This window comes from Chiloscyllium plagiosum, unplaced genomic scaffold (genome assembly GCF_037043375.1).
Source record: "Chiloscyllium plagiosum isolate Xiang-an unplaced genomic scaffold, Cpla_swu_hap1 HiC_scaffold_27, whole genome shotgun sequence".
Lineage (NCBI taxonomy): Eukaryota > Metazoa > Chordata > Chondrichthyes > Orectolobiformes > Hemiscylliidae > Chiloscyllium > Chiloscyllium plagiosum.
Genome location: NW_028270165.1, coordinates 33,513,959 through 33,582,122, shown reverse-complemented (window position 1 = coordinate 33,582,122; position 68,164 = coordinate 33,513,959).

Sequence of the window (68,164 nt, the reverse complement as noted above, 5' to 3'; positions counted from 1 at the left end):
CCATATTCAGCCAAGTTTGCTCTTGGAGCAGCCACGTGCAGTAATGCAGCAAGGGGAGGCGATGGCCTAGTGGTATAATCTCTGGACTGTGAACCCGGAGACCCAGGTAACTTTCTGGGGGGTTAGAATCCCACCAGGGCAGACAGTGCAATTTGAATTCAGTGGCAAAACAAAACCATCTGGGGTTTGAGTTGAACGGTGAAAAGACCCATCTGGTTCACTAATGCCTCATAGGGAAGGAAATCTGCCGTCCCTGACCTGGTCTGGCCGACGTGTGGCTCTCGACCCATTGCAGTGTGGTTCATTTTTGAACTGGGACAATGAATGTGGTCTGGCCAGTGACGCCTTTATCCTGTGAGTGAATTCAATGGAAAAAAATACACTCTGGGAGCAGAGGAATATGCTGGAAGTCTTGCACTGGACGGGTGAAGGAGCTGGGAAAGCTCACTTTGAGTATAGTCCAATGGGACGTTCCAATTTGGTGTTCACCACAGGCTGGTTAAAGTCGGGAAAGCGTTGATAACACTGAGGGGAGGAGAGCTTCCTCTTGGAATGCAATTTAGTTTTTATCGAGGAGCTCTTTATACGACAGGAAACCGCATCTGATATCCCTGGCCTCCTGGAAGTATCAGAGGGAGACCAGCAAAGATCTTCAGGGCAGACATGCCTGCATAGGGCACTATCCACAACTCCACCATCCTTAGTGTCGTCTGCAAATTTACTAACCCACCCTTCTACACCCTCATCCAGGTCGTTTATAAAAATGGCAAACAGCAGTGGCCCCAAAACCGATCCTTGTGGTCCACCACTAGTAACTGAACTCCAAGATGAACATTTCTCATCAAACACCACCCTCTGTCTTTTTTCAGCTAGCCAATTTCTGATCCAAACCGCTAAATCACCCTCAATCCCATGCCATAGCCTACCCTGGGGAACCTTATCGAACATCTTACTGAAATCCATATACACCACACCAACCGGTTTTCCCTCATCTACCTGTTTGGTCACCTTCTCAAAGAACTCAATAAGGTTTGTGAGGCACGGCCTACCCTTCACAAAACCGTGCAGACTATCCCTAATCAGCTTAGTCCTTTCTAGATGATTATAAATCCTTCTCTTATCACCTTTCCCAACACTTTACCCACAACCGAAGTCAGGCTCACTGGCTTATTTTGAAACACTCTGGGAATGCCTTTTCCAAGTCTTTACATCGCTCGTCGATGTTTTGTACTGTCCAGCATCACCACAGGCTAAGGGCCAGGTGTTACTGGTGTTACATGAGGCTCGGTGTTTTCGTCAATTAGCGGGTTTTACGACTTATTGGTGTTGGTGGACCGGCGTACCCCGTTTTTTTTTTTTTTTACTTTTATATCCCTTTTTTTTTGGTGGGGGGGTTAGCCGATCCTTGTCTCGGCGAAAGATCTTGTCTGACCGTTTGCGGTTATTTGCTGACTTGTCACTGCAGAGTTGTAAGAGTTTGCGTGTCAGTGACAGAGTGAGTCTTGATGTCTTTTTGGCGAACGTCTCGTATCTCTCGATGCCGAGGAATTTCACGAGGCGGTTAGTCAGGCCCAGCCACTTGCCTCGTGCGCCCATCACGCAGCCAAAGTATTTTGGGGTCCGCGCCTCCCGTCAATTCCGTGACCTCGGCATTTAGCTGTTTATGTTTGTCACTTTTTTTCCCCCCGCCATGCTGTTTCCAGTGTTTTCCTGTCGTTTTTGTACTGCACTGTGACAACCGCAATCTTCTGATTTTTTTTTAAAAATATGAGACTTATTTATGTTTGGTTTTTGTTTTGTTTTGGTGCTGACTGCTTCTCGCGGAAGCATGTCTCCAATTCCTCTTTTGAGACAGGACAAGTGGAAGAGGTCGGCGCCCCCATGATCTCGCGAGCTGGTTGGCGCCGGTTAGTTTTGTAGAGCTGCTGTGTCGCTCTACGTGCTGCCCACCGTATTTTGTCTCCGGTATTGCTACCGGTCCTCCTTGCCTCTTTCGGCCCAATCTTGTTGAGGCCACTTGCGTTTGCTCTGTCCTTTCCTACTATTCAATAGCAGGTCGGTAATACTTCCCACAAGGCCCACCCCCAAGGGCAAGGGTGTCCAGGTCATTCCTCGCCATCAGGAGCTCCTCCGCTTGTGTCAGCTGGTCACCTACGTCCCGATGTTTCGGGATCGAAGCCGATGTTCTTCAGCCGGCTCTTTGGCGCAGGTTTTGATCGTTGGGATTTTCCTGGACGCTGCCTCTGATTCGTGCCAGTCTACACCTGTCATTGACTTGTTGGTGGTCGGCACCTCCATCAGGAGCCCTGCGTTTGTCTGAGATTTGTTTCAGAGTGTTTGTTTATAAAATCTGCATCCTGCGAATCTCCCTTCCACGTTCCCTCGGGAGTGCCACCCCCTCCTGTGACCATACGCGGATCACTTCTCCCCGGTTTGCCAAAGACTTGGGGTGCAAGGTTTGAGGCATTTTTCGTTTTTGTAGAATCGGCTGTCTGTGCCTCTCGTGTTGACCGAGGCCCGACTGAGTAGAAAGCTGTTAGTCACACGCGCTGCGTGCAAAGTCCCCTGTTGGGGGCTTATGTTTGTGCCTTTGCTTTTTGGATCGTGGTAGGAGATTGCATGATATTCTCCCGCTTTGTCGCAGCCTGAATATTTTGTTTGAATGCTCTTTACTCCGTGCACTTTAGTCAAATGAACAGGCTCACTGTGGGGAAGAGGGTGTCAGAGTCCTTGCAGGACAGCCCATCAATGGGGTATGATTAGATTAGATTACATTACATTACAGTGTGGAAACAGGCCCTTCGGCCCAACAAGTCCACACCGACCCGCCGAAGCGCAACCCACCCATACCCCTACATTTACCCCTTACCTAACACTACGGGCAATTTAGCATGGCCAATTCACCTGACCCTGCACATCTTTGGACTGTGGGAGGAAACCGGAGCACCCGGAGGAAACCCACTCAGACACGGGGAGAATGTGCAAACTCCACACAGTCAGTCGCCTGAGGCGGGAATTGAACCCGGGTCCCTGGTGCTGCGATGCCACCGTACCACCCCCAACATTTCGATAGGGACGTGATTGGGAAAGGTTGAGAGGGTTGAGACTGAAGAGTCTTTTCCTGCATATGTCTCTTGTGACTCCTAGCCGGCGCAAAACGTAGAACAGTGCAGCACAGGAACAGGCCGTTCGGCCCGCACTGTTGCACCCAACGTGGTGCCAAATTAAATAAATCCCTTCTGCCTGCGTTTGGCCCACGTCCCTCCATTCCCTCCATATTCATGTGCTCATCTCCAAGTCACTTGAACTCCCCGATCGCATCTGCCTCCATCACTGCCCCTGGCAGCAGGTTCCAGACTCCTCACCGCTCTCCATATAATGAAAACTTGCCCCTCACATCTCTGTTGGATCTGGAAGTCAATGTTATCAGAGTCCGGCATTGGGGAATGCAGATCCCCTGTAGTGGGGACGGAGCAAGAGAGTAACCACTGCTTGAGAGTTTGAGGGACAATTGGGTTTTGGAATCGGTGCATTTGAAAGATTAGATTAGATTACTTACAGTGTGGAAATAGGCCCTTCGGCCCAACAAGTCCACACCAACCCGCCGAAGTGCAACCTACCCATTCCCCTACATTTACCCCTTACCTAACACTACGGGCAATTTAGCATGGCCAATTCACCTGACCTGCACATCTTTGGACTGTGGGAGGAAACCGGAGTACCCGGAGGAAACCCACGCAGACACGGGGAGAACGTGCAATCTCCACACAGTCAGTCGGCTGCGGCGGGAATTGAACTCTGGTGCTGTGAGGCAGCAGTGCTAACCACTGTGCCACCGTGGGGTAGTGGATAACTACCTCTGGGACAAATGTTCTGTCGTACGATGGCTCGATAACAACTCTTTCCATGAAGGTAGTTGCATCAGCTGTTTCCTCGCCAGTCTCATTTATAGTCTTTTTGTAGTCTGTGCCCCGTCAGGTCTTGATAACTTCAGTTGGAGAAGGTTTGGGTGGTGATGCTTATGGAGACCATGACCAGATTTGTCTCTACTCCCCATCTTGAACAAGGGGACGACATTTGCTAGCCTTCCAGGCACGCTGATCTTTTGACAAGCTGACCTGAAGGTTGAGGCCGTGCAGCGGGAGGTCGGTGGGAGCGTGAGGGGATTGGTGCTGGGTCTGCAGTGGAGACCGGGCCCCAACCCCGAGCCTATAGAAAAAAGCCAGACAGGAAACGGTTAAGGTGGCCCTGGGAGTGGGGGAGGGGGAGGTGACACAGCGCTGTGTCCTCAACGCGACAGTGACGCGGGAGAAACTGACTTCAGGCCGTCGGGAAGAGAATTCAACCGGCTGTCAGCGAGCCCATTGGACAGGGGGCAAAGCTGTCTGCATTGTCGCCATACGAGCGAGGAGCAGAAATCAGGCCAGTCGGCCCATCCACCCCGCCACTCGATCGTGGCTGATGGATTTTTCAACCCTGTTTTCTCCTTGATTTTCCCCCTTGGCAATCAAGAGCCTCTCTATCTCGGTTTTAAATATTCTCAGTGACCTGGCCTCCACACGCTTCAGAGCAATGCGTTCCGCCACTGTCTGGCTAAAGGTTGGATTCCCTGCAATGTGGAAACAGGCCCTTCGGCCCAACAAATCCACACCGACCCTCCGAAGAGTAACCCACCCAGGCCCATTCCCCTACCCTATATTAACCCTTGACTAATGCACCTAACACTACGGGCAATTTAGCATGGCCAATCCACCCTTAACCTGCACGTCTTTGGACTGTGGGAGGAAACCGGAGCACCCGGAGGAAACCCACGCAGACACGGGGAGAACGTGCATTAGGTAGAAACAGTTGAGTCCGTGTAACCCCTAGGGAGGACCAGAACAGACCTGGATTTAATAGCGGGATAATGGAGTGGGAGAACTACCCTCCCTCAAAGTGCGCACTGTCAGGATCTGAGGAATCTCCCACCCCTCCCCCCCCACCTTTGGATTTGCTTGCTAATTCAAATCATTGAATCCCCACGGTGCGGAGGTAGCGTATTCAGCCCATCATGTCAACGCCAACCCTCTGAACGGCATCCCACCCCTGACCCTGTAAGCCGACATTTCCCCACAGGGAGTTGTAAGGAGATTTGCGAATGAACCGGGAGACGCGCGGGAATTCCGAGAGGTCTGGCATTCAAGCCGCAACTCCCGTCAATAAGCGCATCGCTTTGGACCCCGTTTACCAGCCTCTGAGCGAAAGAACTGGAGATGATATCCCCCCCCACCTTAAGAGCCGAAGACACACCAGTAGAAAGCGGGCTACGCCACCAGCGCTTCACCGGCGGCTCTCTGATGATGTTACCGAGGATGGTGACGAAACGTCTGAACACGAGCCTGCCAGCACAGCGAGCCAACTCACAACCTGAGGGAGAAGGAGAGATTAGAATCCCTACAGTGTGGGAACAGGCCATTCGGCCCAATAAGTCCAGAGTGACCCTCTGAAGGGGAACCCACCCAGACCCGTTTCCCCCTACCCAATATTCACCCCTGACTAATGCACCAACACTACGGGCCGATTCACCTAGCTTGCGCATCATTGGACTGTGGGCGGAAACCCACGCAGACACGGGGAGAATGTGCAAACGCCACACAGACCGTCGCCCTCGAGGCCGGAATCGAACCTGGGACCCTGGTGCTGTGAGGCAGCAGTGCTAACCACTGAGCCACCGTCCGCCCCTTAGTTTAGGGCTATGGACTGGTCAGACCAACGTGCTGCATGACTCTGTGACCCAGAGAACATTGAATCGAAGTGTTTTCCCGGTGTGGTTGTGCTCCAGATGGTTACAGGGGACAGGCTGGGTGGGGGGCAGGGGGGAAACTGGTGGCTTTGGGCCACCATTGACTGCAAATCCTATCGATCCAGCAGCTTGAGAAGAGACCAAACGTTCCGCAGAGTTGAGGACAGAGGACTTTGCCGTGCGGGACCAGGGAGATAAAAACAGCTCCCAGAAGAAAGGGAAAAACGAGAATCGGTGAGGTCAAACTTTAAGGGCAGGTTCAAAGTCTTCCCCCTGGAACGCTAGATGTTTGAGAGTGGAGGGGAAACAAAGTGATGGTGCTTTTTCAGCCAGTGGCCCGATGCATGACGTTTTGCAGAACGATTCTGGGGCTGGCTTCAAGAAACATTGAGTACAGGAGTTGGGAGGTCATGTTGCGGCTGTACAGGACATTGGTTAGGCCACTGTTGGAATATTGTGTGCAATTCTGGTCTCCTTCCTATCAGAAAAATGTTGTGAAACTCGAAAGGGTTCAGGAAAGGTTTACAAGGATGTTGCCGAAGTTGGAGGGTTTGAGCTACAGGGAGAGGCTGAACAGGCTGGAGCTGTTTTCCCTGGAGCTTCGGAGGCTGAGCGGGTGACCTTATAGAGGTTCATACAGTCATGAGAGGGGCAGGGATAGGGTAAATAGGGTTGGGGTGAGGAAGGCTATGAAGACTGACTTAATCCAGTCACCATTGAACTATCGTGGGCGGCACAGCGCCAGAGACCCGGGTTCAATTCCCGCCTCAGGCGACTGACTGTGTGGAGTTTGCACGTTCTCCCCGTGTCTGCGTGGGTTTCCTCCGGGTGCTCCGGTTTCCTCCCACAGTCCAAAGATGTGCAGGTCAGGTGAATTGGCCATGCTAAATTGCCCGTTGTGTTAGGTAAGGGGTAAATGTAGGGGCATGGGTGGGTTGCGCTTCGGCGGGTCGGTGTGGACTTGTTGGGCCGAAGGGCCTATTTCCACACTGTAAGTAATCTAATCTAATCTTTCAAATGCACCGATTCCAAAACCCAATTGTCCCTCAAACTCTCAAGCAGTGGTTACTCTCTTGCTCCGTCCCCACTACAGGGGATCTGCATTCCCCAATGCCGGACTCTGATAACATTGACTTCCAGATCCAACAGAGATGTGAGGGGCAAGTTTTCATTATATGGAGAGCGGTGAGGAGTCTGGAACCTGCTGCCAGGGGCAGTGATGGAGGCAGATGCGATCGGGGAGTTCAAGTGACTTGGAGATAAGCACATGAATATGGAGGGAATGGAGGGACGTGGGCCAAACGCAGGCAGAAGGGATTCATTTAATTTGGCACCACGTTGGGTGCAACAGTGCGGGCCGAACGGCCTGTTCCTGTGCTGCACTGTTCTACGTTTTGCGCCGGCTAGGAGTCACAAGAGACATATGCGGGAAAAGACTCTTCAGTCTCAACCCTCTCAACCTTTCCCAATCACAACCCTATAGAAATGTTGGGGGTGGTACGGTGACATCGCAGCACCAGGGACCCGGGTTCGATTCCCGCCTCAGGCGACTGACTGTGTGGAGTTTGCACATTCTCCCCGTGTCTGTGTGGGTTTCCTCCGGGTGCTCCGGTTTCCTCCCACAGTCCAAAGATGTGCAGGTCAGGTGAATTGGCCATGCTAAATTGCCCATATGGTTTAGGGATGTGTAGGTTAGGTGCATTAGTCAGGGGTAAATGTAAGGGAATGGGTCTGGGTGGGTTACTCTTCGGTAGGTCGGTGTGGACTGGTTGGGCCGAAGGGTCTGTTTCCACACTGTAGGGAATCTAATTCTAATACCTGCATCCACCACTTCCTCTGGCAGCACATTCCACACACAAGCCACCCTCTGTGTGAAAAAGCTGCCCCTCCTTTATATTCTCGCCTTAAGAATATGCCCCTCTTGTCTTGAAATCTCCCACCCCAGGGAAAAGACACCTGCCAGTCACCTTATCTGTACCCCTCGTGATTTTATAAACCTCTATAAGGTCACCCCACCCCCCCCCAATCAACCTGCAGCGCTTCACTTGTGAATATTAGATTGGGCTCCCTACAGTGTGGAAACAGGCCCTTTGGCCCAACAAGTCCACACTGACCCTCCACAGAGAAACCCACCCCCCTATATTTACCCCTGACTAATGTACCTAACACTATGGACAATTTAGCATGGCCAATCCACCCTAACCTGCACATCTTTGGTGGGAGGAAACCGGAGCACCCGGAGGAAACCCACACAGACATGGGGAGAATGTGCAAACTCCACACAGACAGTCGCCCGAGGCTGGAATCGAACCCGGGTCCCTGGCGCCGTGAGGCAGCAGTGCTAACCGCTGAGCCGCCCATATTAAGTATGGTCTACATCCCATCTCCAAACCGAATTCCATTGACAAACTGGACCGACAGCACGCAGGTGACTGTAGCAGGTCATTGTGCACTAGACTTACAAGTCACTCCTGATCCCTTGAGATGGAAATGTGTTGCTGGAAAAGCGCAGCAGGTCAGGCAGCATCTAGGGAACAGGAGAATGCTGCCTGACTTGCTGCGCTTTTCCAGCAACACATTTCCATCTCTGATCTCCAGCATCTGCAGACCTCACTTACTCCTGATCCCTTCACTACTACATACAAGAGATTTGGTCTGGCCTGAATGTTAGCTGAAAAATCTCACCTCGATCCAGACCCGATCAGTTAAATACTTCACCTTTGGTATATGTTGGATGAGACACTTTGGAAAATGCTAACTTGGCGCGGTGGCTCAGTGGTTAACACTGCTGCCTCATGGCGCTGGCAACCCGGGTTCGATTCCACTCTCAGGCGGGTGTGTGTGTGTGCGCGTGCTAGGTGCTCCCACAAAGATATGCAGGTTAGATGGATTAGCCAGGGATGTAAGGGGAAAGTCCTGGGGGCTGTTGCTGAGCAAGGAGATCTTGGAGTACAGGTTCATAGCTTCTTGAAAGCAGAGTTGGAGGTAGATAGGAGAGTGAAGAAGGCTTTTAGTATGCTTTCCTTTATTGGTCAGAGTATGGGAGGTCACGTTGCAGCTGTACAGGACATTGGTTAGGCCACTTTTGGAATATGGTTTGCAATTCTGGTCTCCCTCCTGTCAGAAGGATGTTGCAAAACTTGAAAGGGTTCAGAAAAGATTTACAAAGATATTGCCAGGGTTGGAGGGTTTGAGCTACAGGGAGAGGCTGAATAGGCTTGGTCTGTTTTCCCTAGCGTGTCGGAGGCTGAGGGGTGACCTTATAGAATTATGAGGGGCATGGATAGGGTAAATAGACAAAGTCTTTCCCCCTGGGGTGGCAGAGTCCAGAACTAGAGGGCGTAGGTTTTAGGTATATGTTGGATGAGAGCGGGGAAAGATTTAAAAAGGGACCTGAGGGGTAAGTTTTTCACACAGAAGGTGGTACGTGTATGGAATAAGCTGCCAGAGGAAGTGGTGGAAGCTGGTACAATTGCAACATTTAAGAAGCATTTAGATGGGGATATGAATAGGAAGGGTTTGGAGGGATATGGGCCGGGTGCTGGCAGGTGGGACTAGATTGGGTTGGGATATCTGGACGGGTTGGACCGAAGGGTCTGTTTCCACGCTGAAACAATTCTATGCAATCAGGAAAAATCCAATAAGATTGAATCTTTCTGATTTGTGAAATGTTTATTCGTGAAACAGAACCTCACGAAAGGCTGTGAACGTTGTTCTGGAACCAAACACATTCCCTTTGGTTCCTCTGTTCCCCTGACCCCTGCATTGGGCAGAGCATCACTGAACCATGAGATTCACGGAATAGCAGTCCCTGGGCTGCCTCTGGTAGCCCATTCAATCGGAGGCACATTTCCCAGTCTCGTCATAGAGCTGTACAGCACAGAAACAGACCTTTCAGTCCAACCCGTGAGTCCAATGTTTAAGAAAAAAAAATCACATTTCATCTTGCTGAGGATTATAATCCGCAGGCTTGAACACGTTACGTCAATTCAGATCACTATTTCAATGAGCTCACGTTTCTTTTCATAATTACCACATCGTTGAACTTTACGTCAACTGCAACTTTGACAGTGATTAGCTTCCATTTGCTGGTACTTGAGGTGGAGTACACCTACACGTCGCATTCTCCTCGAAGTTGGCCGCAAAGAATAAATGGGCTGAGGAAGGGCTTATGCCCGAAACGTCGATTCTCCTGTTCCTTGGATGCTGCCTGACCTGCTGCGCCTTTCCAGCAACACATTTCCAGCTCTGATCTCCAGCATCTGCAGTTCTCGCTTTCTCCGCAAAGAATAAATGGTTCCGTAGCCAAAAGCACTTTTTTTTTTCCAAAGGTTGATGTGTTAATAACATCTCAGGGATGATACTCGGTCCCACTTTGGAGCATTTAACCCAAGAAATGTAAATGCGGCACGGTGGCACAGTGGTTCGCACTGCTGCCTCACAGCGCCAGAGACCCGGGTTCAATTCCCGACTCAGGCGACTCTCTGTGTGGAGTTTGCACATTCTCCCCGTGTCTGCGTGGGTTTCCTCCGGGTGCTCCGGTTTCCTCCCACAGTCCAAAAATGTGCAGGGGTTAGGTGAATTGGCCATGCTAAATAGCCCGTAGTGTTAGGTAAGGGGTAAATGTAGGGGTATGGGTGGGTTACGCTTCGGCGGGTCGGTGTGGACTTGTTGGGCCGAAGGGCCTGTTTCCACACTGTAAGTAATCTAATCTAAAAAAATAGATAACAGTAAGTGAAAAGTGTAGTCTTTTGGGGGTTTTTGTTATTTTTGTGAGATTAAATGAAGAACTGTGAAGTTTATTAGCGAATTATGATCAGAGTTTTTTTGAAATAAGTGCCTCACCGTGGAGTTCTGACTTTTTTCTCCCCCCCCCCCCCCACCATTACAATTAATATATTACATGGAATATATTTGCAGATACATTCTATTTTGCTCAAACAAAATTCACAAATTGCAAGCAGTCGTCTTGTGTTTTCCCACTTCTTCCATTGGTGCAGTGACCGAAACGTTTTCCCAACTGAGGCGCTGTCCCGTTTACCCTCCCCTTACTTCAGCCTGGGCCCCTCCTCCCGACAGGATTTACTCCAGAGGGAGCGTGACGGGAATATGACATGGCGGAAGGGGTAGGAAGACGCAATGCGGACCGATTGCCATTGTCCCGGCTCACCCTGTAGAACCGAAGGACCTGGGCCGGTGGACAGAGACTGGCGAAGATGACGGGGCGTAGAGAAGATTGAGCACAGCAGATGGGGTCTTGGGCTTCAGGAATGGGAAGGGTTAAGGGCAAAGGCAGAAACATCTGTGGAACCTTTCGGAAGTTCTTGCTACGGAGTGATAGCATTGCTCAGCGCGGAAACGGACCCTTCGGTCCAACTCATCCGTGCCAACCAGATATGCCAACCGAATCTAGTCCCATCTGCCAGCATTTAGCCCATATCCCTCTAAACCGTTCCTATTCACATACCCATCCAGATGCCTTTTAAATGTACCAGCCTCCGCCACGTCCTCTGGCAGCTCATTCCACTACCCTCTGTGTGAGAAGGTTTCCTCTTGGGTCCCTTTTTAAATCTTCCCCCACCCCCCCCCCAAACCTACGCCCTCTGACTTTGGATTGCTGTACCCTGAGAAAAAGACCATAAGACATAGGAGCGGAAGTAAGGCCATTCGGCCCATCGAGTCCACTCCACCATTTAATCATGGTTGATGGGTATTTCAACTCCACTTACCCACACTCTCCCCATCGCTCTTAATTCCTTGCGATACCAAGAATGTTTCAATCTCTGCCTCAAAGACATTTAATGACCCGGTCTCCACTGCGCTCCATGGCAATGAATTCCACAGGCCCACCACTCTCTGGCTGAAGTAATGTCTCCTTATTTCCATTCTAAATTGACCCCCTCTAAATATCAGGCTGTGCCCCTGGGTCCGAGTCTCCCTGCCTAATGGAAATAAACTTACCAGCATCCACACTTTTTAAGCCATGCACTATCTTGTAAGTTTCTATTAGATCTCCCCTCAACTTTCTAAACTCTAATGAATATAATTCCAGGATCCTCAGCTGTTCATCGTCTGTTAGGCCTATGATACCAGCGATCATCGCGTGAATCTCCGCTGGACACGCTCCAGTGCCACTATGTCCTTACTGAGGTGTGGGGCCCAAAATTGGACACAGTATTCTAAATGGAGCCTGACCAGAGCTTTATAAAGTCTCAGTAGCACATCGCTGCTTTTACATTCCAACTCTCTTGAGATAAATGACAACATTATATTTGCTTTCTAAAGCACGGACTCAACCCGCAAGCCAACCTTTAGAGAATCCTGGACTACCAGTCCCAGATCCCTTTGTACTTTGGCTTTGTGAATTTTCTCACTGTTTAGAAAATAGTCCATGCTGTATTCTTTTTTTCTGAAGTGCAAGACCTCACATTTGCTTACATTGAATTTCATCAGCTATTTCCTGGACTACTCTCCTAAACTGTCCAAATCTTTCTGCAGCCTCCCCACCTCCTCAGAACTACCTGCCTGTCTGCCTAACTATGTATCGTCAGCGAACATCGTGGGAATGCCCCCAGTCCCTTTATCCAGATCATTAATATATAAAGTGAACAGCTGCAGCCCCAACACTGAGCCCTGCGGGACACCGCTTGTCACCAGCTGCCATTCCGAAAAAGAACCTTTTGTCCCAACTCTCTGCCTTCTCTCAGGCAGCCTATCCTCAATCCATGCCAGTAGCTCAACTTGAATACCATGGGCCCTCAGTTTACTCAGCAACTCCTGTGTAGGTACCTGATCAAAGGCCTTTTGGCAGTCTATAACATCCACTGGGTTTGCCTTCTCTCTTTCGAACTGCAGGCTGAACTCTACCATATTATGATCGCTGCATCCTAAGTGTTCCCTTACTTTAAGATCTTTTATAAAGTCTGGCTCATGACATAGCACTAAGTCCAGAATAGCCTGCTCCCTTGTGGGCTCCATGACAAGCTGTTCCGGAAAGCCATCCTGTAAGCATTCCATGAATTCCCTTTCTTTGGATCCACTGTCAACATTACTCACCCAGTCCATTTGCATATTGAAGTCCCCCCATGATCACCGTGCCCTATCTATTTCCTGGTACATCTTGCGCCCCTGATCCTGGCCACTGCTGGGAGGTCTGTACATAACTCTCATTATGGTTTCTTTTTGCCTTTGTGGTTCCTCAACTCCACCCACACAGACTCCACATCATCTGACTCCATGACATTCAGTACCATAGATTTCATCTCATTCTTAACTAACAAGGCCACCCCACTCTGCCCACCTCCCTGTCTTTTCGATAAATTGTAAATCCTTGGATGTTTAACTGCCAGTCCTGAATCACATCTCTGTGATGCCTACCACATCATAATCATTCACGATGATTTCTGCCGTTAATTCATCTACTATGTTACGAATACCATGAGCATTCGGATAAAGCGCCTTAATGCTAATTTTCTTATCCTCATGATTTCCATTGCCACGATCTTGGCTGTTCACTCTATCCAGCCCCCCCTAATGAATTACAAACCTCTTTGAGGTCACGGAATACAGACACTTTCATCCAACCGGTCTACGCTGACCATAACCCCAAGTTAGATCGCAAGTGGAGGATTGTGTCCAGTTCTGCGTCCATACCTTGCGAAGGGTGTGACACCCTTTGAGAGGCTGCAGAACAAGGAATTTTAGCTGCAACCATTAATGTGAAGAGTGTGGGGATATTCCCTTTGGAATGAAGAAGTTGCGGCTTCAATAAGACTTCCTTCCATTTGCTGACTAAACAAAGCCAGATAGCATTACAGACATAGAACATGGGACAATACATGTTGCGCCGATCTGTGAACTATTCTGAGCTCATCCCCCTACACCATCCCATCACCATCCATGTGCTTATCCAAGGATTGTTTAAATCTCCCTAATGTGGCTGAGTTGACTACATTAGCAGGTAGGGCATTCCACGCCCTTACCACTCTCTGAGTAAAGAACCTGCCTCTGACATCTGTCTTAAATCTATCGCCCCCTCAATTTGTAGTTATGCCCCTTCATACAAGCTGACGTCATCATCCTAGGAAAAAGACTTTCACTGCCTACCCTCTCTAATCCTCTGATCATCTTATATGTCTCTATCAAATCCCCTCTTAGCCGCCTTCTTGCCAATGAGAACAGACCCAAGTCTCTCAGCCTTTCCTCATAAGACCTTCCGTCCAGACCAGGCAACATCCTGGTAAATCTCCTCTGCACCTTTTCCAATGCTTCCACATCCTTCCCGAAATATGGGGACCAGAACTGTACACAATATTCCAAGTGAGGCCGCACCAGCGTTTTATATAGTTGCAGCATGATATTGCGGTTCCAGAACTCAATCCCTCTACCAATGAAACCTAACACACCGTATGCCTTCTTAACAGCACTATCCACCTGAGTGGCAACTTTCAGGGATCTATGGACATGGACTCCAAGATCCCTCTGCACATCCACACTACCAAGGATCTTTCCATCGACCCAGTACTCTGCCATCCTGTTATTCTTCCCAAAGTGCATCACCCCACATTTAGCTGCATTGAACTCCATTTGCCACCTCTCAGCCCAATTCTGCAGTTTATCCAAGTCCCCCGCAAACTGTAACATTCTTCCACACTGTCCACCACTCCACCGACTTTAGTGTCATCTGCAAATTTACTAATCCATCCGCCTATGCCTGCGTCTAAGTCACTTATAAAAATGACAAACAGCAGTGGTCCCAAAACAGATCCTTGTGGCACACCACAAGTAACCGGACTCCAGGCTGAATATTTTCCATCAACCACCACTCGCTGCCTTCTTCCAGAAAGCCAGTTTCTAATCCAAACTGCGAAATCCCCCTCAGTCCCATGCCCCTGCCCAGAGTAGGTGACAGCATACAAACACACAGGGGAGGTGAATGGGCAAAACTGTGGCAAATGGAGCTCAATGCCAGCAAGTTGTGAGGTTATCCATGTTGTACAACACATATATAGCTCAGGGTACTTTCTGGATGGTATGATGTTAAATACAGTGCCTGGTTAAATACATATGTCCTGGTTGGTCAATGGGAGGAATGGATCCCACTTGGTGGCAGGGAGCAGTGGGAGAGAGAGGGGCTGGGATGAGGAGGGAGGTTATTTGAAATTGGAGAACTCAGTGTTGAGACCAAACATAAACTTGGGGAAGGTTCACCAACCATCTCAACTGCGTCCACACAGGCCGACCGGACCTCCCAGTCACCGCCCATTTTAATCCCCCTTCCCACTCCCTTTCTGACATGACCATCTTAGGCCTCCTCCGTTGCCAGAATGAACAACGCCGCAAGTCGGAGGAACACCACCTCATCTCGTGCCTGGGCAGCCTCCAGCCTGGAGGGCTCAACATTGAGTTTCCCAATTTCAAATAACTACCCTGCCCATCCCCCCTCCCTTCCACTGCTCCCTGCCACCTGGCAGATCCATCCCTCCCATTGACCAACCAGGTCATACCCTCTACCTGTCTTCACCTCTTCCCCAGTCCCCCACCTTGCCTCTGCCATCCCCTTTATCTGCAGTTTCCCCTAAACCCACCCCCAGTCCCGAGGAAGAGTTACACCAGAAACGTTGACTTCTCCCTCTCCTGATGCTGCCTGGCTTCCATTATCTCATGGCCAGAGGGGCTGGGTGGGGTACTCCTATTCTTATCTGAAGTCTCTCATGTCTACGGGCCCAAACTGCTCACCTTCCCCTCAAAAGACAGTAACTTCTGCCCAGGATGTAGAGTAGTGATCCCTCACTGAACTGTTCCAATATGATTCTTTACCTCTATAAGAAAGGAGACTAAAATTGTCCTCAATACTCCAAATGTAGTCCTATCATTTTCCTAAACACCGTTGTAACAAAGCCTTCTTACTTCTCTGCTCCACCCCTCTTGAGGTAAGGACAACATTAAACTGGATTCCTCATTAGCTGTTTTTCACCCCTACTGACATATTGAGATTTCAGTATGATCTCTCTGCATTGCAGCATTCTGCCACTGTGGGGCAGCATGGTGGCCCAGTGGTTAGCACTGCGGCCTCACAGAGCCAGGGACCCAGGTTCAAATCCAATCTCTCATGACTGCGGGGAATTTGCACATTCTCCCTGTGTCTGCATGGGTTTCTCTCTCAGAGCCCAAAGATGTGCAGGGTAGCTTGGATTGGCTGTGCTAAATTGTCCCGCAGTGTTCAGGGTTGTGTAGTCAGGGTAAGGGGAATGGGTCATGGTGATTTACTCTACGGAGGGTCAGTGTGGACTTTTTGAGCTAAAGGACCTGTTTCCAAACTCTCTTCATGTGCTTTCCGATACATCTGCTAATGTGGACATCCTCACAAGTCGCACAGTAAAAGCCAACTTCCAATTTTGTTTTGTCCAGTCTTTTCACCTGTCGCTATCCTTTTGCAGACTCCTTGTTGTCTCCTCAGAACTGCTTTCCTCCTTGTATCTGAAACATCAGTAAATTTTTGACTGCAATCTTTTTGGGAAACCAAAAACGGTGCCATCGACTGGTACCCGTCTTTTCTCCCACGTCCAGCTCAAATCAATCAAGGGTGGCACGGTGGCTCAGTGGTGAGCACTGCTGCCTCACACCACCAGGGTCCCAGGTTCAGTTACAGCCTCGGGTGACTGACTGTGTGGAGTTTGCACATTCTCCCCCCCCACCGTGTCTGCGTGGGTTTCCTCCCACAGTCCAAAGGTATACAGGTCAGGGTGGACTGGCCATGCTAAATTGCCCGTAGTGTTAGGTGCATCAGTCAGAGGGAGATGGGTCTTGGGTGGGTTACTCTTCGGAGGGTCGGTGTGGACTGGTTGGGCCGCTGTAGAGAATCTAAACTACAAAAACATTGAACGAGCAAAGCAAGATATTTTGTTGAAGTGGAAGGGAAATGCAAAGGACCGTGCAGACTGGCGATGAAACATCTCACGGACAGGAGTAGCTGAGACTCCAAGAGCAGCTGGTTGAGGAATAGAAACTGGGAGCTGGAGTAGGCCCATTTAGCTCTCAGGCATTCAAAATAATGGTAGCTGACCCTCAATGCCATATTCCAAGGTAAAATGCAGCAAACACCAGTGTGCAGTGATGCTGGTCCCTGGTTGCAAACTTTTTATTTCAAAATATACTTTATTCATAGAAATAAATCTTTGATACTTGTACAATTTGTCATGTCGTTCATAGATATATACATTGCATGTCTTAACGTTACAAAGCACAGATTGAATTACTCGAATTTACAGTTATCCTATTTACAGTTCCCTTTATTAACCATCCAGTCTCTTAGTATTTAGCTGTGGCTTCAGCAGGACCCACCTACTGAGTGGGTGCCCTGTTATACTGTAGCAAATGAACCTTTTTTAATCCCAGTTTATGAGGTTACCATTGTCCTTTTGACTGTCCTGTCTCTGGGGTAGCTGTCTGCATCCCCCTGGTGAGCATGAACTGCTGGACCCTCGCTGGGCTGAGGTAGCTATCCAGGCCCTCACTGGGGTCATTTACCTGCTCTGGAGTCATTGAGCCAAGGCAAGGGTCCGCACCATCCAGTTCTGTGTCTGACAATGGGACTGTCAGAGGATCACAGCTCTCAGTTACCTGTAGTTGTGGGACAGTGGGTACCCCCTGGTTCTCACTAGGTGGAGGGTGGACTTCAGGGGGTCCGTTGTTTCCGGGTTGGGAGGAAATGCCCTCCTCTTTATCTAGGGCGCTCTGTCTCTTCTTCTGGTGGTGATGACGTTCTGTGCGCCCATCTTCCCCATCCGAAGAGCTGTCCGTCCCTCCCTCGTGCAGCTGTCTTTTCCCCCTTTGCTGGGAGGCTTTGGGGGCCTGGCCGGATTTTCTCTTCCTGTCTTTAACAGGTATCCACTCCTCTGTCTGCTCGATTACCTCCTCCTCCATTGCTTCCATCTGCCCAGCGAGAGCTAGGATCAGCTGCTGTGTCTCTCCGCTGTCTGCCACCTCCTCCACTCCAGCCTGCTCTTCTTTCTGGGTGCCACCAGACTCTGTTTCCCTGCTGTCTGGGTGCACATTACTGGTCTTTGGGGGTCCACGGCTCACCTTGCCACCTCCAGCCATCTGTGCGTAAGTGGGGCCCATCCCGTCTTGGGCAGGTCTTGTGCTCCTGAGTCTATCCCGTTGCAAAGTGCTGTCCTTTCAAAGGAGACTGACACCAGTCTGCAGCAAACCCCTCCTGCTGAGATTGCTGACTTCCAGGGGAGGGCTGGGGGAACTGCGCATGTGTTGGGGAGGGTGCCCTCACGTGCACCTCTGTCCTTTCTGCACATGCGCGACCTCCCTGGACGGCGTTGAATTGTGCTCGACCTTGAGCTTCCTCGAATCGTCTTGCCCCTCCCCGCTTGCCACGAGAAAGTGGCGAAACGTCGGCGTTGCGTCATAAATGGAGGCTGTAAATGGCGCCGGGATTACCCAGAGGACACAGCGCCGCTGAAAGCCCCCTATCGGTGACCGTATGAGGTCGGTGCGCGCAAGCTCAGTGTCTCGCCCTTTCCCTCCCCCTACCACAGCTCCGCGTGCACGCGCAGTCTCAGTGAGTCCCAGACTCAGCCTGAGGGCCTCGTCCACTTCCTGCTTGGAATGGTCCTCAGATCCTTGTGTCCTTGGGTAGGAAGAGGTGAGTGTGGATCTGTCAATCAGCATCAGTTCGACCCCTCAGGAGAAAGGGGAAGGGGATATCCAGTGCTGCATGGAGGGAGAGTGTGTAGGATGGGATTTTACAGATTTTGGGGAATGAGGGAGGAAGTGGATGTCCCAAACTTGAATTGCCTGTGCTGAATTATACTCGTGATGTGGAGGAGCCGGCGTTGGACTGGGGTGAACACAGTTAAAAAATCACACAACAACAGGTCCGACAGGTTTACCTGGAAGCACTAGCTTTCGGAGCGCTGCTCCTTCGGCAGGTAGCTATTGATGAAGGAGCAGTGCTCCGAAAGCTAGTGCTTCCAGATAAACTTATTGGACTATGACCTGGTGTTGCGTGACTTTTAACTGAATTGCACTGACGACGCTGACTTTTGCAATCTCCTTTTGCAGGACGTTAGAAAGGGAGGATTTGTGGACGGAGGGCTGACTGGGACACTTGATTCTTTGGAGATCTGAACGTGATCGGGCCTCTGAATCAGAAGACAAAAATGTTTGTCTGTTCTGGCTACCGCACCAAAGATTTCAAAACCGTTGAGGCGACTGGGAAGGCACTGGGGCACTGCCTGGAGTGAGCGTGTCCCAGTAGACTGACCGCGGAAGGAAGTTTGACCGGTTAAGCAGCCTGGGAAAAATGCATCTCGCCGAGGCGAGAGGCGTTCTGTGTGGAGGCAAGACCCTGACGCTGAACCTGGGAGAGACTCAGGATGGAGAAACCGTGGGTTTGCAAGGATTGTGGGAAGGAATTCAGATTCCCATTTAAACTGGAGGTTTGCCGAATGCCTTCCCACCGGGGACCGGCCGTTCACCTCCTCGGAGTGCGGAAAGGGGTTCAGCCAGTTGTCCACCCGACTGTCCCACCAGTTCACCACCGAGAGAAACCCTTCAAGTGCACCGACTGTGGGGGTGGCTTCAAGAACCCTCAAGACGTGATGGTACACTGGTGGCTTCACACAAGGAGGGGCCGTTCGCCTGCTCTCAGTGCGCCAGGATAGTGTCCGGCCTGCGGAGACACCAGCTCGTCCACACCGGGGAGGGGCCGTTCGCCTGCTCTCAGTGCGCCAGGATAGTGTCCGGCCTGCGGAGACACCAGCTCGTCCTCACCGGGGAGAGGCCGTTCGCCTGCTCTCAGTGCGCCAGGATAGTGTCCGGCCTGCGGAGACACCAGCTCGTCCACACCGGGGAGAGGCGGTTCACCTGTGCCGTGTGCGGGAAGGGCTTCGGCTGCTCGTCCACCCAGCAGCAACACCAGCTCGTCCACACCGGGGAGAGGCGGTTCCCTTGCGCCGTGTGTGGGAAGGGCTTCGGTGAATCCTCGGGGCTGCTGACTCCGCCGCGTCCACACCGGGGAGAGGCCGTTCCCTTGCGCTGTGTGCGGGAAGGGCTTCAGTGAATCCTCGGGACTGCTGACTCACCGCCGCGTCCACACCGGGGAGAGGCCGTTCCCTTGCGCCGTGTGCGGAAAAGGATTCACTCAGTCCTCCAGTCTGGTGAGACACCAGCAGGTTCGCAAGTGATCGATTGGATTCTGCTGGCCCTGCTGGTCTGAATCACGCCCAGGACTGAACCATCCTGACACGGAGTGGTGGGGGGGGAGCGTGGATTAGTTTCTGTTGGACTGGCCACTCTCACCCACTTCGCTTCCAGTGGGGCTGATGCTGTCTGAGCCCAGGACTCTACATTCCCACTGATAGGATGCACAAAAAAAAACATAACGTCATACACCCTTCGGTCCAACCTGTCCATGCCGAGCAGATATCCCAACCCAATCCAGTCCCACCTGCCAGCACCTGGCCCATATCCCTCCAAACCCTTCCTATTCATATACCCATCCAAATGCCTCTTAAATGTTACAATTGTACCAGCCTCCACCACTTCCTCTGGCAGCTCATTCCATACACCCACCACACTCTGCATGAAAAAGTTGCCCCTTAGGTCTCTTTTATATCTTTCCCCTCTCACCCTAAATCTATGCCCTCTAGTTCTGGACTCCCCCACCCCAGGGAAAAGACCTTGTCTATTTATCTTATCCATGCCCCTCATGATTTTGTAAACTTCGATAAGGTCACCCCTCAGCCTCCGATGCTCCAGGGAAAACAGCCCCAGCCTATTCAGCCTCTCCCCGTAGCTCAAATCCTCCAACCCAACCGAACTCATCTCGGCATACCTCGACACGGTCCTGTCCCCATTAGTCCAAGAACTCCCCACCTACGTTCGTGACACCACCCACGCCCTCCACCTCCTCCAGGATTTCCGCTTCCCTGGTCCCCAACGCCTCATCTTCACCATGGACATCCAGTCCCTATACACCTCCATCCCCCATCACGAAGGACTCAAAGCACTCCGCTTCTTCCTTTCCCGCCGTACCACCCAGTACCCTTCCACCGACACCCTCCTTCGACTGACCGAACTGGTCCTCACCCTGAACAACTTCTCTTTCCAATCCTCCCACTTTCTCCAAACAGAAGGAGTAGCCATGGGCACCCGCATGGGCCCCAGCTATGCCTGCCTCTTCGTAGGGTATGTGGAACAATCCATCTTCCGCAACTACACTGGCCCCACCCCCCATCTTTTCCTCCGCTACATCGATGACTGTATCGGCGCTACCTCGTGCTCCCACGAGGAGGTTGAACAGTTCATCCACTACACTAACACCTTCCACCCCGACCTCAAATTCACCTGGACAGTCTCGGACTCCTCCCTCCCCTTCCTAGACCTTTCTGTTTCTATCTCAGGCGACCGAATCAACACGGACATCTACTACAAACCAACCGACTCCCACAGCTACCTGGACTACACCTCCTCCCATCCTGCCCCCTGTAAAAACGCCATCCCATTCTCCCAATTCCTTCGTCTCCGCCGCATCTGCTCCCAGGAGGACCAGTTCAAAATACGTACAACACAGATGGCCTCCTTCTTCAAGGACCGCAATTTCCCCCCCGACGTGGTCGACGGTGCCCTCCACCGCATCTCCTCCACTTCCCGCTCCTCCGCCCTTGAGCCCCGCCCCTCCAACCGCCACCAGGACAGAACCCCACTGGTCCTCACCTACCACCCCACCAATCTCCATGTACAGCGCATCATCCGCCGTCACTTCCGCCACCTCCAAACAGACCCCAGCACCAAGGATATATTTCCCTCCCCTCCCCTATCAGCTTTCCGTAGAGACCACTCCCTCCGCGACTCCCTTGTCAGATCCACACCCCCCACCGACCCAACCTCCACTCCCGGCACCTTCCCTTGCAACCGCAGGAGGTGCAACACTTGCGCCCACACCTCCCCCCTCACCTCTCTCCAAGGCCCCAAAGGAAACTTCCATATCCGCCACAGATTCACCTGCACCTCCACCCATATCATCTACTGCATCCGCTGCAGCCGGTGTGGCCTCCTCTATATTGGGGAGACAGGCCGCCTACTTGCGGAGCGATTCAGAGAGCACCTCTGGGCCACCCGGACGAACCAACCCAACCACCCTGTAGCACAGCATTTCAACTCCCCCTCCCACTCCACCGAGGATATGCAGGTCATTGGACTCATCCACCGCCAAACCACAACAACGCGACGGTCGGAGGAGGAGTGTCTTATCTTCCGACTGGGAACCCTCCAACCGCAGGGGATGAACTTGGACTTCACCAGTTTCTTCATCCCGCCTCCCCCCACCTTGTCTCAGCCGAATCCCTCCAGCCCGGCACCGCCTTCCTGACCTGCAATTTTCTTCTTGACCTCCGCCTCCATCCTACTCCGACCTATCACCCTCACCTTGACCTCTTTCCACCTATCACATTTCCAACGCCCCTCCTCCAAGTCCCTCCTCCCTACCTTTTATCTTCTCCTGCTGAACACTCTCTGCTCATTCCTGAAGAAGGGCCTGTGCCCGAAACGTCGAATCTCCTGTTCCCTGGATGCTGCCTGACCTGCTGTGCTGTTCCAGCAATAAAGTTTCAACTTTGATCTCCAGCATCTGCAGACCTCACTTTCTCCTCAAATCCTCCAACCCTGGCAACATCCTTGTAAATCTTTTCTGAACCCTTTCAAATTTCACAACATCTTTCCGATAGGAAGGAGACCAGAATTGCACGTGATATTCATGAAGTAAATCCTGGCCTGGTTTGATCCTGGATGGAACATAGCATTTTATTTTCTTTCCCTACCTTTCAGGTCAATCTAAATTAGATAGAATTGTCTCTGTTCCATTGAGTCGACTTTTCCTTAAACATATTTCTGTTCATTACCTTGACCACTCATCGTGGGAGTCAATCCCACATTCTTACCCCTGGCTGGATAATGACGATTCTCCTGAAATCTCTATTCATCAGCTTCAAGACTTCCATCGCCCTGCAGTCTTGACTTTTCTAGAGAGAAGCTCAGCAGCTTTTCCTGAGGGTGACATGCTCTCAGCTCTGTTTTATCCTTGCGGCTGTGCGTGGCACCTTCTCCACTGTCTTTATTTGCTTTTTGGAGATTGTGGTTTGGAGATGCCGGTGTTGGACCGGGATGGACACAGTTAAAAGTCACACAACGCCAGGTTATAGTCCGACAGGTTTATTTGGAAGCACTAGCTTTCAGAGCGCTGCTCCTTCGTCAGGTAACTGTGGAGCAGGACCATAAGACACGGAATTTATAGAAACTTTTTTAAAATTAGATTCCCTACAGTGTGGAAACAGGCCCTTTGACCCAACCAGTTCACACCAACCCTCCGGAGAGTAACCCACCCAGACTCACTTCCCTCTGACTAATGCACCTCACACTACGGGCAATTTAACATGGACAATCCACCCTGACCTGCACATCCCTGGGCATTATGGGTAATTTAGCATGGCCAATCCACCCTGACCTGCTCATCCCTGGGCACTATGGGTAATTTAGCATGGCCAATCCACCCTGACCTGCTCATCCCTGGGCATTATGGGTAATTTAGCATGGCCAATCCACCCTGACCTGCTCATCCCTGGGCATTATGGGTAATTTAGCATGGCCAATCCACCCTAACCTGCTCATCCCTGGGCATTATGGGTAATTTAGCATGGCCAATCCACCCTGACCTGCTCATCCCTGGGCATTATGGGTAATTTAGCATGGCCAATCCACCCTAACCTGCTCATCCCTGGGCATTATGGGTAATTTAGCACGGCCAATCCACCCTAACCTACACATCCCTGGACTGTGAGAGGAAACCAGAGCACCCGGAGGAAACCCACGCAGACAGTCGCCCAAGGCTGGAATCGAACCTGGGACCCTGGTGCTGTGAGGCAGCAGTGCTAACCACTGATCCACCGTGCCGCCCTGCTTGATGTCTGTGTCGATATGTTCGATCTTCTTGGCGATCCTCTCCACTTTGAGCTGGCAGTTTGTGGTGTCGATGGTGGCCATGAGTCGGAGATGCCGGTGTTGGACTGAGGTGTACAAAGTTAAAAGTCACACAACACCAGGTTATAGCCCAACAGGTTTAATTGGAAGCACACTGGCTTTCGGAGCGACGCTCCTTCATCGAGCGTTTGTGGGGTACAAGATGGTAAGACACAGAATTTACGGCGCAAGTTTAGAAACTGCGACAAATATTTGGACCTCTCTTCCACAAGTATGTCGGTTGTTCACTTTTTAAGTCTCAGAAGAAGTTTTGTGAAACGAATTGATGAAGGGGTACGGACCAGAGGCGGGTATGTGGAGTTTGACCAACGATCAGCCCCGATTCCTGCTACTGTAGTTCAGCCAAAGGCTGGCCAGGCAGTCACCAGGAAGCTGGCTGAGGGCAGAGTGGTAGCACAGTGTTTACTTGGGCCGTGCTGAAGCCATTGACAAGGTAGACTAATGAGTTAGGTCACACGGGATTCAGGGTGAGCTTTCCAATTGGCTGCAAGATTGGCTCAACTGTAGAGGACAGTGTGTGATGGTGGAGGGTTGCTGAAGGCCCAGAAGTGTTTCATGGGGATCGGTGCTGGCTCCACTTCCGTCTGTCAGTTCTAGCAATGACTTAGATGAGAAAGCATGGTGACTACGTGTGCAGGTGACACCAGTATTGGGGGTACAGTGGACAGTGAGGAGGGTTATCAAAGATTACGAGACGGCCTTGCTCAGTTGGGTCAATGGGCTGATGTGTAGCAGGTGGAGTTTAATTTGGGTAAATGCGAGATATTGCATTTTGCTAAAATAGACAAAGTGGAGACTTGCACAATTAAACGTAGGGCCCTGGGGAGTGTTCTGGAAAGAGACTGAGGGGTTTAGGTACATAATTCTTTGAAGTTTGTGTCACATGTAGACAGGGTGGTTAAGGAGGCCTTTAGCACCCTCGCTCAGACCTTTGAGTGTAGGAGTTGGGACGTTGCGTTGAGGTTGTACAGGGCGTCGGTGAGGCCTCTTCTGGGTGACTGTGCACTGCTATAGGAAGGATATTAACCCAGAGAGGGTTCAGAAGAGATTTACCAGGATGTTGCCAGGAATGAAGGGTTTGAAGTTGTAAGGAGAAATGGGATTGAATTGAACTTATTGTCACGTGTACTGAGGCACACTGAAAAGCTTTGTCTTGCGAGCAACACAGGCAGATCACATCATTAAATAGCATAGATAAGTAAGTAAATAATAGGTAAACAGTGGCAAAAACCAAAACACAGGTCCAGGCAAATATCTAGAGTTTGTGAGTCCATTCAGTATTCCAACAACAGTCGGGTAGAAACTATTTTGAAACCGGCTGGTGCGTGTGTTCAGGCGTCTATCCCTTCTCCCTGATGGTAGAGGTTGTAGAAAAGTATTGCCGGGGTGGGATGGATCTTTAAGAATGCTGGCGGCCTTTCCTTGGCAGCGGGCCTGGTAGATGGATTCTGTAGATGGGAGGTTGGCCTTTGTGAGTGTCCGGGCCGAGTTCACCACTATCTGTAACCGTCTCCGATCTTGTAAGGCTGGGACATTTTTTCCCTTGGAGCGCAGGGGGTTGAGAGGTGACCTTACAGAGGTTTATAAAACCATGAGGGACATGGATAGGGTAAAAGGCAGATGTTTGTTTTCCCCTCGGGTGGGGGACTTCGAGACTAAGGCGGCATTTTATTGGAAGACGAGAGGAGAAAGATTTTAAAAAGGCACGAGGGGCAATTATTTTACACCGAGAGTGGTTCGTGTGTGGAATGAGCTTCCTGAGGAAGTGGTGGATGCCGGTATAGTTACAACATTTAAGCGAAATCTGGGTAAGTACATGGCCATGGCCAATCCACCCTAACCTACACAATCCTGGGCACTATGGGTAATTTAGCATGGCCAATCCACCCTAACCTGTACATCCCTGGGCACTATGGGTAATTTAGCATGGCCAATCCACCCTAACCTACACATCCCTGGGCACTATGGGTAATTTAGCATGGCCAACCCACCCTAACCTGCACATCCCTGGGCACTATGAGTAATTTAGCATGGCCAATCCACCTAACCTGCACATCTTTGGAGTGTGGGAGGAAACTGGAGCACCCGGAGGAAACCCACACAGACACTGGTGGAAGAGATGGGGAGAATGTGAAATATCCACACTGACAGTCGCCCCGAGGCTGGGTTCAAACCCGGGTCCCTGGCACCGTGAGGCAGCGGTGCTGAGCAGTGAGCCACCATGCCACCCCCCCAAAAGGGGAGTCCTGTCACCGGCTCAGGAAGGGAGACACACACACAACAGGGAGGGAGAAGGGTCTTAGCCTGTGGGCTGCGCTCTCCGATGACGCTGTGTTTGTACATTTTTGTGGCTGAGGCCGAGGGCTCAGTTACTGGGAGAGGGTGGAGGGAGACCTGTCTTGTCCGGCTGCTATTGTGTGATTTGCAAAGGTGTACCTTCCGTAAATTGCTGCAGTCTCCGGATGCACTGCCTGTTCCGGGAAGCTACTGCAGCGCAGCATTCCCCCGTCTCCCCGTCTCCTCCCGGTGCGGTGTTCCCCCGTCTCCCCGTCTCCTCCCGGTGCGGTGTTCCCCCGTCTCCCCGTCTCCTCCCGGTGCGGTGTTCCCCCGTCTCCTCCCGGTGCGGTGTTCCCCCGTCTCCTCCCGGTGCGGTGTTCCCCCGTCTCCTCCCGGTGCGGTGTTCCCCTGTCTCCTCCCGGTGCGGTGTTCCCCCGTCTCCTCCCGGTGCGGTGTTCCCCAGTCTCCTCCCCGGTGCGGTGTTCCCCCGTCTCCTCCCGGTGCGGTGTTCCCCCGTCACCTCCCGGTGCGGTGTTCCCCCGTCTCCTCCCGGTGCGGTGTTCCCCCGTCTCCTCCCGGTGCGGTGTTCCCCCGTCTCCTCCCGGTGCGGTGTTCCCCCGTCTCCCCGTCTCCTCCCGGTGCGGTGTTCCCCCGTCTCCTCCCGGTGCGGTGTTCCCCCGTCTCCTCCCGGTGCGGTGTTCCCCCGTCTCCTCCCGGTGCGGTGTTCCCCCGTCTCCTCCCGGTGCGGTGTTCCCCAGTCTCCTCCCCGGTGCGGTGTTCCCCCGTCTCCTCCCGGTGCGGTGTTCCCCCGTCTCCTCCCGGTGCGGTGTTCCCCCCGTCTCCTCCCGGTGCGGTGTTCCCCCGTCTCCTCCCGGTGCGGTGTTCCCCCGTCTCTCCGTCTCCTCCCGGTGCGGTGTTCCCCCGTCTCTCTGGTCTCCTCCCGGTGCGGTGTTCCCCAGTCTCCTCCCCGGTGCGGTGTTCCCCAGTCTCCTCCCCGGTGCGGTGTTCCCCCGTCTCCTCCCGGTGCGGTGTTCCCCCGTCACCTCCCGGTGCGGTGTTCTCCCGTCTCCTCCCGGTGCGGTGTTCCCCCGTCTCCCCGTCTCCTCCCGGTGCGGTGTTCCCCCGTCTCCCCGTCTCCTCCCGGTGCGGTGTTCCCCCGTCTCCCCGTCTCCTCCCGGTGCGGTGTTCCCCCGTCTCCTCCCGGTGCGGTGTTCCCCCGTCACCTCCCGGTGCGGTGTTCTCCCGTCTCCTCCCGGTGCGGTGTTCCCCCGTCTCCCCGTCTCCTCCCGGTGCGGTGTTCCCCCGTCTCCCCGTCTCCTCCCGGTGCGGTGTTCCCCCGTCTCCCCGTCTCCTCCCGGTGCGGTGTTCCCCCGTCTCCCCGTCTCCTCCCGGTGCGGTGTTCCCCCGGCTCCCCGTCTCCTCCCCGGTGCGGTGTTCCCCCGTCTCCTCCCGGTGCGGTGTTCCCCCGTCTCCTCCCGGTGCGGTGTTCCCCCGTCTCCTCCCGGTGCGGTGTTCCCCCGTCTCCTCCCGGTGCGGTGTTCCCCAGTCTCTCCGTCTCCTCCCGGTGCGGTGTTCCCCCGTCTCTCCGGTCTCATCCCGGTGCGGTGTTCCCCCGTCTCTCCGGTCTCCTCCCGGTGCGGTGTTCCCCAGTCTCCTCCCCGGTGCGGTGTTCCCCCGTCTCCTCCCGGTGCGGTGTTCCCCCGTCTCCTCCCGGTGCGGTGTTCCCCAGTCTCCCCGTCTCCTCCCGGTTCGGTGTTCCCCCGTCTCCTCCCGGTGCGGTGTTCCCCCGTCTCCCCGTCTCCTCCCGGTGCGGTGTTCCCCCGTCTCCTCCCGGTGCAGCATTCCCCCGTCTCCTCCCGGTGCGGTGTTCCCCCGTCTCCTCCCGGTGCGGTGTTCCCCCGTCGCCTCCCGGTGCGGTGTTCCCCCGTCTCCTCCCGGTGCGGTGTTCCCCCGTCTCCCCCCGGTGCCGTGTTCCCCCGTCTCCTCCCGGTACGGTGTTCCCCCGTCTCCTCCCGGTGCGGCGTTCCCCCGTCTCCTCCCGGTGCGGCGTTCCCCCGTCTCCTCCCGGTGCGGCGTTCCCCCGTCTCCTCCCGGTGCGGTGTTCCCCCGTCGCCTCCCGGTGCGGTGTTCCCCCGTCTCCTCCCGGTGCGGTGTTCCCCCGTCTCCCCCCGGTGCCGTGTTCCCCCGTCTCCTCCCGGTACGGTGTTCCCCCGTCTCCTCCCGGTGCGGCGTTCCCCCGTCTCCTCCCGGTGCGGCGTTCCCCCGTCTCCTCCCGGTGCGGCGTTCCCCCGTCTCCTCCCGGTGCGGCGTTCCCCCGTCTCCTCCCGGTGCGGCGTTCCCCCGTCTCCCCCCGGTGCGGTATTCCCCCGTCTCCTCCCAGTGCGGTGTTCCCCCGTCTCCTCCCGGTGCAGCGTTCCCCCGTCTCCTCCCGGTGCGGTGTTCCCCCATCTCCTCCCGGTGCGGTGTTCCCCCGTCTCCTCCCGGTGCGGCGTTCCCCCGTCTCCTCCCGGTGCGGCGTTCCCCCGTCTCCTCCCGGTGCGGCGTTCCCCCGTCTCATCCCGGTGCGGCGTTCCCCCGTCTCCTCCCGGTGCGGCGTTCCCCCGTCTCCTCCCGGTGCGGCGTTCCCCCGTCTCCTCCCGGTGCGGTGTTCCCCCGTCTCCTCCCGGTGCGGTGTTACCCGTCTCCTCCCGGTGCGGTGTTCCCCCGTCTCCTCCCGGTGCGGCGTTCCCCCGTCTCCTCCCGGTGCGGTGTTCCCCCGTCTCCTCCCGGTGCGGTGTTCCCCCGTCTCCTCCCGGTGCGGTGTTCCCCCGTCTCCTCCCGGTGCGGTGTTCCCCGGTCTCCTCCCGGTGCGGTGTTCCCCCGTCTCCTCCCGGTGCGGTGTTCCCCCGTCTCCTCCCGGTGCGGTGTTCCCCCGTCTCCTCCCGGTGCGGTGTTCCCCCGTCTCCTCCCGGTGCGGTGTTCACCCGCCTCCTCCCGGTGCGGTGTTCACCCGCCTCCTCCCGGTGCGGTGTTCCCCCGTCTCCTCCCGGTGCGGTGTTCCCCCGTCTCCTCCCGGTGCGGTGTTCCCCCGTCTCCTCCCGGTGCGGTGTACACCCGTCTCCTCCCGGTGCGGTGTTCCCCCGTCTCCTCCCGGTGCGGTGTTCCCCCGGCTCCCCGTCTCCTCCCGGTGTGGTGTTCCCCCGTCTCCTCCCGGTGCGGTGTTCCCCCGTCTCCTCCCGGTGCGGTGTTCCCCAGTCTCCCCGTCTCCTCCCGGTGCGGTGTTCCCCCGTCTCCTCCCCGTGCGGTGTTCCCCAGTCTCCTCCCGGTGCGGTGTTCCCCCGTCTCCCCCCGGTGCCGTGTTCCCCCGTCTCCTCCCGGTGCGGTGTTCCCCCGTCTCCTCCCGGTGCGGTGTTCCCCAGTCTCCTCCCGGTGCGGTGTTCCCCCGTCTCCTCCCGGTGCAGCGTTCCCCCGTCTCCTCCCGGTGCGGCGTTCCCCCGTCTCCTCCCGGTGCAGCGTTCCCCCGTCTCCTCCCGGTGCGGTGTTCCCCCATCTCCTCCCGGTGCGGCGTTCCCCCGTCTCCTCCCGGTGCGGCGTTCCCCCGTCTCCACCCGGTGCGGCGTTCCCCCGTCTCCTCCCGGTGCGGCGTTCCCCCGTCTCCTCCCGGTGCGGCGTTCCCCCGTCTCCACCCGGTGCGGTGTTCCCCCGTCTCCTCCCGGTGCGATGTTACCCCGTCTCCTCCCGGTGCGGCGTTCCCCCGTCTCCTCCCGGTGCGGTGTTCCCCCGTCTCCTCCCGGTGCGGTGTTCCCCCGTCTCCTCCCGGTGCGGTGTTCCCCCTTCTCCTCCCGGTGCGGTGTTCCCCCGTCTCCCCGTCTCCTCCCGGTGCGGTGTTCCCCCGTCTCCCCGTCTCCTCCCGGTGCGGTGTTCCCCCGTCTCCCCGTCTCCTCCCGGTGCGGTGTTCCCCCGTCTCCCCGTCTCCTCCCGGTGCGGTGTTCCCCCGTCTCCTCCCGGTGCGGTGTTCCCCCGTCACCTCCCGGTGCGGTGTTCTCCCGTCTCCTCCCGGTGCGGTGTTCCCCCGTCTCCCCGTCTCCTCCCGGTGCGGTGTTCCCCCGTCTCCCCGTCTCCTCCCGGTGCGGTGTTCCCCCGTCTCCCCGTCTCCTCCCGGTGCGGTGTTCCCCCGTCTCCCCGTCTCCTCCCGGTGCGGTGTTCCCCCGGCTCCCCGTCTCCTCCCCGGTGCGGTGTTCCCCCGTCTCCTCCCGGTGCGGTGTTCCCCCGTCTCCTCCCGGTGCGGTGTTCCCCCGTCTCCTCCCGGTGCGGTGTTCCCCCGTCTCCTCCCGGTGCGGTGTTCCCCCGTCTCCTCCCGGTGCGGTGTTCCCCAGTCTCTCCGTCTCCTCCCGGTGCGGTGTTCCCCCGTCTCTCCGGTCTCATCCCGGTGCGGTGTTCCCCCGTCTCTCCGGTCTCCTCCCGGTGCGGTGTTCCCCAGTCTCCTCCCCGGTGCGGTGTTCCCCCGTCTCCTCCCGGTGCGGTGTTCCCCCGTCTCCTCCCGGTGCGGTGTTCCCCAGTCTCCCCGTCTCCTCCCGGTTCGGTGTTCCCCCGTCTCCTCCCGGTGCGGTGTTCCCCCGTCTCCCCGTCTCCTCCCGGTGCGGTGTTCCCCCGTCTCCTCCCGGTGCAGCATTCCCCCGTCTCCTCCCGGTGCGGTGTTCCCCCGTCTCCTCCCGGTGCGGTGTTCCCCCGTCGCCTCCCGGTGCGGTGTTCCCCCGTCTCCTCCCGGTGCGGTGTTCCCCCGTCTCCCCCCGGTGCCGTGTTCCCCCGTCTCCTCCCGGTACGGTGTTCCCCCGTCTCCTCCCGGTGCGGCGTTCCCCCGTCTCCTCCCGGTGCGGCGTTCCCCCGTCTCCTCCCGGTGCGGCGTTCCCCCGTCTCCTCCCGGTGCGGCGTTCCCCCGTCTCCTCCCGGTGCGGCGTTCCCCCGTCTCCCCCCGGTGCGGTATTCCCCCGTCTCCTCCCAGTGCGGTGTTCCCCCGTCTCCTCCCGGTGCAGCGTTCCCCCGTCTCCTCCCGGTGCGGTGTTCCCCCATCTCCTCCCGGTGCGGTGTTCCCCCGTCTCCTCCCGGTGCGGTGTTCCCCCGTCTCCTCCCGGTGCGGCGTTCCCCCGTCTCCTCCCGGTGCGGCGTTCCCCCGTCTCATCCCGGTGCGGCGTTCCCCCGTCTCCTCCCGGTGCGGCGTTCCCCCGTCTCCTCCCGGTGCGGCGTTCCCCCGTCTCCTCCCGGTGCGGTGTTCCCCCGTCTCCTCCCGGTGCGGTGTTACCCGTCTCCTCCCGGTGCGGTGTTCCCCCGTCTCCTCCCGGTGCGGCGTTCCCCCGTCTCCTCCCGGTGCGGTGTTCCCCCGTCTCCTCCCGGTGCGGTGTTCCCCCGTCTCCTCCCGGTGCGGTGTTCCCCCGTCTCCTCCCGGTGCGGTGTTCCCCGGTCTCCTCCCGGTGCGGTGTTCCCCCGTCTCCTCCCGGTGCGGTGTTCCCCCGTCTCCTCCCGGTGCGGTGTTCCCCCGTCTCCTCCCGGTGCGGTGTTCCCCCGTCTCCTCCCGGTGCGGTGTTCACCCGCCTCCTCCCGGTGCGGTGTTCACCCGCCTCCTCCCGGTGCGGTGTTCCCCCGTCTCCTCCCGGTGCGGTGTTCCCCCGTCTCCTCCCGGTGCGGTGTTCCCCCGTCTCCTCCCGGTGCGGTGTACACCCGTCTCCTCCCGGTGCGGTGTTCCCCCGTCTCCTCCCGGTGCGGTGTTCCCCCGGCTCCCCGTCTCCTCCCGGTGTGGTGTTCCCCCGTCTCCTCCCGGTGCGGTGTTCCCCCGTCTCCTCCCGGTGCGGTGTTCCCCAGTCTCCCCGTCTCCTCCCGGTGCGGTGTTCCCCCGTCTCCTCCCCGTGCGGTGTTCCCCAGTCTCCTCCCGGTGCGGTGTTCCCCTGTCTCCCCCCGGTGCCGTGTTCCCCCGTCTCCTCCCGGTGCGGTGTTCCCCCGTCTCCTCCCGGTGCGGTGTTCCCCAGTCTCCTCCCGGTGCGGTGTTCCCCCGTCTCCTCCCGGTGCAGCGTTCCCCCGTCTCCTCCCGGTGCGGCGTTCCCCCGTCTCCTCCCGGTGCAGCGTTCCCCCGTCTCCTCCCGGTGCGGTGTTCCCCCATCTCCTCCCGGTGCGGCGTTCCCCCGTCTCCTCCCGGTGCGGCGTTCCCCCGTCTCCACCCGGTGCGGCGTTCCCCCGTCTCCTCCCGGTGCGGCGTTCCCCCGTCTCCTCCCGGTGCGGCGTTCCCCCGTCTCCACCCGGTGCGGTGTTCCCCCGTCTCCTCCCGGTGCGATGTTACCCCGTCTCCTCCCGGTGCGGCGTTCCCCCGTCTCCTCCCGGTGCGGTGTTCCCCCGTCTCCTCCCGGTGCGGTGTTCCCCCGTCTCCTCCCGGTGCGGTGTTCCCCCTTCTCCTCCCGGTGCGGTGTTCCCCCGTCTCCCCGTCTCCTCCCGGTGCGGTGTTCCCCCGTCTCCCCGTCTCCTCCCGGTGCGGTGTTCCCCCGTCTCCCCGTCTCCTCCCGGTGCGGTGTTCCCCCGTCTCCCCGTCTCCTCCCGGTGCGGTGTTCCCCCGGCTCCCCGTCTCCTCCCCGGTGCGGTGTTCCCCCGTCTCCTCCCGGTGCGGTGTTCCCCCGTCTCCTCCCGGTGCGGTGTTCCCCCGTCTCCTCCCGGTGCGGTGTTCCCCCGTCTCCTCCCGGTGCGGTGTTCCCCCGTCTCCTCCCGGTGCGGTGTTCCCCAGTCTCTCCGTCTCCTCCCGGTGCGGTGTTCCCCCGTCTCTCCGGTCTCATCCCGGTGCGGTGTTCCCCCGTCTCTCCGGTCTCCTCCCGGTGCGGTGTTCCCCAGTCTCCTCCCCGGTGCGGTGTTCCCCCGTCTCCTCCCGGTGCGGTGTTCCCCCGTCTCCTCCCGGTGCGGTGTTCCCCAGTCTCCCCGTCTCCTCCCGGTGCGGTGTTCCCCCGTCTCCTCCCGGTGCAGCATTCCCCCGTCTCCTCCCGGTGCGGTGTTCCCCCGTCTCCTCCCGGTGCGGTGTTCCCCCGTCGCCTCCCGGTGCGGTGTTCCCCCGTCTCCTCCCGGTGCGGTGTTCCCCCGTCTCCCCCCGGTGCCGTGTTCCCCCGTCTCCTCCCGGTACGGTGTTCCCCCGTCTCCTCCCGGTGCGGCGTTCCCCCGTCTCCTCCCGGTGCGGCGTTCCCCCGTCTCCTCCCGGTGCGGCGTTCCCCCGTCTCCTCCCGGTGCGGCGTTCCCCCGTCTCCTCCCGGTGCGGCGTTCCCCCGTCTCCCCCCGGTGCGGTATTCCCCCGTCTCCTCCCAGTGCGGTGTTCCCCCGTCTCCTCCCGGTGCAGCGTTCCCCCGTCTCCTCCCGGTGCGGTGTTCCCCCATCTCCTCCCGGTGCGGTGTTCCCCCGTCTCCTCCCGGTGCGGCGTTCCCCCGTCTCCTCCCGGTGCGGCGTTCCCCCGTCTCCTCCCGGTGCGGCGTTCCCCCGTCTCCTCCCGGTGCGGCGTTCCCCCATCTCCTCCCGGTGCGGCGTTCCCCCGTCTCCTCCCGGTGCGGTGTTCCCCCGTCTCCTCCCGGTGCGGTGTTACCCGTCTCCTCCCGGTGCGGTGTTCCCCCGTCTCCTCCCGGTGCGGCGTTCCCCCGTCTCCTCCCGGTGCGGTGTTCCCCCGTCTCCTCCCGGTGCGGTGTTCCCCCGTCTCCTCCCGGTGCGGTGTTCCCCCATCTCCTCCCGGTGCGGTGTTCCCCCGTCTCCCCGTCTCCTCCCGGTGCGGTGTTCCCCCGTCTCCTCCCGGTGCGGTGTTCCCCGGTCTCCTCCCGGTGCGGTGTTCCCCCGTCTCCTCCCGGTGCGGTGTTCCCCCGTCTCCTCCCGGTGCGGTGTTCCCCCGTCTCCTCCCGGTGCGGTGTTCCCCCGTCTCCTCCCGGTGCGGTGTTCACCCGCCTCCTCCCGGTGCGGTGTTCACCCGCCTCCTCCCGGTGCGGTGTTCACCCGCCTCCTCCCGGTGCGGTGTTCCCCCGTCTCCTCCCGGTGCGGTGTTCCCCCGTCTCCTCCCGGTGCGGTGTTCCCCCGTCTCCTCCCGGTGCGGTGTACACCCGTCTCCTCCCGGTGCGGTGTTCCCCCGTCTCCTCCCGGTGCGGTGTTCCCCCGGCTCCCCGTCTCCTCCCGGTGTGGTGTTCCCCCGTCTCCTCCCGGTGCGGTGTTCCCCCGTCTCCTCCCGGTGCGGTGTTCCCCAGTCTCCCCGTCTCCTCCCGGTGCGGTGTTCCCCCGTCTCCTCCCCGTGCGGTGTTCCCCCGTCTCCTCCCGGTGCGGTGTTCCCCAGTCTCCTCCCGGTGCGGTGTTCCCCCGTCTCCCCCCGGTGCCGTGTTCCCCCGTCTCCTCCCGGTGCGGTGTTCCCCCGTCTCCTCCCGGTGCGGCGTTCCCCCGTCTCCTCCCGGTGCGGCGTTCCCCCGTCTCCTCCCGGTGCGGCGTTCCCCCGTCTCCTCCCGGTGCGGCGTTCCCCCGTCTCCTCCCGGTGCGGCGTTCCCCCGTCTCCCCCCGGTGCGGTGTTCCCCCGTCTCCTTCCGGTGCGGTGTTCCCCCGTCTCCTCCCGGTGCAGCGTTCCCCCGTCTCCTCCCGGTGCGGCGTTCCCCCGTCTCCTCCCGGTGCGGCGTTCCCCCGTCTCCTCCCGGTGCGGTGTTCCCCCATCTCCTCCCGGTGCGGCGTTCCCCCGTCTCCTCCCGGTGCGGCGTTCCCCCGTCTCCACCCGGTGCGGCGTTCCCCCGTCTCCTCCCGGTGCGGCGTTCCCCCGTCTCCTCCCGGTGCGGCGTTCCCCCGTCTCCACCCGGTGCGGTGTTCCCCCGTCTCCTCCCGGTGCGATGTTACCCCGTCTCCTCCCGGTGCGGCGTTCCCCCGTCTCCTCCCGGTGCGGTGTTCCCCCGTCTCCTCCCGGTGCGGTGTTCCCCCGTCTCCTCCCGGTGCGGTGTTCCCCCTTCTCCTCCCGGTGCGGTGTTCCCCCGTCTCCCCGTCTCCTCCCGGTGCGGTGTTCCCCCGTCTCCTCCCGGTGCGGTGTTCCCCGGTCTCCTCCCGGTGCGGTGTTCCCCCGTCTCCTCCCGGTGCGGTGTTCCCCCGTCTCCTCCCGGTGCGGTGTTCCCCCGTCTCCTCCCGGTGCGGTGTTCACCCGCCTCCTCCCGGTGCGGTGTTCACCCGCCTCCTCCCGGTGCGGTGTTCCCCCGCCTCCTCCCGGTGCGGTGTTCCCCCGTCTCCTCCCGGTGCGGTGTTCCCCCGTCTCCTCCCGGTGCGGTGTTCCCCCGTCTCCTCCCGGTGCGGTGTACACCCCTCTCCTCCCGGTGCGGTGTTCCCCCGTCTCCTCCCGGTGCGGTGTTCCCCCGGCTCCCCGTCTCCTCCCGGTGTGGTGTTCCCCCGTCTCCTCCCGGTGCGGTGTTCCCCCGTCTCCTCCCGGTGCGGTGTTCCCCAGTCTCCCCGTCTCCTCCCGGTGCGGTGTTCCCCCGTCTCCTCCCGGTGCGGTGTTCCCCCGGCTCCCCGGCTCCTTCCGGTGCGGTGTTTCCCCGTCTCCTCCCGGTGCGGTGTTCCCCAGTCTCCTCCCGGTGCGGTGTTCCCCAGTCTCCTCCCGGTGCGGTGTTCCCCCGTCTCCCCGTCTCCTCCCGGTGCGGTGTTCCCCCGTCTCCCCGTCTCCTCCCGGTGCGGTGTTCCCCCGTCTCCTCCCGGTGCGGTGTTCTCCCGGCTCCTCCCGGTGCGGTGTTCCCCCGTCTCCTCCCGGTGCGGTGTTCCCCCGTCTCCCCGTCTCCTCCCGGTGCGGTGTTCCCCAGTCTCCTCCCGGTGCGGTGTTCCCCCGTCTCCTCCCGGTGCGGTGTTCACCCGTCTCCTCCCGGTGCGGTGTTCCCCCATCTCCCCGTCTCCTCCCGGTGCGGTGTTCCCCCGTCTCCTCCCGGTGCGGTGTTCCCCCGTCTCCTCCCGGTGCGGTGTTCCCCCATCTCCTCCCGGTGCGGTGTTCCCCCGGCTCCCCGTCTCCTCCCGGTGCGGTGTTCCCCCGTCTCCTCCCGGTGCGGTGTTCCCCCGTCTCCTCCCGGTGCGGTGTTCCCACGTCTCCTCCCGGTGCGGTGTTCCCACGTCTCCTCCCGGTGCGGTGTTCCCCCCGCCTCCTCCCGGTGCGGTGTTCCCCCGTCTCCTCCCGGTGCGGTGTTCCCCCGTCTCCTCCCGGTGCGGTGTTCCCCCGTCTCCTCCCGGTGCGGTGTTCCCACGTCTCCTCCCAGTGCGGTGTTCCCCCCGCCTCCTCCCGGTGCGGTGATCCCCGTCTCCTCCCGGTGCGGTGTTCCCCCGTCTCCTCCCGGTGCGGTGTTCCCACGTCTCCTCCCGGTGCGGTGTTCCCCCCGTCTCCTCCCGGTGCGGTGTTCCCCCCTCTCCCCGTCTCCTCCCGGTGCAGTGTTCCCCCGTCTCCTCCCGGTGCGGTGTTCCCCAGTCTCCCCGTCTCCTCCCGGTGCGGTTTTCCCCCGTCTCCTCCCGGTGCGGTGTTCCCCCGTCTCCTCCCGGTGCGGTGTTCCCCCCGCCTCCTCCCGGTGTGGTGTTCCCCCGTCTCTTCCCGGTGCGGCGTTCCCCCGTCTCCTCCCGGTGCGGCGTTCCCCCGTCTCCTCCCGGTGCGGCGTTCCCCCGTCTCCTCCCGGTGCGGCGTTCCCCCGTCTCCTCCCGGTGCGGCGTTCCCCCGTCTCCTCCCGGTGCGGTGTTCCCCCGTCTCCTCCCGGTGCGGTGTTACCCGTCTCCTCCCGGTGCGGTGTTCCCCCGTCTCCTCCCGGTGCGGCGTTCCCCCGTCTCCTCCCGGTGCGGTGTTCCCCCGTCTCCTCCCGGTGCGGTGTTCCCCCGTCTCCTCCCGGTGCGGTGTTCCCCCTTCTCCTCCCGGTGCGGTGTTCCCCCGTCTCCCCGTCTCCTCCCGGTGCGGTGTTCCCCCGTCTCCTCCCGGTGCGGTGTTCCCCCGTCTCCTCCCGGTGCGGTGTTCCCCCGTCTCCTCCCGGTGCGGTGTTCACCCGCCTCCTCCCGGTGCGGTGTTCACCCGCCTCCTCCCGGTGCGGTGTTCCCCCGTCTCCTCCCGGTGCGGTGTTCCCCCGTCTCCTCCCGGTGCGGTGTACACCCGTCTCCTCCCGGTGCGGTGTTCCCCCGTCTCCTCCCGGTGCGGTGTTCCCCCGGCTCCCCGTCTCCTCCCGGTGTGGTGATCCCCCGTCTCCTCCCGGTGCGGTGTTCCCCCGTCTCCTCCCGGTGCGGTGTTCCCCCGTCTCCTCCCGGTGCGGTGTTCCCCCGGCTCCCCGGCTCCTCCCGGTGCGGTGTTTCCCCGTCTCCTCCCGGTGCGGTGTTCCCCCGTCTCCTCCCGGTGCGGTGTTCCCCAGTCTCCTCCCGGTGCGGTGTTCCCCCGTCTCCCCGTCTCCTCCCGGTGCGGTGTTCCCCCGTCTCCCCGTCTCCTCCCGGTGCGGTGTTCCCCCGTCTCCTCCCGGTGCGGTGTTCCCCCGGCTCCTCCCGGTGCGGTGTTCCCCCGTCTCCTCCCGGTGCGGTGTTCCCCCGTCTCCTCCCGGTGCGGTGTTCCCCCGTCTCCCCGTCTCCTCCCGGTGCGGTGTTCCCCAGTCTCCTCCCGGTGCGGTGTTCCCCCGTCTCCTCCCGGTGCGGTGTTCCCCCGGCTCCTCCCGGTGCGGTGTTCCCCCGTCTCCCAGTCTCCTCCCGGTGCGGTGTTCCCCCGGCTCCTCCCGCTGCGGTGTTCCCCCGTCTCCTCCCGCTGCGGTGTTCCCCCGTCTCCCCGTCTCCTCCCGGAGCGGTGTTCCCCCGTCACCTCCCGGTGCGATGTTCCCCCGTCTCCTCCCGGTGCGGTGTTCCCCCGTCTCCCCGTCTCCTCCCGGTGCGGTGTTCCCCCGTCTCCTCCCGGTGCGGTGTTCCCCCGTCTCCTCCCGGTCCGGTGTTCCCCCATCTCCCCGTCTCCTCCCGGTGCGGTGTTCCCCCGTCTACTCCCGGTGCGGTGTTCCCCCATCTCCTCCCGGTGCGGTGTTCCCCCGGCTCCCCGTCTCCTCCCGGTGCGGTGTTCCCCCGTCTCCTCCCGGTGCGGTGTTCCCCCGTCTACTCCCGGTGCGGTGTTCCCCCATCTCCTCCCGGTGCGGTGTTCCCCCGGCTCCCCGTCTCCTCCCGGTGCGGTGTTCCCCCGTCTCCTCCCGGTGCGGTGTTCCCCCGTCTCCTCCCGGTGCGGTGTTCCCCCGTCTCCTCCCGGTGCGGTGTTCCCACGTCTCCTCCCGGTGCGGTGTTCCCCCCGCCTCCTCCCGGTGCGGTGTTCCCCCGTCTCCTCCCGGTGCGGTGTTCCCCCGTCTCCCCGTCTCCTCCCGGTGCGGTGTTCCCCCGTCTCCCCGTCTCCTCCCGGTGCGGTGTTCCCACGTCTCCTCCCGGTGCGGTGTTCCCCCCGCCTCCTCCCGGTGCGGTGTTCCCCCGTCTCCCCGTCTCCTCCCGGTGCGGTGTTCCCCCGTCTCCTCCCGGTGCGGTGTTCCCACGTCTCCTCCCGGTGCGGTGTTCCCACGTCTCCTCCCGGTGCGGTGTTCCCCCCGCCTCCTCCCGGTGCGGTGTTCCCCCGTCTCCTCCCGGTGCGGTGTTCCCCCGTCTCCTCCCGGTGCGGTGTTCCCCCGTCTCCTCCCGGTGCGGTGTTCCCACGTCTCCTCCCGGTGCGGTGTTCCCCCGTCTCCTCCCGGTGCGGTGTTCCCACGTCTCCTCCCGGTGCGGTGTTCCCCCCGTCTCCTCCCGGTGCGGTGTTCCCCCGTCTCCTCCCGGTGCGGTGTTCCCCAGTCTCCCCGTCTCCTCCCGGTGCGGTTTTCCCCCGTCTCCTCCCGGTGCGGTGTTCCCCCGTCTCCTCCCGGTGCGGTGTTCCCCCGTCTCCCCGTCTCCTCCCGGTGCGGTGTTCCCCCGCCTCCTCCCGGTGCGGTTTTCCCCCGTCTCCTCCCGGTGCGGTGTTCCCCCGTCACCTCCCGGTGCGGTGTTCCCCCGTCTCCTCCCCGTGCGGTGTTCCCCCGTCTCCCCCCGGTGCGGTGTTCCCCCGTCTCCTCCCGGTGCGGTGTTCCCCCGTCTCCTCCCGGTGCGGTGTTCCCCCGTCTCCTCCCGGAGCGGTGTTCCCCCGTTTCCCAGTCTCCTCCCGGAGCGGTGTTCCCCCGTCTCCCCGTCTCCTCCCGGTGCGGTGTTCCCCCGTCTCCCCGTGTCCTCCCGGTGCGGGGTTCACCCGTCTCCCCGTCTCCTCCCGGTGCGGTGTTCCCCCGTCTCCTCCCGGTGCGGTGTTCCCCCGTCTCCTCCCGGTGCGGTGTTCCCCCGTCTCCTCCCGGTGCGGTGTTCCCCAGTCTCCTCCCGGTGCGGTGTTCCCCCGGCTCCCCGTCTCCTCCCGGTGCGGTGTTTCCCCGTCTCCTCCCGGTGCGGTGTTCCCCCGTCTCCTCCCGGTGCGGTGTTCCCCCGTCTCCTCCCGGTGCGGTGTTCCCCCGGCTCCCCGTCTCCTCCCGGTGCGGTGTTTCCCCGTCTCCTCCCGGTGCGGTGTTCCCCCATCTCCTCCCGGTGCGGTGTTCCCCCGTCTCCTCCCGGTGCGGTGTTCCCCCGTCTCCTCCCGGTGCGGTGTTCCCCCGTCTCCTCCCGGTGCGGTGTTCCCCAGTCTCCCAGTCTCCTCCCGGTGCGGTGTTCCCCCGGCTCCACCCGGTGCGGTGTTCCCCCGTCTCCCAGTCTCCTCCCGGTGCGGTGTTCCCCCGGCTCCTCCCGCTGCGGTGTTCCCCCGTCTCCTCCCGGTGCGGTGTTTCCCCGTCTCCTCCCGGTGCGGTGTTCCCCCGGCTCCTCCCGCTGCGGTGTTCCCCCGTCTCCCCGTCTCCTCCCAGAGCGGTGTTCCCCCGTCACCTCCCGGTGCGATGTTCCCCCGTCTCCTCCCGGTGCGGTGTTCCCCCGTCTCCCCGTCTCCTCCCGGTGCGGTGTTCCCCCGTCTCCTCCCGGTGCGGTGTTCCCCCGTCTCCTCCCGGTGCGGTGTTCCCCCGTCTCCTCCCGGTGCGGTGTTCCCCCATCTCCCCGTCTCCTCCCGGTGCGGTGTTCCCCCGTCTCCTCCCGGTGCGGTGTTCCCCCGTCTCCTCCCGGTGCGGTGTTCCCCCATCTCCTCCCGGTGCGGTGTTCCCCCGGCTCCCGGCTCCTCCCGGTGCGGTGTTCCCCGGTCTCCTCCCGGTGCGGTGTTCCCCCGTCTCCTCCCGGTGCGGTGTTCCCACGTCTCCTCCCGGTGCGGTGTTCCCACGTCTCCTCCCGGTGCGGTGTTCCCCCCGCCTCCTCCCGGTGCGGTGTTCCCCCGTCTCCTCCCGGTGCGGTGTTCCCCCGTCTCCTCCCGGTGCGGTGTTCCCACGTCTCCTCCCGGTGCGGTGTTCCCACGTCTCCTCCCGGTGCGGTGTTCCCCCCGCCTCCTCCCGGTGCGGTGATCCCCGTCTCCTCCCGGTGCGGTGTTCCCCCGTCTCCTCCCGGTGCGGTGTTCCCACGTCTCCTCCCGGTGCGGTGTTCCCCCGTCTCCTCCCGGTGCGGTGTTCCCACGTCTCCTCCCGGTGCGGTGTTCCCCCCGTCTCCTCCCGGTGCGGTGTTCCCCCCTCTCCCCGTCTCCTCCCGGTGCGGTGTTCCCCCGTCTCCTCCCGGTGCGGTGTTCCCCAGTCTCCCCGTCTCCTCCCGGTGCGGTTTTCCCCCGTCTCCTCCCGGTGCGGTGTTCCCCCGTCTCCTCCCGGTGCGGTGTTCCCCCGTCTCCCTGTCTCCTCCCGGTGCGGTGTTCCCCCGCCTCCTCCCGGTGCGGTTTTCCCCCGTCTCCTCCCGGTGCGGTGTTCCCCCGTCACCTCCCGGTGCGGTGTTCCCCCGTCTCCCCCCGGTGCGGTGTTCCCCCGTCTCCTCCCGGTGCGGTGTTCCCCCGTCTCCTCCCGGAGCGGTGTTCCCCCGTTTCCCAGTCTCCTCCCGGAGCGGTGTTCCCCCGTCTCCCCGTCTCCTCCCGGTGCGGTGTTCCCCCGTCTCCCCGTGTCCTCCCGGTGCGGGGTTCCCCCGTCTCCCCGTCTCCACCCGGTGCGGTGTTCCCCCGTCTCCTCCCGGTGCGGTGTTCCCCCGTCTCCTCCCGGTGCGGTGTTCCCCCGTCTCCCCGTCTCCTCCCGGTGCGGTGTTCCCCCGTCTCCTCCCGGTGCGGTGTTCCCCCGTCTCCTCCCGGTGCGGTGTTCCCCCGGCTCCTCCCGGAGCGGTGTTCCCCCGTCTCCTCCCGGTGCGGCGTTCCCCCGTCTCCTCCCGGTGCGGTGTTCCCCCGTCTCCTCCCGGTGCGGTGTTCCCCCGTCTCCTCCCGGTGCGGTGTTCCCCCGTCTCCTCCCGGTGCGGTGTTCACCCGCCTCCTCCCGGTGCCGTGTTCACCCGCCTCCTCCCGGTGCGGTGTTCCCCCGTCTCCTCCCGGTGCGGTGTTCCCCCGTCTCCTCCCGGTGCGGTGTTCCCCCGTCTCCTCCCGGTGCGGTGTATCCCCGTCTCCTCCCGGTGCGGTGTTCACCCGCCTCCTCCCGGTGCGGTGTTCCCCCGTCTCCTCCCGGTGCGGTGTTCCCCCGTCTCCTCCCGGTGCGGTGTTCCCCCGTCTCCTCCCGGTGCGGTGTTCCCCCGTCTCCTCCCGGTGCGGTGTATCCCCGTCTCCTCCCGGTGCGGTGTTCCCCCGGCTCCCCGTCTCCTCCCGGTGCGGTGTTTCCCCGTCTCCGCCCGGTGCGGTGTTCCCCCGTCTCCTCCCGGTGCGGTGTTCCCCCGTCTCCTCCCGGTGCGGTGTTCCCCCGTCTCCTCCCGGTCCTGTGTTCCCCCATCTCCCCGTCTCCTCCCGGTGCGGTGTTCCCCCGTCTACTCCCGGTGCGGTGTTCCCCCATCTCCTCCCGGTGCGGTGTTCCCCCGGCTCCCCGTCTCCTCCCGGTGCGGTGTTCCCCCGTCTCCTCCCGGTGCGGTGTTCCCCCGTCTACTCCCGGTGCGGTGTTCCCCCATCTCCTCCCGGTGCGGTGTTCCCCCGGCTCCCCGTCTCCTCCCGGTGCGGTGTTCCCCCGTCTCCTCCCGGTGCGGTGTTCCCCCGTCTCCTCCCGGTGCGGTGTTCCCCCGTCTCCTCCCGGTGCGGTGTTCCCACGTCTCCTCCCGGTGCGGTGTTCCCACGTCTCCTCCCGGTGCGGTGTTCCCCCCGCCTCCTCCCGGTGCGGTGTTCCCCCGTCTCCTCCCGGTGCGGTGTTCCCCCGTCTCCTCCCGGTGCGGTGTTCCCACGTCTCCTCCCGGTGCGGTGTTCCCACGTCTCCTCCCGGTGCGGTGTTCCCCCCGCCTCCTCCCGGTGCGGTGATCCCCGTCTCCTCCCGGTGCGGTGTTCCCCCGTCTCCTCCCGGTGCGGTGTTCCCACGTCTCCTCCCGGTGCGGTGTTCCCCCGTCTCCTCCCGGTGCGGTGTTCCCACGTCTCCTCCCGGTGCGGTGTTCCCCCCGTCTCCTCCCGGTGCGGTGTTCCCCCGTCTCCTCCCGGTGCGGTGTTCCCCAGTCTCCCCGTCTCCTCCCGGTGCGGTTTTCCCCCGTCTCCTCCCGGTGCGGTGTTCCCCCGTCTCCTCCCGGTGCGGTGTTCCCCCGTCTCCCCGTCTCCTCCCGGTGCGGTGTTCCCCCGCCTCCTCCCGGTGCGGTTTTCCCCCGTCTCCTCCCGGTGCGGTGTTCCCCCGTCACCTCCCGGTGCGGTGTTCCCCCGTCTCCTCCCCGTGCGGTGTTCCCCAGTCTCCTCCCGGTGCGGTGTTCCCCCGTCTCCTCCCGGTGCGGTGTTCCCCCGTCTCTTCCCGGTGCGGTGTTCCCCCGTCTCCCCGTCTCCTCCCGGTGCGGTGTTCCCCAGTCTCCTCCCGGTGCGGTGTTCCCCCGTCTCCTCCCGGTGCGGTGTTCCCCCGTCTCCTCCCGGTGCGGTGTTCCGCCGTCTCCCCGTCTCCTCCCGGTGCGGTGTTCCCCAGTCTCCCAGTCTCCTCCCGGTGCGGTGTTCCCCCGTCTCCCCGTCTCCTCCCGGTGCGGTGTTCCCCCGTCTCCTCCCGGTGCGGTGTTCCCCCGTCTCCTCCCGGTGCGGTGTTCCCCCGTCTCCTCCCGGTGCGGTGTTCCCCCGTCTCCTCCCGGTGCGGTGTTCCCCCATCTCCTCCCGGTGCGGTGTTCCCCCGTCTCCCCGTCTCCTCCCGGTGCGGTGTTCCCCCGTCTCCTCCCGGTGCCGTGTTCCCCCGGCTCCCCGTCTCCTCCCGGTGCGGTGTTCCCCCGTCTCCTCCCGGTGCGGTGTTTCCCCGTCTCCTCCCGGTGCAGTGTTCCCCCGTCTCCTCCCGGTGCCGTGTTCCCCCGGCTCCCCAGTCTCCTCCCGGTGCGGTGTTCCCCCGTCTCCTCCCGGTGCGGTGTTCCCCCGTCTCCCCGTCTCCTCCCGGTGCGGTGTTCCCCCGTCTCCTCCCGGTGCCGTGTTCCCCCGGCTCCCCAGTCTCCTCCCGGTGCGGTGTTCCCCCGTCTCCTCCCGGTGCGGTGTTCCCCCGTCTCCCCGTCTCCTCCCGGTGCGGTGTTCCCCCGTCTCCCCGTCTCCTCCCGGTGCGGTGTTCCCCCGTCTCCCCGTCTCCTCCCGGTGCGGTGTACCCCCGTCTCCTCCCGGTGCGGTGTTCCCCCGTCTCCTCCCGGTGCGGTGTTCCCCCGTCTCCTCCCGGTGCGGTGTTCCCCCGTCTCCTCCCGGTGCGGTGTTCCCCCGTCTCCCCGTCTCCTCCCGGTGCGGTGTTCCCCCGTCTCCTCCCGGTGCGGTGTTCCCCCGTCTCCTCCCGGTGCGGTGTTCCCCCGTCTCCTCCCGGTGCGGTGTTCCCCCGTCTCCCCGTCTCCTCCCGGTGCGGTGTTCCCCCGTCTCCTCCCGGTGCGGTGTTCACCCGCCTCCTCCCGGTGCGGTGTTCACCCGCCTCCTCCCGGTGCGGTGTTCCCCCGTCTCCTCCCGGTGCGGTGTTCCCCCGTCTCCTCCCGGTGCGGTGTTCCGCCGTCTCCTCCCGGTGCGGTGATCCCCCGTCTCCTCCCGGTGCGGTGTTTCCCCGTCTCCTCCCGGTGCGGTGTTCCCCAGTCTCCTCCCGGTGCGGTGTTCCACCGTCTCCTCCCGGTGCGGTGTTCCCCCGTCTCCCCGTCTCCTCCCGGTGCGGTGTTCCCCCGTCTCCCCGTCTCCTCCCGGTGCGGTGTTCCCCCGTCTCCCCGTCTCCTCCCGGTGCGGTGTACCCCCGTCTCCTCCCGGTGCGGTGTTCCCCCGTCTCCCCCGTCTCCTCCCGGTGCGGTGTTCCCCCGTCTCCTCCCGGTGCGGTGTTCCCCCGCCACCTCCCGGTGCGGTGTTCCGCCGTCTCCCCGTCTCCTCCCGGTGCGGTGTTCCCCCGTCTCCCCGTCTCCTCCCGGTGCGGTGTTCCCCCGTCTCCTCCCGGTGCGGTGTTCCCCCGTCTCCTCCCGGTGCGGTGTTCCCCCGTCTCCTCCCGGTGCGGTGTTCCCCCGTCTCCCCGTCTCCTCCCGGTGCGGTGTTCCCCCGTCTCCTCCCGGTGCGGTGTTCCCCCGTCTCCTCCCGGTGCGGTGTTCACCCGCCTCCTCCCGGTGCGGTGTTCACCCGCCTCCTCCCGGTGCGGTGTTCCCCCGTCTCCTCCCGGTGCGGTGTTCCCCCGTCTCCTCCCGGTGCGGTGATCCCCCGTCTCCTCCCGGTGCGGTGTTTCCCCGTCTCCTCCCGGTGCGGTGTTCCCCCGTCTCCCCGTCTCCTCCCGGTGCGGTGTTCCCCCGTCTCCTCCCGGTGCGGTGTTCCCCCGTCTCCCCGTCTCCTCCCGGTGCGGTGTTCCCCCGTCTCCCCGTCTCCTCCCGGTGCGGTGTTCCCCCGTCTCTCTGGTCTCCTCCCGGTGCGGTGTTCCCCAGTCTCCTCCCGGTGCGGTGTTCCCCCGTCTCCTCCTGGTGCGGTGTTCCCCCGTCTCCCCGTCTCCTCCCGGTGCGGTGTTCCCCCGTCTCCCCGTCACCTCCCGGTGCGGTGTTCCCCCGTCTCCCCGTCTCCTCCCGGTGCGGTGTTCCCCCGTCTCCCCGTCTCCTCCCGGTGCAGCGTTCCCCCGTCTCCTCCCGGTGCGGTGTTCCCCCGTCTCCTCCCGGTGCGGTGTTCCCCCATCTCCTCCCAGTGCGGTGTTCCCCCGTCTCCCCATCTCCTCCCGGTGCGGTGTTCCCCCGTCTCCTCCCGGTGCGGTGTTCCCCCGTCTCCTCCCGGTGCGGTGTTCCCCCGTCTCCTCCCGGTGCGGTGTTCCCCCGTCTCCTCCCGGTGCGGTGTTCCCCCGTCTCCTCCCGGTGCGGAGTTCCCCGTCTCCTCCCGGTGCGGTGTTCCCCCGTCTCCCCGTCTCCTCCCGGTGCGGTGTTCCCCCGTATCCTCCCGGTGCGGTGTTCCACCGTCTCCTCCCGGTGCGGTGTTCCCCCGTGTCCTCCCGGTTGGGTGTTCCCCCGTCTCCTCCCGGTTGGGTGTTCCCCCGTCTCCTCCCGGTGGGGTGTTCCCCCGTCTCCTCCCGGTGCGGTGTTCCCCCGTCTCCTCCCGGTGCGGTGTTCCCCCCTCGCCTCCCGGTGCGGTGTTCCCCCGTCTCCTCCCGGTGCGGTGTTCCCCCGTCTCCTCCCGGTGCGGTGTTCCCCCGTCACCTCCCGGTGCGGTGTTCCCCCGTCTCCTCCCGGTGCAGCATTCCCCCGTCTCCTCCCGGTGCGGTGTTCCCCCGTCTCCTCCCGGTGCGGTGTTCCCCCGTCACCTCCCGGTGCAGCGTTCCCCCGTCTCCTCCCGGTGCGGTGTTCCAACGTCTCCTCCCAGTGCGGTGATCCCCAGTCTCCTCCCGGTGCGGTGTTCCCCCGTCTCCTCCCGGTGCGGTGTTCCCCAGTCTCCCCGTCTCCTCCCGGTGCGGTGTTCCCCCTTCTCCTCCCGGAGCGGTGTTCCCCCGTCTCCTCCCAGTGCGGTGTTCCCCCGTCTCCTCCCCGTGCGGTGTTCCCCCGTCTCCTCCCGGTGCGGTGTTCCCCTGTCTCCTCCCGGTGCGGTGTTCCCCAGTCTCCCCGTCTCCTCCCGGTGCGGTGTTCCCCCGTCTCCTCCCGGTGCGGCGTTCCCCCGTCTCCTCCCGGTGCGGTGTTCCCCCGTCTCCTCCCGGTGCGGTGTTCCCCCCGTCTCCTCCCGGCTGCGGTGTTCCCCCCGTCTCCTCCCGGTGCGGTGTTCCCCAGTCTCTCCGTCTCCTCCCGGTGCGGTGTTCCCCCGTCTCCCCTTCTCCTCCCGGTGCGGTGTTCCCCCGTCTCCTCCCGGTGCGGTGTTCCCCAGTCTCCCCGTCTCCTCCCGGTGCGGTGTTCCCCCGTCTCCCCGTCTCCTCCCGGTGCGGTGTTCCCCCGTCTCCCCCCGGTGCGGTGTTCCCCCGTCTCCCCGTCTCCTCCCGGTGCGGCGTTCCCCCGTCTCCTCCCGGTGCAGCATTCCCCCGTCTCCTCCCGGTGCGGTGTACCCCCGTCTCCTCCCGGTGCGGTGTTCCCCCGTCTCCTCCCGGTGCGGTGTTCCCCCGCCACCTCCCGGTGCGGTGTTCCGCCGTCTCCCCGTCTCCTCCCGGTGCGGTGTTCCCCAGTCTCCCAGTCTCCTCCCGGTGCGGTGTTCCCCCGTCTCCCCGTCTCCTCCCGGTGCGGTGTTCCCCCGTCTCCTCCCGGTGCGGTGTTCCCCCGTCTCCTCCCGGTGCGGTGTTCCCCCGTCTCCTCCCGGTGCGGTGTTCCCCCGTCTCCTCCCGGTGCGGTGTTCTGCCGTCTCCTCCCGGTGCGGTGTTTCCCCGTCTCCTCCCGGTGCGGTGTTCCCCCGTCTCCCCGTCTCCTCCCGGTGCGGTGTTCCCCCGTCTCCTCCCGGTGCGGTGTTCCCCCGTCTCCCCGTCACCTCCCGGTGCGGTGTTCCCCAGTCTCCTCCCGGTGCGGTGTTCCCCAGTCTCCTCCCGGTGCGGTGTTCCCCCGTCTCCTCCTGGTGCGGTGTTCCCCCGTCACCTCCCGGTGCGGTGTTCCCCCGTCTCCCCGTCTCCTCCCGGTGCGGTGTTCCCCCGTCTCCTCCCGGTGCAGCGTTCCCCCGTCTCCTCCCGGTGCGGTGTTCCCCCGTCTCCCCGTCTCCTCCCGGTGCGGTGTTCCCCAGTCTCCTCCCGGTGCGGTGTTCCCCCGTCTCCCCGTCTCCTCCCGGTGCGGTGTTCCCCAGTCTCCTCCCGGTGCGGTGTTCCCCAGTCTCCTCCCGGTGCAGCGTTCCCCCGTCTCCTCCCGGTGCGGTGTTCCCCCGTCTCCTCCCGGTGCGGTGTTCCCCCATCTCCTCCCGGTGCGGTGTTCCCCCGTCTCCCCATCTCCTCCCGGTGCGGTGTTCCCCCGTCTCCTCCCGGTGCGGTGTTCCCCCGTCTCCTCCCGGTGCGGTGTTCCCCCGTGTCCTCCCGGTGCGGTGTTCCCCCGTCTCCTCCCGGTGCGGAGTTCCCCCGTCTCCTCCCGGTGCGGTGTTCCCCCGTCTCCCCGTCTCCTCCCGGTGCGGTGTTCCCCCGTATCCTCCCGGTGCGGTGTTCCCCCGTCTCCTCCCGGTGCGGTGTTCCCCCGTCTCCTCCCGGTGCGGTGTTCCCCCGTCTCCTCCCGGTGCGGTGTTCCCCCGTCTCCTCCCGGTGCGGTGTTCCCCCCTCGCCTCCCGGTGCGGTGTTCCCCCGTCTCCTCCCGGTGCGGTGTTCCCCCGTCTCCTCCCGGTGCGGTGTTCCCCCGTCTCCCCCCGGTGCGGTGTTCCCCCATCTCCTCCCGGTGCGGTGTTCCCCCGTCTCCTCCCAGTGCGGTGTTCCCCCGTCTCCTCCCGGTGCGGTGTTCCCCCGTCACCTCCCGGTGCGGTGTTCCCCCGTCTCCTCCCGGTGCAGCATTCCCCCGTCTCCTCCCGGTGCGGTGTTCCCCCGTCTCCTCCCGGTGCAGCGTTCCCCCGTCTCCTCCCGGTGCGGTGTTCCCCAGTCTCCTCCCGGTGCGGTGTTCCCCCGTCTCCTCCCGTTGCAGCGTTCCCCCGTCTCCTCCCGGTGCGGCGTTCCCCCGTCTCCTCCCGGTGCGGTGTTCCCCCGTCTCCTCCCGGTGCGGTGTTCCCCAGTCTCCCCGTCTCCTCCCGGTGCTGTGTTCCCCCTTCTCCTCCCGGAGCGGTGTTCCCCCGTCTCCTCCCGGTGCAGCATTCCCCCGTCTCCTCCCGGTGCGGCGTTCCCCCGTCTCCTCCCGGTGCGGTGTTCCCCCGTCTCCTCCCGGTGCGGTGTTCCCCCCGTCTCCTCCCGGCTGCGGTGTTCCCCCCGTCTCCTCCCGGTGCGGTGTTCCCCAGTCTCTCCGTCTCCTCCCGGTGCGGTGTTCCCCCGTCTCCCCGTCTCCTCTCGGTGCGGTGTTCCCCCTTCTCCTCCCGGTGCGGTGTTCCCCAGTCTCCTCCCGGTGCGGTGTTCCCCCGTCTCCTCCCGGTGCGGTGTTCCCCAGTCTCCCCGGCTCCTCCCGGTGCGGTGTTCCCCCGTCTCCTCCCGGTGCGGTGTTCCCCCGTCTCCTCCCGGTGCGGTGTTCCCCAGTCTCCCCGTCTCCTCCCGGTGCGGTGTTCCCCCGTCTCCCCGTCTCCTCCCGGTGCGGTGTTCCCCCGTCTCCCCCCGGTGCGGTGTTCCCCCATCTCCCCGTCTCCTCCCGGTGCGGCGTTCCCCCGTCTCCTCCCGGTGCGGTGTTCCCCCGTCTCCTCCCGGTGCGGTGTTCCCCCCTCGCCTCCCGGTGCGGTGTTCCCCCGTCTCCTCCCGGTGCGGTGTTCCCCCGTCTCCTCCCGGTGCGGTGTTCCCCCATCTCCTCCCGGTGCGGTGTTCCCCCGTCTCCCCGTCTCCTCCCGGTGCGGTGTTCCCCCGTCTCCCCGTCTCCTCCCACTGCGGTGTTCCCCCGTCTCCCCCCGGTGCGGTGTTCCCCTGTCTCCTCCCGGTGCAGCATTCCCCCGTCTCCTCCCGGAGCGGTGTTCCCCTGTCTCCTCCCGCTGCGGTGTTCCCCCGTCTCCCCCCGGTGCGGTGTTCACCCGTCTCCTCCCGGTGCGGTGTTCCCCCGTCTCCTCCCGGTGCGGTGTTCCCCCGTCTCCTCCCGGTGCGGTGTTCCCCCGTCTCCCCCCGGTGCGGTGTTCCCCCATCTCCTCCCGGTGCGGTGTTCCCCCGTCTCCTCCCAGTGCGGTGTTCCCCCCGTCTCCTCCCGGCTGCGGTGTTCCCCCCGTCTCCTCCCGGTGCGGTGTTCCCCAGTCTCTCCGTCTCCTCCGGGTGCGGTGTTCCCCCGTCTCCCCGTCTCCTCTCGGTGCGGTGTTCCCCCTTCTCCTCCCGGTGCGGTGTTCCCCCGTCTCCTCCCGGTGCGGTGTTCCCCCGTCTCCTCCCGGTGCGGTGTTCCCCAGTCTCCCCGTCTCCTCCCGGTGCGGTGTTCCCCCGTCTCCCCGTCTCCTCCCGGTGCGGTGTTCCCCCGTCTCCCCCCGGTGCGGTGTTCCCCCGTCTCCCCGTCTCCTCCCGGTGCGGTGTTCCCCCGTCTCCTCCCGGTGCGGTGTTCCCCCGTCTCCCCCCGGTGCGGTGTTCCCCCGTCTCCTCCCGGAGCGGTGTTCCCCTGTCTCCTCCCGGTGCAGCATTCCCCCGTCTCCTCCCGGAGCGGTGTTCCCCCGTCTCCCCCCGGTGCGGTGTTCACCTGTCTCCTCCCGGAGCGGTGTTCACCCGTCTCCTCCCGGTGCGGTGTTCCCCCGTCTCCTCCCGGTGCGGTGTTCCCCCGTCTCCTCCCGGTGCGGTGTTCCCCCGTCTCCTCTCGGTGCGGTGTTCCCCCGGCTCCCCGGCTCCTCCCGGTGCGGTGTTCCCCAGTTCCCCGTCTCCTCCCGGTGCGGTGTTCCCCCGTCTCCTCCCGGTGCGGTGTTCCCCAGTTCCCCGTCTCCTCCCGGTGCGGTGTTCCCCCGTCTCCCCGTCTCCTCCCGGTGCGGTGTTCCCCCGTCTCCTCCCGGTGCGGTGTTCCCCCGTCTCCTCCCGGTGCGGTGTTCCCCCGTCTCCTCCCGGTGCGGTGTTCCCCCGTCACCTCCCGGTGCGGTGTTCCACAGTCACCTCCCGGTGCGGTGTTCCCCCGTCTCCTCCCGGTGCGGTGTTCCCCCGTCTCCACCCCGTGCGGTGTTCCACAGTCACCTCCCGGTGCGGTGTTCCTCCGTCTCCTCCCGGTGCGGTGTTCCCCCGTCTCCTCCCGGTGCGGTGTTCCCCCATCTCCTCCCGGTGCGGTGTTCCCCCGTCTCCTCCCGGTGCGGTGTTCCCCAGTCTCCCCGTCTCCTCCCGGTGCGGTGTTCCCCCGTCTCCTCTCGGTGCGGTGTTCCCCCGTCTCCTCCCCGTGCGGTGTTCCCCCGTCTCCTCCCGGTGCGGTGTTCCACAGTCACCTCCCGGTGCGGTGTTCCCCCGTCTCCTCCCGGTGCGGTGTTCCACAGTCTCCTCCCCGTGTGGTGTTCCCCCGTCTCCCCGTCTCCTCCCGGTGCGGTGTTCCCCCGTCTCCTCACGGTGCAGCGTTCCCCCGTCTCCTCCCGGTGCGGCGTTCCCCCGTCTCCTCCCGGTGCGGCGTTCCCCCGTCTCCTCCCGGTGCGGTGTTCCCCAGTCTCCCCGTCTCCTCCCGGTGCGGTGTTCCCCCGTCTCCTCCCGGTGCGGTGTTCCCCCGTCTCCCCGTCTCCTCCCGGTGCGGTGTTCCCCAGTCTCCCCGTCTCTTCCCGGTGCGGTGTTCCCCCGTCTCTCCCCGGTGCGGTGTTCCCCCGTCTCCTCCCGGTGCGGTGTTCCCCCGTCTCCCCGTCTCCTCCCGGTGCGGTGTTCCCCCTTCTCCCGGAGCGGTGTTCCCCCGTCTCCTCCCGGTGCGGCGTTCCCCCGTCTCCTCCCGGTGCGGTGTTCCCCCGTCTCCTCCCGGTGCGGTGTTACCCCGTCTCCTCCCGGTGCGGTGTTCCCCCGTCTCCTCCCGGTGCGGTGTTCCCCCGTCTCCTCCCGGTGCGGTGTTCCCCCGTCTCCTCCCGGTGCGGTGTTCCCCAGTCTCCCCGTCTCCTCCCGGTGCGGTGTTCCCCCGTCTCCTCCCGGTGCAGCATTCCCCCGTCTCCCCGTCTCCTCCCGGTGTGTTGTTCCCCCGTCTCCTCCCGGTGCGGTGTTCCCCCGTCTCCTCCCGGTGCGGTGTTCCCCAGTCTCCCCGTCTCCTCCTGGTGCGGTGTTCCCCCGTCTCCCCCGTCTCCTCCCGGTGCGGTGTTCCCCCGTCTCCTCCCGGTGCGGTGTTCCCCAGTCTCCCCGTCTCCTCCCGGTGCGGTGTTCCCCCGTCTCCTCCCGGTGCAGCATTCCCCCGTCTCCCCGTCTCCTCCCGGTGCGGTGTTCCCCCGTCTCCTCCCGGTGCGGTGTTCCCCCGTCTTCTCCCGGTGCGGTGTTCCCCCGTCTCCTCCCGGTGCGGTGTTCCCCCGTCTCCCCGTCTCCTCCCGGTGCGGTGATCCCCAGTCTCCCCGTCTCCTCCCGGTGCGGTGTTCCCCCGTATCCTCCCGGTGCGGCGTTCCCCCGCCTCCTCCCGGTGCGGTGTTCCCCCGCCTCCTCCCGGTGCGGTGTTCCCCCGTCTCCTCCCGGTGCGGTGTTCCCCCGCCTCCTCCCGGTGCGGTGTTCCCCCGCCTCCTCCCGGTGCGGTGTTCCCCCGCCTCCTCCCTGTGCGGTGTTCCTCCGCCTCCTCCCTGTGCGGCGTTCCCCCGTCTCCTCCCGGTGCGGCGTTCCCCCGTCTCCTCCCGGTGCGGCGTTCCCCCGTCTCCTCCCGGTGCGGTGTTCCCCCGTCTCCTCCCGGTGCGGTGTTCCCCCGTCTCCTCCCGGTGCGGTGCTCCCCCGTCTCCTCCCGGTGCGGTGTTCCCCCGTCTCCCCGTCACCTCCCGGTGCGGTGTTCCCCCGTCTCCTCCCGGTGCGGTGTTCCCCCGTCTCCTCCCGGTGCGGTGTTCCCCCGTCTCCTCCCGGTGCGGTGTTCCCCCGTCTCCTCCCGGTGCGGTGTTCCACAGTCACCTCCCGGTGCGGTGTTCCCCCGTCTCCTCCCGGTGCGGTGTTCCCCCGTCTCCTCCCGGTGCGGTGTTCCACAGTCACCTCCCGGTGCGGTGTTCCCCGTCTCCTCCCGGTGCGGTGTTCCCCCGTCTCCTCCCGGTGCGGTGTTCCTCCGTCTCCTCCCCGTGCGGTGTTCCACAGTCACCTCCCGGTGCGGTGTTCCTCCGTCTCCTCCCGGTGCGGTGTTCCCCCGTCTCCTCCCGGTGCGGTGTTCCCCCGTCTCCTCCCGGTGCGGTGTTCCCCCGTCTCCTCCCGGTGCGGTGTTCCCCCGTCTCCTATCGGTGCGGTGTTCCCCCGTCTCCTCCCCGTGTGGTGTTCCCCCATCTCCCCGTCTCCTCCCGGTGCGGTGTTCCCCCGCCTCCTCCCGGTGCGGTGTTCCACAGTCACCTCCCGGTGCGGTGTTCCACAGTCTCCTCCCCGTGCGGTGTTCCCTCGTCTCCCCGTCTCCTCCCGGTGCGGTGTTCCCCCGTCTCCTCACGGTGCAGCGTTCCCCCGTCTCCTCCCGGTGCGGCGTTCCCCCGTCTCCTCCCGGTGCGGCGTCCCCCCGTCTCCTCCCGGTGCGGTGTTCCCCAGTCTCCCCGTCTCCTCCCGGTGCGGTGTTCCCCCGTCTCTCCCCGGTGCGGTGTTCCCCCGTCTCCTCCCGGTGCGGTGTTCCCCAGTCTCCCCGTCTCCTCCCGGTGCGGTGTTCCCCCGTCTCCTCCCGGTGCGGTGTTCCCCCGTCTCCTCCCGGTGCGGTGTTCCCCAGTCTCCCCGTCTCCTCCCGGTGCGGTGTTCCCCCGTCTCCTCCCGGTGCGGTGTTCCCCCGTCTCCCCGTCTCCTCCCGGTGCGGTGTTCCCCCGTCTCCTCCCGGTGCGGTGTTCCCCCGTCTCCCCGTCTCCTCCCGGTGCGGTGTTCCCCCGTCTCCTCCCGGTGCGGTGTTCCCCCGTCTCCCCGTCTCCTCCTGGTGCGGTGTTCCCCCGTCTCCCCGTCTCCTCCCCGTGCGGTGTTCCCCCGTCTCCTCCCGGTGCGGTGTTCCCCAGTCTCCCCGTCTCCTCCCGGTGCGGTGTTCCCCCGTCTCTCCCCGGTGCGGCGTTCCCCCGTCTCCTCCCGGTGCGGCGTTCCCCCGTCTCCTCCCGGTGCGGTGTTCCCCCGTCTCCTCCCGGTGCGGTGTTCCCCCGTCTCCTCCCGGTGCGGTGTTCCCCCGTCTCCCCGTCACCTCCCGGTGCGGTGTTCCCCCGTCTCCCCGTCACCTCCCGGTGCGGTGTTCCCCCGTCTCCTCCCGGTGCGGTGTTCCCCCGTCTCCTCCCGGTGCGGTGTTCCCCCATCTCCCCGTCTCCTCCCGGTGCGGTGTTTCCCCGTCTCCCCCCGGTGCGGTGTTCCCCCGTCTCCTCCCGGTGCGGTGTTCCCCAGTCTCCCCGTCTCCTCCCGGTGCGGTGTTCCCCCGTCTCCTCCTGGTGCGGTGTTCCCCCGTCTCCCCGTCTCCTCCCGGTGCGGTGTTCCCCAGTCTCCTCCCGGTGCGGTGTTCCCCAGTCTCCCCGTCTCCTCCCGGTGCGGTGTTCCCCAGTCTCCCCGTCTCCTCCCGGTGCGGTGTTCCCCCGTCTCCTCCCGGTGCGGTGTTCCCCAGTCTCCCCGTCTCCTCCCGGTGCGGTGTTCCCCCGTCTCCTCCCGGTGCGGTGTTCCCCCGTCTCCTCCCGGTGCGGTGTTCCCCCGTCTCCTCCTGGTGCGGTGTTCCCCCGTCTCCCCGTCTCCTCCCGGTGCAGTGTTCCCCCGCCTCCTCCCGGTGCGGTGTTCCCCCGCCTCCTCCCGGTGCGGCGTTCCCCCGTCTCCTCCCGGTGCGGCGTTCCCCCGCCTCCTCCCGGTGCGGCGTTCCCCCGCCTCCTCCCGGTGCGGCGTTCCCCCGCCTCCTCCCGGTGCGGCGTTCCCCCGTCTCCTCCCGGTGCGGCGTTCCTCCGCCTCCTCCCGGTGCGGTGTTCCCCCGTCTCCTCCCGGTGCGGTGTTCCCCAGTCTCCCCGTCTCCTCCCGGTGCGGTGTTCCCCAGTCTCCCCGTCTCCTCCCGGTGCGGTGTTCCCCCGTCTCCTCCCGGTGCGGTGTTCCCCAGTCTCCCCGTCTCCTCCCGGTGCGGTGTTCCCCAGTCTCCCCGCCTCCTCCCGGTGCGGTGTTCCCCCGTCTCCTCCCGGTGCGGTGTTCCCCCGTCTCCTCCCGGTGCGGTGTTCCCCCGTCTCCCCGTCTCCTCCTGGTGCGGTGTTCCCCCGTGTCCTCCCGGTGCGGTGTTCCCCCGTCTCCTCCCGGTGCGGTGTTCCCCCGTCTCCCCGTCTCCTCCCGGTGCGGTGTTCCCCCGTCTCCTCCCGGTGCGGTGTTCCTCAGTCTCCACGTCTCCTCCCGGTGCGGTGTTCCCCCGTCTCCTCCCGGTGCGGTGTTCCCCCGTCTCCTCCCGGTGCGGTGTTCCCCCGTCTCCTCCCGGTGCAGCATTCCCCCGTCTCCCCGTCTCCTCCCGGTGTGTTGTTCCCCCGTCTCCTCCCGGTGCGGTGTTCCCGCGTCTCCTCCCGGTGCGGTGTTCCCCAGTCTCCCCGTCTCCTCCCGGTGCGGTGTTCCCCCGTCTCCCCGTCTCCTCCCGGTGCGGTGTTCCCCCGTCTCCTCCCGGTGCGGTGTTCCCCCGTCTCCTCCCGGTGCGGTGTTCCCCTGTCTCCCCGTCTCCTCCCGGTGCGGTGATCCCCAGTCTCCCCGTCTCCTCCCGGTGCGGTGTTCCCCCGTATCCTCCCGGTGCGGTGTTCCCCCGCCTCCTCCCGGTGCGGTGTTCCCCCGCCTCCTCCCGGTGCGGTGTTCCCCCGTCTCCTCCCGGTGCGGTGTTCCCCCGCCTCCTCCCGGTGCGGTGTTCCCCCGCCTCCTCCCTGTGCGGTGTTCCTCCGCCTCCTCCCTGTGCGGCGTTCCCCCGTCTCCTCCCGGTGCGGCGTTCCCCCGTCTCCTCCCGGTGCTGTGTTCCCCAGTCTCCTCCCGGTGCGGTGTTCCCCCGTCTCCTCCCGGTGCGGTGTTCCCCCGTCTCCTCCCGGTGCGGTGTTCTCCAGTCTCCCCGTCTCCTCCCGGTGCTGTGTTCCCCCGTCTCCCCGTCTCCTCCCGGTGCGGTGATCCCCAGTCTCCCCGTCTCCTCCCGGTGCGGTGTTCCCCCGTCTCCTCCCGGTGCGGTGTTCCCCCGCCTCCTCCCGGTGCGGCGTTCCCCCATCTCCTCCCGGTGCGGTGTTCCCCCGCCTCCTCCCGGTGCGGTGTTCCCCCGTCTCCTCCCGGTGCGGTGTTCCTCCGCCTCCTCCCGGTGCGGTGTTCCCCCGTCTCCTCCCGGTGCGGTGTTCCCCCGCCTCCTCCCGGTGCGGTGTTGCCCCGTCTCCCTGTCTCCTCCCGGTGCGGTGTTCCCCAGTCTCCCCGTCTCCTCCCGGTGCGGTGTTCCCCAGTCTCCCCGCCTCCTCCCGGTGCGGCGTTCCCCCGTCTCCTCCCGGTGCGGCGTTCCCCCGTCTCCTCCCGGTGCGGCGTTCCCCAGTCTCCTCCCGGTGCGGTGTTCCCCAGTCTCCTCCCGGTGCGGTGTTCCCCCGTCTCCTCCCGGTGCGGTGTTCCCCCGTCTCCCCGTCACCTCCCGGTGCGGTGTTCCCCCGTCTCCTCCCGGTGCGGTGTTCCCCCGTCTCCTCCCGGTGCGGTGTTCCCCCGTCTCCCCGTCTCCTCCCGGTGCGGTGTTTCCCCGTCTCCCCCCGGTGCGGTGTTCCCCCGTCTCCTCCTGGTGCGGTGTTCCCCCGTCTCCCCGTCTCCTCCCGGTGCGGTGTTCCCCCGTCTCCCCGTCTCCTCCCGGTGCGGTGTTCCCCCGTCTCCTCCCGGTGCGGTGTTCCCCCGTCTCCTCCCGGTGCGGTGTTCCCCAGTCTCCCCGTCTCCTCCCGGTGCGGTGTTCCCCCGTCTCCTCCCGGTGCGGTGTTCCCCCGTCTCCTCCTGGTGCGGGTTTCCCCCGTCTCCCCGTCTCCTCCCGGTGCAGTGTTCCCCCGCCTCCTCCCGGTGCGGTGTTCCCCCGCCTCCTCCCGGTGCGGCGTTCCCCCGTCTCCTCCCGGTGCGGCGTTCCCCCGCCTCCTCCCGGTGCGGCGTTCCCCCGCCTCCTCCCGGTGCGGCGTTCCCCCGTCTCCTCCCGGTGCGGCGTTCCTCCGCCTCCTCCCGGTGCGGTGTTCCCCCGTCTCCTCCCGGTGCGGTGTTCCCCAGTCTCCCCGTCTCCTCCCGGTGCGGTGTTCCCCAGTCTCCCCGTCTCCTCCCGGTGCGGTGTTCCCCCGTCTCCTCCCGGTGCGGTGTTCCCCCGTCTCCTCCCGGTGCGGTGTTCCCCAGTCTCCCCGTCTCCTCCCGGTGCGGTGTTCCCCAGTCTCCCCGCCTCCTCCCGGTGCGGTGTTCCCCCGTCTCCTCCCGGTGCGGTGTTCCCCCGTCTCCTCCCGGTGCGGTGTTCCCCCGTCTCCCCGTCTCCTCCTGGTGCGGTGTTCCCCCGTGTCCTCCCGGTGCGGTGTTCCCCCGTCTCCCCGTCTCCTCCCGGTGCGGTGTTCCCCCGTCTCCTCCCGGTGCGGTGTTCCCCCGTCTCCTCCCGGTGCGGTGTTCCCCCGTCTCCTCCCGGTGCGGTGTTCCCCAGTCTCCCCGTCTCCTCCCGGTGCGGTGTTCCCCAGTCTCCTCCCGGTGCGGTGTTCCCCCGTCTCCTCCCGGTGCGGTGTTCCCCCGTCTCTTCCCGGTGCGGTGTTCCCCCGTCTCCCCGTCTCCTCCCGGTGCGGTGTTCCCCCGTCTCCTCCCGGTGCGGTGTTCCCCCGTCTCCTCCCGGTGCGGTGTTCCCCCGTCTCCTCCCGGTGCGGTGTTCCTCAGTCTCCACGTCTCCTCCCGGTGCGGCGTTCCCGCGTCTCCTCCCGGTGCGGCGTTTACCCGTCTCCTCCCGGTGCGGTGTTCCCCCGTCTCCCCGTCTCCTCCCGGTGCGGTGTTCCCCCGTCTCCCCGTCTCCTCCCGGTGCGGTGTTCCCCAGTCTCCCCGTCTCCTCCCGGTGCGGTGTTCCCCCGTCTCCTCCCGGTGCGGTGTTCCCCCGTCTCCCCAGTCTCTCCCGGTGCGGTGTTCCCCCGTCTCCCTGTCTCCTCCCGGTGCGGTGTTCCCCCGTCTCCTCCCGGTGCGGTGTTCCCCCGTCTCCCCGTCTCCTCCCGGTGCGGTGTTCCCCCGTCTCCTCCCGGTGCGGTGTTCCCCCGTCTCCCCGTCTCCTCCCGGTGCGGTGTTCCCCCGTCTCCTCCCGGTGCGGTGTTCCCCCGTCTCCCCGTGTCCTCCTGGTGCGGTGTTCCCCCGTCTCCCCGTCTCCTCCCGGTGCGGTGTTCCCCCGTCTCCCCGTCTCCTCCCGGTGCGGTGTTCCCCCGTCTCCCCGTCTCCTCCCGGTGCGGTGTTCCCCCGTCTCCTCCCGGTGCGGTGTTCCCCCGTCTCCCCGTCTCCTCCCGGTGTGGTGTTCCCCCCAGTCTCCCCGTCTCCTCCCGGTGCGGTGATCCCCAGTCTCTCCGTCTCCTCCCGGTGCGGTGTTCCCCCGTCTCCTCCCGGTGCGGTGTTCCCCCGTCTCCTCCCGGTGCGGTGTTCCTTAGCCTCCCCGTCTCCTCCCGGTGCGGTGATCCCCAGTCTCTCCGTCTCCTCCCGGTGCGGTGTTCCCCCGTCTCCCCGTCTCCTCCCGGTGCGGTGTTCCCCCGTCACCTCCCCGTGCGGTGTTCCCCCGTCTCCTCCTGGTGCGGTGTTCCCCCGTCTCCCCGTCTCCTCCCGGTGCGGTGTTCCCCCGTCTCCCCGTCTCCTCCCGGTGCGGTGTTCCCCCGTCTCCCCGTCTCCTCCCGGTGCGGTGTTCCCCCGTCTCCTCCCGGTGCGGTGTTCCCCCGTCTCCCCGTCTCCTCCCGGTGTGGTGTTCCCCCCAGTCTCCCCGTCTCCTCCCGGTGCGGTGATCCCCAGTCTCCCCGCCTCCTCCCGGTGCGGTGTTCCCCCGTCTCCTCCCGGTGCGGTGTTCCCCCGTCTCCTCCCGGTGCGGTGTTCCCCCGTCTCCCCGTCTCCTCCTGGTGCGGTGTTCCCCCGTGTCCTCCCGGTGCGGTGTTCCCCCGTCTCCCCGTCTCCTCCCGGTGCGGTGTTCCCCCGTCTCCTCCCGGTGCGGTGTTCCCCCGTCTCCTCCCGGTGCGGTGTTCCCCCGTCTCCTCCCGGTGCGGTGTTCCCCAGTCTCCCCGTCTCCTCCCGGTGCGGTGTTCCCCAGTCTCCTCCCGGTGCGGTGTTCCCCCGTCTCCTCCCGGTGCGGTGTTCCCCCGTCTCTTCCCGGTGCGGTGTTCCCCCGTCTCCCCGTCTCCTCCCGGTGCGGTGTTCCCCCGTCTCCTCCCGGTGCGGTGTTCCCCCGTCTCCTCCCGGTGCGGTGTTCCCCCGTCTCCTCCCGGTGCGGTGTTCCTCAGTCTCCACGTCTCCTCCCGGTGCGGCGTTCCCGCGTCTCCTCCCGGTGCGGCGTTTACCCGTCTCCTCCCGGTGCGGTGTTCCCCCGTCTCCCCGTCTCCTCCCGGTGCGGTGTTCCCCCGTCTCCCCGTCTCCTCCCGGTGCGGTGTTCCCCCGTCTCCCCGTCTCCTCCCGGTGCGGTGTTCCCCAGTCTCCCCGTCTCCTCCCGGTGCGGTGTTCCCCCGTCTCCTCCCGGTGCGGTGTTCCCCCGTCTCCCCGTCTCCTCCCGGTGCGGTGTTCCCCCGTCTCCTCCCGGTGCGGTGTTCCCCCGTCTCCCCGTCTCCTCCCGGTGCGGTGTTCCCCCGTCTCCTCCCGGTGCGGTGTTCCCCCGTCTCCCCGTGTCCTCCTGGTGCGGTGTTCCCCCGTCTCCCCGTCTCCTCCCGGTGCGGTGTTCCCCCGTCTCCCCGTCTCCTCCCGGTGCGGTGTTCCCCCGTCTCCCCGTCTCCTCCCGGTGCGGTGTTCCCCCGTCTCCTCCCGGTGCGGTGTTCCCCCGTCTCCCCGTCTCCTCCCGGTGTGGTGTTCCCCCCAGTCTCCCCGTCTCCTCCCGGTGCGGTGATCCCCAGTCTCTCCGTCTCCTCCCGGTGCGGTGTTCCCCCGTCTCCTCCCGGTGCGGTGTTCCCCCGTCTCCTCCCGGTGCGGTGTTCCCCAGCCTCCCCGTCTCCTCCCGGTGCGGTGATCCCCAGTCTCTCCGTCTCCTCCCGGTGCGGTGTTCCCCCGTCTCCCCGTCTCCTCCCGGTGCGGTGTTCCCCCGTCACCTCCCCGTGCGGTGTTCCCCCGTCTCCTCCCGGTGCGGTGTTCCCCAGTCTCCCCGTCTCCTCCCGGTGCGGTGTTCCCCCGTCTCCTCCCGGTGCGGTGTTCCCCCGTCTCCCCGTCTCCTCCCGGTGCGGTGTTCCCCCGTCTCCTCCCGGTGCGGTGTTCCCCCGTCTCCTCCTGGTGCGGGTTTCCCCCGTCTCCCCGTCTCCTCCCGGTGCAGTGTTCCCCCGCCTCCTCCCGGTGCGGTGTTCCCCCGCCTCCTCCCGGTGCGGCGTTCCCCCGTCTCCTCCCGGTGCGGCGTTCCCCCGCCTCCTCCCGGTGCGGCGTTCCCCCGCCTCCTCCCGGTGCGGCGTTCCCCCGTCTCCTCCCGGTGCGGCGTTCCTCCGCCTCCTCCCGGTGCGGTGTTCCCCCGTCTCCTCCCGGTGCGGTGTTCCCCAGTCTCCCCGTCTCCTCCCGGTGCGGTGTTCCCCAGTCTCCCCGTCTCCTCCCGGTGCGGTGTTCCCCCGTCTCCTCCCGGTGCGGTGTTCCCCCGTCTCCTCCCGGTGCGGTGTTCCCCAGTCTCCCCGTCTCCTCCCGGTGCGGTGTTCCCCAGTCTCCCCGCCTCCTCCCGGTGCGGTGTTCCCCCGTCTCCTCCCGGTGCGGTGTTCCCCCGTCTCCTCCCGGTGCGGTGTTCCCCCGTCTCCCCGTCTCCTCCTGGTGCGGTGTTCCCCCGTGTCCTCCCGGTGCGGTGTTCCCCCGTCTCCCCGTCTCCTCCCGGTGCGGTGTTCCCCCGTCTCCTCCCGGTGCGGTGTTCCCCCGTCTCCTCCCGGTGCGGTGTTCCCCCGTCTCCTCCCGGTGCGGTGTTCCTCAGTCTCCACGTCTCCTCCCGGTGCGGTGTTCCCCCGTCTCCCCGTCTCCTCCCGGTGCGGCGTTTACCCGTCTCCTCCCGGTGCGGTGTTCCCCCGTCTCCCCGTCTCCTCCCGGTGCGGTGTTCCCCCGTCTCCCCGTCTCCTCCCGGTGCGGTGTTCCCCCGTCTCCCCGTCTCCTCCCGGTGCGGTGTTCCCCAGTCTCCCCGTCTCCTCCCGGTGCGGTGTTCCCCAGTCTCCCCGTCTCCTCCCGGTGCGGTGTTCCCCCGTCTCCTCCCGGTGCGGTGTTCCCCCGTCTCCCCGTCTCCTCCCGGTGCGGTGTTCCCCCGTCTCCTCCCGGTGCGGTGTTCCCCCGTCTCCCCGTCTCCTCCCGGTGCGGTGTTCCCCCGTCTCCTCCCGGTGCGGTGTTCCCCCGTCTCCCCGTGTCCTCCTGGTGCGGTGTTCCCCCGTCTCCCCGTCTCCTCCCGGTGCGGTGTTCCCCCGTCTCCCCGTCTCCTCCCGGTGCGGTGTTCCCCCGTCTCCTCCCGGTGCGGTGTTCCCCCGTCTCCCCGTCTCCTCCCGGTGCGGTGTTCCCCCGTCTCCTCCCGGTGTGGTGTTCCCCCCAGTCTCCCCGTCTCCTCCCGGTGCGGTGATCCCCAGTCTCTCCGTCTCCTCCCCGTGCGGTGTTCCCCCGTCTCCTCCCGGTCCGGTGTTCCCCCGTCTCCTCCCGGTGCGGTGTTCCCCAGCCTCCCCGTCTCCTCCCGGTGCGGTGATCCCCAGTCTCTCCGTCTCCTCCCCGTGCGGTGTTCCCCCGTCTCCTCCCGGTGCGGTGTTCCCCAGCCTCTCCGTCTCCTCCCGGTGCGGTGTTCCCCCGTCACCTCCCCGTGCGGTGTTCCCCCGTCTCCTCCCGGTGCGGTGTTCCCCCGTCTCCTCCCGGTGCGGTGTTCCCCCGTCTCCCCGTCTCCTCCCGGTGCGGTGTTCCCCCGTCTCCTCCCGGTGCGGTGCTCCCCCGTCTCCCCGTCTCCTCCCGGTGCGGTGTTCCCCCGTCTCCCCGTCTCCTCCCGGTGCGGTGTTCCCCCGTCTCCTCCCGGTGCGGTGTTCCCCCGTCTCCCCGTCTCCTCCCGGTGCGGTGTTCCCCCGTCTCCCCGTCTCCTCCCGGTGTGGTGTTCCCCCCAGTCTCTCCGTCTCCTCCCGGTGCGGTGTTCCCCCGTCTCCTCCCGGTGCGGTGTTCCCCCGTCTCCCCGTCTCCTCCCGGTGCGGTGTTCCCCCGTCTCCTCCCGGTGCGGTGTTCCCCCGTCTCCCCGTCTCCTCCCGGTGCGGTGTTCCCCCGTCTCCCCCCGGTGTGGTGTTCCCCCCAGTCTCCCCGTCTCCTCCCGGTGCGGTGTTCCCCAGTCTCTCCGTCTCCTCCCCGTGCGGTGTTCCCCCGTCTCCTCCCGGTGCGGTGTTCCCCCGTCTCCTCCCGGTGCGGTGTTCCCCCGTCTCCTCCCGGTGCGGTGTTCCCCCGTCTCCTCCCGGTGCGGTGTTCCCCAGCCTCTCCGTCTCCTCCCGGTGCGGTGTTCCCCCGTCACCTCCCGGTGCGGTGTTCCCACGTCTCCTCCCGGTGCGGTGTTCCCCCGTCTCCTCCCGGTGCGGTGTTCCCCGGTCTCCCCGTCTCCTCCCGGTGCGGTGTTCCCCAGTCTCCCCGTCTCCTCCCGGTGCGGTGTTCCCCCGTCTCCTCCCGGTGCGGTGTTCCCCCGTCTCCCCGTCTCCTCCCGGTGCGGTGTTCCCCCGTCTCCCCCCGGTGTGGTGTTCCCCCCAGTCTCCCCGTCTCCTCCCGGTGCGGTGTTCCCCCGTCTCCCCCCGGTGTGGTGTTCCCCCCAGTCTCCCCGTCTCCTCCCGGTGCGGTGATCCCCAGTCTCCTCCCGGTGCGTTGTTCCCCAGCCTCTCCGTCTCCTCCCGGTGCGGTGTTCCCCCGTCTCCTCCCGGTGCGGTGTTCCCCCGTCTCCTCCCGGTGCGGTGTTCCCCTGTCCCCCCGTCTCCTCCCGGTGCGGTGTTCCCCAGCCTCTCCGTCTCCTCCCGGTGCGGTGTTCCCCCGTCTCCTCCCGGTGCGGTGTTCCCCCGTCTCCTCCCGGTGCGGTGTTCCCCTGTCCCCCCGTCTCCTCCCGGTGCGGTGTTCCCCAGTCTCCCCGTCTCCTCCCGGTGCGGTGATCCCCAGTCTCTCCGTCTCCTCCCCGTGCGGTGTTCCCCCGTCTCCTCCCGGTGAGTTGTTCCCCAGCCTCTCCGTCTCCTCCCGGTGCGGTGTTCCCCCGTCTCCTCCCGGTGCGGTGTTCCCCCGTCTCCTCCCGGTGCGGTGTTCCCCCGTCTCCTCCCGGTGCGGTGTTCCCCCGTCTCCTCCCGGTGCGGTGTTCCCCCGTCTCCTCCCGGTGCGGTGTTCCCCCGTCTCCTCCCGGTGCGGTGTTCCTCCGTCTCCTCCCGGTGCGGTGTTCCCCAGTCTCTCCGTCTCCTCCCGGTGCGGTGTTCCCCCGTCTCCCCGTCTCCTCCCGGTGCGGTGTTCCCCAGTCTCCCCGTCTCCTCCCGGTGCGGTGTTCCCCCGTCTCCTCCCGGTGCGGTGTTCCTCCGTCTCCTCCCGGTGCGGTGTTCCCCAGTCTCCCCGTCTCCTCCCGGTGCGGTGTTCCCCCGTCTCCCCGTCCCCTCCCGGTGCGGTGTTCCCCAGTCTCCCCGTCTCCTCCCGGTGCGGTGTTCCCCAGTCTCTCCGTCTCCTCCCGGTGCGGTGTTCCCCCGTCTCCTCCCGGTGCATTGTTCCCCAGCCTCTCCGTCTCCTCCCGGTGCGGTGTTCCCCCGTCTCCTCCCGGTGCGGTGTTCCCCCGTCTCCTCCCGGTGCGGTGTTCCCCCGTCTCCTCCCGGTGCGGTTTTCCCCCGTCTCCTCCCGGTGCGGTGTTCCCCCGTCTCCTCCCGGTGCGGTGTTCCCCCGTCTCCTCCCGGTGCGGTGTTCCCCCGTCTCCTCCCGGTGCGGTGTTCCCCCGTCTCCTCCCGGTGCGGTGTTCCCCCGTCTCCCCGTCTCCTCCCGGTGCGGTGTTCCCCCGTCTCCCCGTCTCCTCCCGGTGCGGTGTTCCCCCGTCTCCCCGTCTCCTCCCGGTGCGGTGTTCCTCCGTCTCCTCCCGGTGCGGTGTTCCCCCGTCTCCCCGTCTCCTCCTGGTGCGGTGTTCCCCCGTCTCCCCGTCTCCTCCCGGTGCGGTGTTCCCCAGTCTCCCCGTCTCCTCCCGGTGCGGTGTTCCCCCGTCTCCCCGTCTCCTCCCGGTGCGGTGTTCCCCCGTCTCCTCCCGGTGCGGTGTTCCCCCGTCTCCTCCCGGTGCGGTGTTCCCCCGTCTCCCCCCGGTGAGGCTGCCTGTCCTTCCTTTGCTGACGCCCATTGCGCAGGAGTGAAGGCCCTTCGGCCCATCCTGCTCCCTCCGGTCCCAAGCCATCTCATGTATTCACTTCCCAGCATTTGTGCTACAGTCTTATCGAGTCGTGCAGCACGGGGAACAGACCCTTCTACCCAACACGTCTGTGCTGACCCGATCACCCAAATCAATGTGGTCCTGTTCGCCCGCACTGGGGCCCTGTCCCTCCAAGCCCTTCCTTTTGGTAGCCCCTTTTGGATGCCTTGTCACTGTACCAGCCTCCACCACTTCCTCTGGCAGCTAAACACGTACCACCCTGTGCGTGAGAAAAGTTGCCCCCCAACCCCCTATTAAATCTTTCCCGTCTCACCGTAAACTGCTGCCCTCTCGTCCTGGACTCCCCCATCCCCTCCCCACCCTGGGGAACCCATGTCCTTCATGATGTTATAAACCTCTATGAGGTCACCTTAGCCTTGGCATGGTAAGGGCACACTATGGTGGCTCAGTGGGTTAGCACTGCTGCCTCACAGCACCAGGGTCCCAGGGTCGATTCCAGCCTCGGGGCGACTGACCGTGCGGAGTTTGCACGTTCTCCCCGTGTCTGCGGGGGTTTCCTCCAGGTGCTCCGGTTTCCTCCCACAGTCACAAGGATGTGCAGGGTCAGGGTGGATTGGCCAAGTGAAATTGCCCATAGTGTGAGGTGCATTAGTCAGAGGGAAATGGGGCTGGGTGGGTTACTCTTCGGAGGGTCAGTGTGGATTTGTTGGGCCGAAGGGCCTGTTTCTACACTGTAGGGAATCTAAAGTAAGACTTTCTTAAATGTGATGCGAGTTTGTGCCTCCTCCAGGAAACTGAGTTCCAGATTCCCACCACTGGGATGCAAACATACTTTACTCCCCTCGAAACCTCTACCCCCTACCATAGCTCTATGCCCCTCCCGCCACCACCTCCTGGGGGTATTGACTCAACATCAATGGTTCCTTCCCATCTCCCCTAGCCACGGCCCTTGCCCAATTACACCCACCTCTCTCACTCACTCGCATTCCCGCTCACAATCGCCTCTGCTTCCCACAGTCTGTCCCCAATCTGTTTCCGGGACCGAAACACTCCCGCCCAGGTCGCTAAAGTTCCTCCGCGTTTCCCCCCCCAGGACCCTCCCATCCCTCTGCTGATGTGGCTCACCCCAAGTTTTACTGGCTTTTAATCACCACGATGAGCTGCGCGCAAAGTTAAAAGTGAACAGCAGTTTTCCAGAAACAGCAGTGTGCAGGGGGCAGGGGCAGTAAGACCAAATCCCACTGTACCATCAGTTTGCAGGGGGCAGGGGCAGTAAGACCAAATCCCACTGTACCATCAGTTTGCAGGGGAAAGGGGCAGGAAGACCAAAGCCCACTGTACCATCAGTTTGCAGGGGGCAGGGGCAGTAAGACTAAATCCCACTGTACCATCAGTTTGCAGGGGGCAGGGGCAGTCAGACCAAATCCCACTGTACCATCAGTTTGCAGGGGGCAGGGGCAGTAAGACCAAATCCCACTGTACCATCAGTTTGCAGGGGGCAGGGGCAGTAAGACCAAATCCCACTGTCCCATCAGTTTGCAGGGGGCAGGGGCAGTAAGACCAAATCCCACTGTACCATCAGTGTGCAGGGGAAAGGGGCAGTAAGACCAAAGCCCACTGTACCATCAGTTTGCAGGGGAAAGGGGCAGTAAGACCAAATCCCACTGTACCATCAGTTTGCAGGGGGCAGGGGCAGTAAGACCAAATCCCACTGTACCATCAGTTTGCAGGGGGCAGGGGCAGTAAGACCAAATCCCACTGTACCATCAGTTTGCAGGGGGCAGGGGCAGTAAGACCAAATCCCACTGTCCCATCAGTTTGCAGGGGGCAGGGGGCAGGGGCAGTAAGACCAAATCCCACTGTACCATCAGTTTGCAGGGGGCAGGGGGCAGGGGCAGTAAGACCAAATCCCACTGTACCATCAGTTTGCAGGGGGCAGGGGCAGTAAGACCAAATCCCACTGTACCATCAGTTTGCAGGGGGCAGGGGCAGTAAGACCAAATCCCACTGTACCATCAGTTTGCAGGGGAAAGGGGCAGTAAGACCAAATCCCACTGTACCATCAGTTTGCAGGGGAAAGGGGCAGTAAGACCAAATCCCACTGTACCATCAGTTTGCAGGGGAAAGGGGCAGTAAGACCAAATCCCACTGTACCATCAGTTTGCAGGGGGCAGGGGCAGTAAGACCAAATCCCACTGTACCATCAGTTTGCAGGGGGCAGGGGCAGTAAGACCAAATCCCACTGTACCATCAGTTTGCAGGGGGCAGGGGCAGTAAGACGAAATCCCACTGTACCATCAGTGTGCAGGGGAAAGGGGCAGTAAGACCAAATCCCACTGTACCATCAGTTTGCAGGGGAAAGGGGCAGTAAGACCAAATCCCACTGTACCATCAGTTTGCAGGGGAAAGGGGCAGTAAGACCAAATCCCACTGTACCATCAGTGTGCAGGGGAAAGGGGCAGTAAGACCAAATCCCACTGTACCATCGGTTTGCAGGGGGCAGGGGCAGTAAGACCAAATCCCACTGTACCATCAGTTTGCAGGGGGCAGGGGAAAGGGGCAGTAAGACCAAATCCCACTGTACCATCAGTTTGCAGGGGGCAGGGGATAGGGGCAGTAAGACCAAATCCCACTGTACCATCAGTTTGCAGGGGGCAGGGGAAAGGGGCAGTAAGACCAAATCCCACTGTACCATCAGTTTGCAGGGGAAAGGGGCAGTAAGACCAAATCCCACTGTACCATCAGTTTGCAGGGGGCAGGGGCAGTAAGACCAAATCCCACTGTACCATCAGTTTGCAGGGGGCAGGGGCAGTCAGACCAAATCCCACTGTACCATCAGTGTGCAGGGGAAAGGGGCAGTAAGACCAAATCCCACTGTACCATCAGTTTGCAGGGGAAAGGGGCAGTAAGACCAAATCCCACTGTACCATCAGTTTGCAGGGGAAAGGGGCAGTAAGACCAAATCCCACTGTACCATCAGTTTGCAGGGGGCAGGGGCAGTAAGACCAAATCCCACTGTACCATCAGTTTGCAGGGGGCAGGGGAAAGGGGCAGTAAGACCAAATCCCACTGTACCATCAGTTTGCAGGGGAAAGGGGCAGTAAGACCAAATCCCACTGTACCATCAGTTTGCAGGGGGCAGGGGCAGTAAGACCAAATCCCACTGTACCATCAGTTTGCAGGGGAAAGGGGCAGTAAGACCAAATCCCACTGTACCATCAGTTTGCAGGGGGCAGGGGCAGTAAGACCAAATCCCACTGTACCATCAGTTTGCAGGGGGCAGGGGCAGTAAGACCAAATCCCACTGTACCATCAGTTTGCAGGGGAAAGGGGCAGTAAGACCAAATCCCACTGTACCATCAGTTTGCAGGGGGCAGGGGCAGTAAGACCAAATCCCACTGTACCATCAGTTTGCAGGGGGCAGGGGGCAGGGGCAGTAAGACCAAATCCCACTGTACCATCAGTTTGCAGGGGGCAGGGGGCAGGGGCAGTAAGACCAAATCCCACTGTACCATCAGTTTGCAGGAGGCAGGGGCAGTAAGACCAAATCCCACTGTACCATCAGTTTGCAGGGGAAAGGGGCAGTAAGACCAAATCCCACTGTACCATCAGTTTGCAGGGGGCAGGGGCAGTAAGACCAAATCCCACTGTATCATCAGTTTGCAGGGGAAAGGGGCAGTAAGACCAAATCCCACTGTACCATCAGTTTGCAGGGGAAAGGGGCAGTAAGACCAAATCCCACTGTACCATCAGTTTGCAGGGGGCAGGGGCAGTAAGACCAAATCCCACTGTACCATCAGTTTGCAGGGGGCAGGGGCAGTAAGACCAAATCCCACTGTATCATCAGTTTGCAGGGGAAAGGGGCAGTAAGACCAAATCCCACTGTACCATCAGTTTGCAGGGGGCAGGGGGCAGGGGCAGTAAGACCAAATCCCACTGTACCATCAGTTTGCAGGAGGCAGGGGCAGTAAGACCAAATCCCACTGTACCATCAGTTTGCAGGGGAAAGGGGCAGTAAGACCAAATCCCACTGTACCATCAGTTTGCAGGGGGCAGGGGCAGTAAGACCAAATCCCACTGTATCATCAGTTTGCAGGGGAAAGGGGCAGTAAGACCAAATCCCACTGTACCATCAGTTTGCAGGGGAAAGGGGCAGTAAGACCAAATCCCACTGTACCATCAGTTTGCAGGGGGCAGGGGCAGTAAGACCAAATCCCACTGTATCATCAGTTTGCAGGGGAAAGGGGCAGTAAGACCAAATCCCACTGTACCATCAGTTTGCAGGGGGCAGGGGCAGTAAGACCAAATCCCACTGTACCATCAGTTTGCAGGGGAAAGGGGCAGTAAGACCAAAGCCCACTGTACCATCAGTTTGCAGGGGGCAGGGGCAGTAAGACCAAATCCCACTGTACCATCAGTTTGCAGGGGAAAGGGGCAGTAAGACCAAAGCCCACTGTACCATCAGTTTGCAGGGGGCAGGGGCAGTAAGACCAAATCCCACTGTACCATCAGTTTGCAGGGGGCAGGGGCAGTAAGACCAAATCCCACTGTACCATCAGTGTGCAGGGG